General features: G+C 38.1%; 4 protein-coding genes and 1 non-coding gene across 10 annotated transcripts; 4 read left to right on the top strand and 1 right to left on the bottom strand.

Annotated features, from left to right (window-relative positions):
* Window positions 1–5,356: 5,356 nt before the first annotated feature.
* Window positions 5,357–6,706, top strand: mRpS22 (mitochondrial ribosomal protein S22). Its single transcript, XM_067761293.1, has one exon. It carries the CDS (start codon window positions 5,479–5,481, stop codon window positions 6,649–6,651), a length of 1,173 nt encoding a protein of 390 aa, XP_067617394.1. The 5' UTR covers window positions 5,357–5,478; the 3' UTR covers window positions 6,652–6,706.
* Window positions 6,707–7,043: 337 nt separating this feature from the next.
* On the bottom strand, window positions 7,044–11,839 carry Boh1 (Buddy of Hmr 1). 3 transcript variants are annotated; one of them, XM_067761295.1, is made up of 4 exons: window positions 11,767–11,839; window positions 8,276–8,362; window positions 8,118–8,203; window positions 7,044–8,052 (listed from the first exon to the last, which is right to left on the bottom strand). In XM_067761295.1, exons 2-4 carry the CDS (start codon window positions 8,298–8,300, stop codon window positions 7,063–7,065), a joined length of 1,101 nt encoding a protein of 366 aa, XP_067617396.1. In that variant the 5' UTR covers window positions 8,301–8,362; window positions 11,767–11,839; the 3' UTR covers window positions 7,044–7,062. The 3 variants fall into 3 exon arrangements, with proteins under 3 accessions (XP_067617396.1, XP_067617397.1, XP_067617395.1); XM_067761296.1 differs by lacking the exon at window positions 11,767–11,839 and adding an exon at window positions 8,464–8,482; XM_067761294.1 differs by lacking the exon at window positions 11,767–11,839 and having other exon boundaries at window positions 8,276–8,520.
* Window positions 11,302–19,336, top strand: abs (ATP-dependent RNA helicase abstrakt). 2 transcript variants are annotated; one of them, XM_067761292.1, is made up of 4 exons: window positions 11,302–11,837; window positions 12,096–12,977; window positions 17,107–17,638; window positions 18,039–19,336. In XM_067761292.1, exons 2-4 carry the CDS (start codon window positions 12,144–12,146, stop codon window positions 18,539–18,541), a joined length of 1,869 nt encoding a protein of 622 aa, XP_067617393.1. In that variant the 5' UTR covers window positions 11,302–11,837; window positions 12,096–12,143; the 3' UTR covers window positions 18,542–19,336. The 2 variants fall into 2 exon arrangements, with proteins under 2 accessions (XP_067617393.1, XP_067617392.1); XM_067761291.1 differs by lacking the exon at window positions 11,302–11,837 and having other exon boundaries at window positions 12,084–12,977.
* Window positions 19,337–30,159: 10,823 nt separating this feature from the next.
* On the top strand, window positions 30,160–63,285 carry Gel (Gelsolin). 3 transcript variants are annotated; one of them, XM_067761287.1, is made up of 11 exons: window positions 30,161–30,329; window positions 51,245–51,450; window positions 53,525–53,699; window positions 54,871–54,945; window positions 56,153–56,345; window positions 57,898–58,191; window positions 58,258–59,315; window positions 60,945–61,190; window positions 61,253–61,363; window positions 62,225–62,350; window positions 63,137–63,285. In XM_067761287.1, the coding sequence occupies exons 2-11, from the start codon at window positions 51,422–51,424 to the stop codon at window positions 63,212–63,214; spliced, it is 2,385 nt and encodes a 794-aa protein (XP_067617388.1). In that variant the 5' UTR covers window positions 30,161–30,329; window positions 51,245–51,421; the 3' UTR covers window positions 63,215–63,285. The 3 variants fall into 3 exon arrangements, with proteins under 3 accessions (XP_067617390.1, XP_067617388.1, XP_067617389.1); XM_067761288.1 differs by lacking the exon at window positions 30,161–30,329 and adding an exon at window positions 33,594–33,616; XM_067761289.1 differs by lacking the exons at window positions 62,225–62,350; window positions 63,137–63,285 and adding an exon at window positions 61,466–61,503 and having other exon boundaries at window positions 30,160–30,329; window positions 61,253–61,388.
* LOC137238944 (small nucleolar RNA snR44) lies at window positions 55,508–55,660 on the top strand. The gene has a single exon (XR_010949252.1). It is a non-coding gene; the product is annotated as a small nucleolar RNA snR44 (small nucleolar RNA).
* Window positions 63,286–72,089: the final 8,804 nt, after the last annotated feature.

Below are 72,089 nucleotides of genomic sequence, written 5' to 3'. Positions count from 1 at the left end.
GACTGATCCCAAAATCCATCCAGAAATGATCTTGGGAAGGTCCCAAAATTATCCCGAAATAGTCTCGGAAAAGTTCAGAAAATACCCTGACGGGTTCCCGGACGAATCCTGAAAGCCATCTCTAAATGATCCCGAAAAAGTCCCGAAATGACCCTGACTGGACCCCGAAAGGATCCCGAAAACTATCCAGAAATGATGCCGGAAATGTCCTCAAATGATCACCTAATAGTTCCGAAAAGACCCTGACGGGATCCCGAACGGATCCCAACAACTATCTAGAAATGATGCCGAAAGGGCCGCAAATGATCCCGTATTAGTCGAGAAAAAGTCCCGAAATGAACCCGACGGGATGCCGGACGAATCCCAAAAACCAGCCAGAAATGATGCCGGAAGGGACACCAAATGATCCCGAAAAAGTCCCGCAATAATTCCGACGGGATCCTGAGCGGATACCGAAAACCATCCAGAAGTGGTGCCGAAAATGTCCTCAAATGATCACCTAATAGTCCCAAAATGACCCTGACGGCATCCCGGACAGATCCCGAAATCCATCCAGAAATGATCTTGGGAGGGTCCCAAAATTATCCCGAAATAGTCTGGGAAAAGTCCAGAAATTACCCTGACGGATACCGGACGAATCCTGAAAACCAATCTTAAATGATGCCGAAAAAGTCCCGAAATGACCCTGATGGGACCCGGAAAGGATCCCGAAAACTAACCAGAAATGATGCCGGAAAGGTCCTCAAATGATCTCCCAATAGTTCCGAAAAGACCCTGACGGGATCCCGAACGGATCCCGACAACTATCCAGAAATGATACCGAAAGGGTCCGCAAATGATCCCGTATTAGTCGAGAAAAAGTCCCGAAATGACCCCGACGGGATGCCGGACGAATCCCAAAAACCATCCAGAAATGATTTTGGAAGGGACCCTAATGATCCCGAAAAAGTCCAGCAATTATTCCGACGGGAATCTGAACGGATACCGAAAACCATCCAGAAGTGATGCCGGAACGGTCCTCAAATGCTCACCTAATAGTCCCAAAATGACCCTGAGGGCATCCCGGACAAATCCCGAAATCCATCCATAAATGATCTTGAGAAGGTCCCAAAATGATCCCGAAATAGTCTCGGAAAAGTTCAGAAATTACCCTGACGGGTTCCCGGACGAATCCTGAAAGCCATCCTTAAATGATCCCGAAAAAGCCCCGAAATGACCCTGACGGGATCCCGAAAGGATTCCAAAAACTATCCAGAAATGATGCCGGAAAGGTCCTCAAATGATCCCCTAATAGTTCCGAAATGACCGTGACGGGATCCCGAACGGATCCCGACAACTATCCAGAAATTATGCCGAAAGGGTCCGCAAATGATCCCGTATTAGTCGAGAAAAAGTCCCGAAATGACCCCGACGGGATCCCGGACGAACCCCAAAAACCATCCAGAAATGATGCCGGTAGGTATCCCAAATGATCCCGAAATAATCCCGAAATGACCTCGTCGGCATCCCGGACGGATACCGAAACTTATCCAGAAATGATGCCGGAAAGGTCCACAAATGATCCCCTAATAGTCCCGAAATTACCCTGATGGGATCCCGGACGGATCCCGATAACCATCCAGAAATAATGCCGGAAGAGCCCCCAAATGATCCCGAAAAAGTCCCTAAATGACCCCGACGATATCCCGGACGGATCCCGAAAACCATCCAGAAATGATGCCGGAAGAGCCCCCAAATGATCCCAAAAAAGTCCCCAAATGACCCCGACGAGATCCCGCACGGATCCCGAAAACCATCCAGAAATGATGCCGGAAGAGCCCCAAATGATCCCGAAAAAGTCCCCAAATGACCCCGACATACTCCAGAAAAGGTTCCGAAATGGCTCCGAGGGAATCAACGACGGATCGCGAAAACCATACAGAAATGATTCCGGAAGGATCCCAAAATGATCCCGAAATAGTCCGGAAATGACCCAGATGGGATCCCGCACAGATCCAGAAATGATCCCGGAAGGGTCCGAAAACTATCCCGGAAAAGTAACAAAAAATCCCGAAATGGCTCCTACGGCATCCCGGACGGATCCAGAAATGATCTCGGAAGGGTCCCCAAATGATCCCAAAATGGTCCCGAAATGACCCTGATGGACCCGGCAAACCATCAAGAAATTATGCCGGAAGGGTCCCCAAATGATCCCGAAATAAAACAGAAAAAGTCACGAAACGACCCCTAGAGGATCCCCAAATGATCCCGTATTAGCCCCAAAAAAGTTCCAAAATGGCCCTGACTGGATCCCGAAAGGATTCCGAAAACAATACAGAAATGATGCCGGAAAGGTCCTCAAATGATCCCCTAATAGTCCCGAAATGACCGTGACGGGATCCCGACAACTATCCAGAAATGATGCCGAAAGGGTCCGCAAATGATCCCGTATTAGTCGAAAAAAAGTCCCGAAAGGACCACGACGGGATCCCGGACGAATCCCAAAAACCATCCAGAAATGATGCCGGTAGGTATCCCAAATGATCCCGAAATAGTCCCGAAATGACCTCGTCGGCATCCCGGACGGATCCCGAAAATTATCCAGAAATGATGCCGGAAAGGTTCCCAAATGATCCCCTAATAGTCCCGAAATTACCCTAATGGGATCCCGGACGGATCCCGAAAACCATCCAGAAATGATGCCGAAAGGGTTCCCAAATGATCCCGTATTAGTCGCGAAAAAGTCCCGAAATGACCCCGACGGGATCCCGGACGGATCCCGAAAACCATCCAGAAATGATGCCGAAAGGGTTCCCAAATGATCCCGTATTAGTCGCGAAAAAGTCCCGAAATGACCCCGACGGGATCCCGGACGGATCCCGAAAACCATCCATAAATGATGCCGGATGAGCCCCAAAATGATCCCGAAAAAGTCCCCAAATGACCCCGACGAGGTCCCGGACGGATCCCGAAAACCATCCAGAAATGATGCCGGAAGAGCCCCCAAATGATCCCGAAAAAGTCCCCATATGACCCCGACGAGATCCCGCACGGATCCCGAAAACCATCCAGAAATGATGCCGGAAGGGTCCCCAAATGATCGCGAAATAGTTCCGAAATGATTCCGGAATAGTCCCGAAAATGTTCCAAAATAACCCCGACGTGATCCCGGACGGATCCCGTAAACTATACAGAAATGATCCCGGAAGGGTCCCAAAATGATCCCGAAATAGTCCCGAAAAAGTCCCGAAATTACCCCGGCGTAATCCCGGACCGATCCCGAAAACCATCCAGAAATGATCCCGGAAGGGTCTCGATATGACCCTTACGGGATTACAAATAAGGTGAAGCTAATTATAAAACCATGTTAATAAGGCAGCAGGCGCATTGGAGCGAATAAAAAGTTAGATAGAAACATACAGGTAAAGCTAATAAAAGCGTGCTAATAAAAACAATTGATGGAGGGCGGATGGCGGGAGTAGAGGAGAGGACCACTGATCGTTCCTCCAAAATTGTCTAGATCTCGTTCTGTATGTACCAGATACCAAAAACTATTGATTTAGGAGAAAATTTAGATTGAGTTATAACAATTTATGGATTTTACACCAGAGGGGGATATAAAGGGGGCGGGCGGAGGGTGTCACTGCTTACTTTGTAAGCCCTCGACTTATTTGACCCCTTGAGTCTGTGATATTGGTGAAGGCCAGTATACGTAAAGTTATAATGTGTAAAAATTATGAAAAATAATTTCTCGAAGGGTCGTGGGACCCCCACCCCTCTTTCCATGTTCGAAAAAAATTTCGCTAGTAGACTACTGTCTGTGTCCCAAATTTCATCAAAATCCGTGTAGCCATTTTGGCGTGATTCAGTCGCAAAAACGAAAAAATATAATAATTAAATTATAACTGACCCTAGGGGGCGGGGACCACGCCCCTTTTTAAAAATATATAGCTAGTAGATCCTTCTAGACTATTGGCTATATGTGTGCAAAATTTCATCCAAATCGGTCCAGCCGTTCTTGCGTTATTGAGTCACAAAGACAAACGTCTGGACAAACATCCAAACATCCAAACATCCAAACATCCAAACATCCAAACATCCAAACATCCAAACATCCAAACATCTAAACATCCAAACATCCAAACATCTTAACATCCAAACTTTCCCATTTATAATATATATTAGATATTAGATATTAGATATGAACCAAAATTGGAATAAAAAGAAAAAAGTATGTACCTTTAATTGTAAACTAATGTAATGTGAAATTCTAATCTTCTGAGATATTATGATATATATTATTAACTGGCTGACGACAATATGTTCAGACCATAGTGTACCTATACCAAGTGTGTTCACTTACCGATAAACGTCAAAACTACAAACAGCCTCGCTCACCTGATGGAAATCTCAGGTCTAGAGTCGCATTTTTGGTCTCAACGACAACATTTTTGACTACCAATCGTATCGACTTTTTCAATTTTTCAATCATTCGGCGCACTCGGTAATGGTATCCATTTTGAATTCGCTGTCATTCCGAATTCAGCGAGTGCCTGTCAGAATGCTTGACAGATAAGTCAACACACTTGTACTTGTACACTATGGTTCAGACTCGTATTACACTCAATGAGATGAAACTAGCTGAAATAAATGTATATGCATCTTTGTTTTATAAATTTTGTTAATTGAAAATGCTTTGATTTTTAAATGTAAGATGAATCAACCCGAAATAAATCTGTATATGTAACACCATAAAGACATGATTTATTTACTATATTATACTACACCGATGTGTTCAGAAATACTCCGTGTACAAGTACAAGTGTGTTGACTTATCTGTCAAGCATTCTGACAGGCACTCGCTGGATTCGGAATGACAGCGAATTCAAAATGGATACCATTACCGAATGCTCCGAATGATTGAAAAATTGAAAAAGTCCATACGATTGGTAGTCAAAAATGTTGTCGTTGAGACTAAAAATGCGACTCTAGACCTGAGATTTCCATCAGGTGAGCGAGGCTGTTTGTAGTTTTGACGTTTATCGCTTAGTGAACACACTTGGTATAGGTACACTATGGCTTTGTTCCGTTCGCTGTTTCGGAAAGTAAAGCACACAGATGAGTAATGATGAACGATATCTCACTATCGATGATTGCATCGCTGCTATTAGTATTAGAATTTCATGCTAAAGGAAAATCGCCAATCGCTATAAGCGCTATAATCGCTATTGGCGATATTCTGCCAGAGGTGATTGTATTAAAAAAAATCGAATGAAGGAAAATAGCCAATCACTGATATATTTGGATTGCAATAGCTATAGCTATTAGCGATTTGTCAATAGCGGCGATGCAATCACCAATAGCGAAATATCGATCCATCACTACTTGCCATGCACAGCTGTTTTATGCGGCGAAATTTTAAGAAAAAATTTGACATATTTTTATAGCAGATAGCTGTAACCTAGAAAATCTATTTAAAGCAAATTTTTATAAATAAAAATGCTTTTGCGGAAATTATCGAATTATGGCATACTACGTGCAAGCCTTCGCTCACAGCAATGCACAGCATCTACAAGCTCCAATGTGTTGGACACTACGTCGTCTACTTTGCTCTACGACCGCGATCCCCAACCACAATTCACAGATCCTGAAACTCAAAAGCTACTGCAGTCCATGACACAAATGGATCTAGATAAAATCTTTCAAAAACAGTCGGTTAAGGACAATTCCGTCGAATATAAGCTTATGACTGTTGAAATGTTGGAGAAAGAATATCGTAAAACGGTTGAGCGCGCTAGAAAAAGATTACAAATGCCGCCTATAGTGCAGTTAAAAAAAGATGAACCCCAAATTATTTCAAACGATAGCGCCTTAACAGGGTTTTCCGATACCAAATACATATTCACAGACATAACTTATGGATTACGCCAATCGGAACGTAAAGTAGTTGTGCGACAAACTGATGGTACACTAGAATATGCACCTATGGAGGTAACCAAACGAATGCGTCAATTATACTTTCCACTTGAAGGCAGAAAAATTCGAGTTCCGCAAATGTTTAAAGGTGAGCATTTACAACGTTGCCTGGATGAGCAAAAGTATTTATTCATTTTGGATCGTATGATTGTACAATTCGAACCCTATGAACCAGAGTTCCATCATATAAGCAGTAGGGTATATCAGCACATAAACGAAACTAAACAATTTGATGTATTGCGCTCTACGAGGCATTTTGGTCCAATGGCATTTTTCTATGCATGGCATCATTGTATTGATGATTTATTGTACGACATGGTGCGACGAGATTATCTACAAAACGCTGTCGAACTTATTGCGCTCTTTTACAAATTACACGGTATTAAGTATAATTACAAAGATATTTTGCAAAAGTTTGATGAAATAAGGCCCGCTGGTGATGTAGCTTTAAAGGAATTAAACAAAGAGTTGAAACGGTCAGCAAAAAATCTAAAGGCGGATATCGAAGACACTATTGGAAAAACTGCGGTTGACTTTGAAGTAGATAACTTATGTTTACCATTCCTTGAGAACTATATTAGTAAACATGCATTAAAGAAAGTTCAGCTGGAGTTGGCGACACAAACGATAAAAGAAATCAACGCTGAGAAGAAGCAATTGCTAGAGGGGCTAGCCAAAGCGCATGGTGTTTCATAAAAAAATGTATTCATAAAGCATTCTGTTTAATGAACAATAACAGTTTACCAAAGTATGTACTTGGCTTTATTTACTTTTAGCGATAAGGAGACTCCCCGAATGTTTTGGGTGTTTGAACGATATTTATGTAGTTCGCTCTTATACTTTTTCGCTGGTTAAAAGTTAAAGTCGGTTTGACTATAGATTCCCTCTATATACCTTTAGAGCACACATTTGCTTCTCTCACGACTTCTTCAATAAAATAGGTGGCGAAAATTTACTGCTCTATTTATTTACAGACTTTATAGTTCAGGCAATCCAGCTGTGCTTAAATTGCTAATATCATTCAATTTGAAGTTCGACCTAAACCGTGTACATCCTTAAGCAGCAAAATAGAATTGAAGACGGTACTCTTTTAAATTAGTTTTTTTTTTATTTAGTAAAATTTTCTAAAATTAAGAGTTTATCTGAATTTGCACTCATATTTTTGCGTTTTTTTACTTTAAGTCTTTCCATGAACCTTTTTATGCACTTTTGGCGGTGTCTGACAAATGCAAATGTGCTTTTGAATCTAATTAAACAAATTTGACAACGCAATGTATCTCGAGTGCATCCTCGCAATGCTGTCTTTTTAGGAGATTGTTGGCGCGCACTAATTTTTTTAGTAAAACTTAATTTTCTCTGCGCTGCTTGAATTAAACATTGACTAAAGTCCGAATTCAAATGATGGTTTAAATGGTTCAATAGCTTCTTGTTTGACTTAAGAATAATTCCACATGTATACAAAGGACATTGTTTTTGGGCGTTTTTATTTGGGGGCGCAAACTCGCATTGATGTAGATATAATAGCCTTGCATGTTCAATACTTTGGCCACATCTTTCACACAACGTCGATGGCCCCCAGTGTATTGCCATATGTGAGAGAGTTTGCTTAAAATTTTTGCATACTTCTCCACATTTCATACATTCTGTTTTACTGCCACTATAAATATTGGTATTATTTTGTACAAAAACCAAAAATTGTGCATAGCATCGCTGGCTATTTATATTCTCTCCATCTAACGGATCACCATCTCTTTGCATATCTTCAAAGAATAAATCAGTTTCGCATTCGCATTGTATACCGATATCTTTTTTACTAGAAAATTTCATAGTTTGAATTTCACGATCCCTTTGAGGATTGGGTCCGTCCGTTTGGCCGGCAAAGTCTTCAGCATCAGGTTGCACCATTGTACCAAAATCTTGCGTTTGGAGTAGGTATACGTCGGCATCATCTTCCGAATCGTCTTCGGCGTCGTCGACAATGTATGATTCTGACAGAACAAGTGCTTCGGACAACTCAATTTTTTTCTGCCTGGCTAATTGATCTGATATAAATATCGTTTCCACAGCAATCATTTCAGGAACCTCTGTTACGGCCATCTAAAATATAAATTTTGTTTTTAATTATTTTTCCATTTTTATAAGTAGAGGTTTTCATGTTTTACCTGGTGAGCTACTACTGCTTTGGGACTCGATATACAACTATCAGCGCTTACAAGAATAGTTTCCGTTTTCTGAGCTTCCAGCGGCACTGATTAAAGATAAAAGAATAAACAAATCTAAATTTACGCAGCCAGCTTTAAATTTTAATTATAATAGTTACCATTTGAGATTATTGTCGAATCCATTTCTATTTGTACCACAAATAATGAAAAACAGTGTAGAACAGGAAGGGGTGGGTGGGCGTTTCCTGCAAAGGTGCTATTTTTTAAAAGCTATTGCACTGTGGCTTAAACAACATAGTCAATGATATATAGACGGAAATCAGCAGTCTTGTTAAAAAAAAAATACCAGCTTTATAAACAGCTTGTGAAAGCGTTATGGTGTTATGGCAGTTTTCCAATGATAAAGTAGAGAGCCACAACAGCTACAGAGATATCGATAGTGAAGGTTGAAAGGAAATGCCGATAGCTTGTTTAACCCTCATGTGTAATTAACTTATTGATCTTATCTTAAGGCCAAAAAACTTCCTACCCATATCCATATCCACCTCCAATGTGATCGATTAATGGTGCCTTAACCTAAAAATCGTGAAAATTTCATAAAAATGAAGAAAACGCAAAAAATTACAAACATTTTCCACAAAAAAAAAGTCTCTTAGTCAAAACGTATTCTAAACCATAAACAAAAAATATACAAAAAGTTAATTAATTCACCAAATCCAATATTTTTAGGTTATGGATATGGCGTAAAACCAAAAACCAGTTGGTTGGCTATGATATGGTTATGGCGTTAGCTTTATGGTATGGCACCATTAACCGATTACATTGATTTCCATAAGGTAGGTTCGATCAGCTGTTTTATCTGGTTATGGTTTTATGGTAATAAGTCACATTTTTTCATTTTTTTGGATATGTTATGACTAAGAGGCTTATTTTTTTGTGGATTGTGTGTGTAATTTTTTGCGTTTTCTGCATTTATTATAAAATTTCTACGACTTTTAGCTTAAGACACCATTAATCGATCACATTGGAGACGGTTATGGTTACGACTATGGCGCTAGGGTTAAGGAAGTTTAATTGGCCTTTTACAACCTCATTCAACCAGCAATTAGACCTAATTTACATATAACGAGATTAAGTTGATACAGCATCGTGCGCTAATAGCTGAGTAGAAAGCGTTTATTTCTATGGAGAACGGCAAATCGTCACAGCACCATCTACAAATATACTCCACTTGGCGCATAAAATCTGGCATCATAATCAGCGTTGAAATTTATTTTTAAATAAATGTCAATTTGTATGACAAAATGTCAAAATCAAATGGAAACAAACAAATGGCATCTCAAAATGTAAACGTCACTTAGAACTTACATAGAAAATCAAAATTCAACAGACTTCTAAGTCAAGTTAAGTTTTGAGTAACCAGTAACATGCAATGTTAATTTAACAGTACTGTAAGTGACAGTTCGCAAGCCAAGTCAAGTATATGCTAAGTATCAGTAATGGAGCCTTTATCCTCACTTAGATAATGTTTAGGAGACCCATTTAGCGGCAGTGGTTAATAACTAGCTACATAACGGGTTGTACCGAAAAGCGGAGACACACGCCTCTATTGGCCATAGTGTACACCCTATAGCTGAATCAGTTTCGGTGAATAGTGGACACACACCTATTGTAGAGGTAATAGATAGAGGTAGTGTAGAGGTAAAATATGGGGTTGGATTTTATATAAGGTGCCACGACTTTCAAACTTTTGTTGATTTGCAGGGGTAGAGGGGGTCTTAAAAATCACAAAATTATCATCCGCAGCTCTAGGAAACTCTTACTTTATGAAATATAAGCTTTTTAATTTCCAAATTTAGTAAAATTTCAACTTAAGTCCTGCACTTAAAATTCGGGTCGCACATGTCGATAGCTGTATCAAAAGACGCGTATTTGCGTCAAGATTCAAAATTCGAAAGCAGAAACTATATTTTTTATCTCGTTTAAAAGTTATTCGCGGAAAACACGTCGGTACTATTGTCGCTTTTTTCGTTGTTGCAATTAAACAAACGAGAACAAACGAAGGTGGTGAATAGTGTTGCCAGCTCCGCAACAATTTCTTTTTATCTTGGTAGAACATTATAAGGTGGTAGCACGTCGACATAAATGCAAACAAACATACTCTATAAATGTATCTTGTTTTTGTAAAACACTTTTAATAATTTGTAGTCTAATATTATTTGGGGTGCTGCGCAGAAGGGTGTACTACGCAGAAGGACATCACCGTGGCGGTAGCCACGGTTATACCACACATCCGGACTTTGCATGGCGTAGCCCAGAGTTATTTTTTATAAGCGTGGCCGAAGGCCGCCTATGCAGAAAGGTGTTCTACGCAGAATTACTGCTGGAATCAGCATAAAACTCTCTATAAAGTCCGAGTTTTTGTTTTTTTTTGGGTAATAGTCTAGTTGAGGTGTCGACTGCTAATACGCTACCAAAAATATCTAGAGAGGTGTCAAAAGACGCGTATTAATTTCAATGGCGGAAAAGAAAAATTTTATCTATGTCCAGAGATATTTGCAGTTTAAGTTGGCGATTTTCATGTGGTTGTTGTTGTGTTTTTACCCACAAAAAAATTGTGCATCACCGTGGCGGTAGTCACGGTTATACCACACACCCGGACTTGGCATGGCGTAGCCCAGGGTTATTTTTTATAAGCGCGGCCGAAGGCCGCCAACTCAGAAAGGTGTTCTGCACAAAAATACTATGGATCCCTCCCCCGGTTTCGGAGGTACCCGCAGGTCTTTTTTCGGTTTTTCGTTAATATCTTTTGAACGAGTTAATATTTTTATTTTCCGCCTTCGGATCATTAATACTGATGTCAAGACGCGTCGTTTGATACCTCTCTCGATATTTTTTGGTAGCGTATTAGCAGTCGACCCCTCAGCTAGACTATTACCTTTTTTTGTTTTGACAAATGTATGTATTCTGCACTTGGTCCAATTAAATACATTAATTTCAAATTATTCAGAGAATTACAAAACAAAATACATTGATAGTGTATGTTTGTTTGCATTTATGTCGACGTGCCACCACCTTATAATGTTCTACCAAGATAAAAAGATATTGTTGCGGAGCTGGCAACACTATTCACCACCTTCATTTGTTTTCGTTTGTTTAATTGCAAAAACGAAAAAAGCGACAAGAGTACCGACGTGTTTTCCGCGAATAACTTTTAAACGAGATAAAAAATATAGTTTCTGCTTTCGGATTCTGAACCTTGACGCAAATACGCGTCTTTTGATACCGCTATCGACATGTGCGACCCGAATTTTAAGTGCAGGACTTAAGTTAAAATTTTACTAAATTTGGAAATTAGAAAGCTTATATTTCATAAACTGAGAGTTTCCTAGAGTTGCGGAGGATAATTTTGTGATTTTATGGACCCCCGCCACCCCTCGAAAAAAAAGTTGGAAAATCGTGGCACCTTATTCAAAATATTCTCCAAAATATGGACACAAGTACTAATTTTCTACGCAGCAATTTTAGAAGTGTAGATAAAGTCGAGGTTGTCAATTATTTACTGCCGTGGTGGCAAATTAAAAAAAAGAGATAGTTCACATCACTTTAAGTTATTTTTTTAGTAAATGCATTCAATTTAGTGCATTACTTTTCCACAACACACAAGACTTGTAAAATTTTTTGTGTTCCCTCCATTCCCTTCGCCAAACACCAAAAAAAGTAGGTTTATTAAAGGCAGCGTTGCTAAACTAAAAACAAGTGATTAACAAATTATCTGACTCACAAATGGAACCAGACTTCTATCTGGCTCAAATCGTTGTTGTTGCATTTATATGCAATATTATTTATCTGGCTCAGGCTCTTTGCCACCGGATGATGGCTTTTGCCAATCTGAGAAAATTCGATTGCGTTTAAAAAACGATTGATTTCTTACAAAAATCGAAACAAAAATTTACTATCTCTAAGTATTATTGGCAGAGCGCATAAATAATTAAAAGGAATAATTATAAATAAATTTTTACTGAAATGTCGGAATCAACGCAAGTTAAACGTTATCGCCGTGAGGATAATAAAAGAAAATCTTCGGATGAAGAAGATGATAACTATGTGCCTTACGTTCCAGTCAAGGAACGCAAAAAGCAGAAGCTAATGAAACTTGGCCGAATTGTACAGCTCAGCAGCGAAGGAACGGCACAACCAAAGTCTTCAAGTGAGAATGAAGGTGACGAGGAATCACAAGGTGCCAATGAATCAGAACTTTGGGGACGAAAATACAACATCAGTTTGCTAGACCAACATACCGAATTGAAGAAGATTGCTGAAGCGAAAAAAATCAGCGCTGTAGAGAAACAGTTAAAGGAAGAAGAGAAGATACTTGAAAGTGTGACAACACAAAAAGCTTTGATGGGTGTTGCTGAATTGGCCAAAGGTATACAATATGAGGATCCAATTAAAACAAGCTGGCGTCCACCGCGTTACCTAATCACTATGCCCGAAGAGAAACGCAATGCAATACGCAAACGCTTAAGAATATTGGTAGAGGGTGACGATGTTGCACCACCAATCCGAAGTTTTCGTGAAATGAAATTTCCAAAAGGTATATTAAATGGTCTCGCTGCAAAGGGTATTAAGAAACCTACGCCCATACAAATACAAGGCATTCCGGCAGTGCTCTCTGGGCGTGATTTAATTGGTATTGCATTCACGGGTTCAGGAAAGACATTGGTGTTCGTACTGCCGCTTATAATGTTTGCGCTAGAACAAGAATTTCGTTTACCTTTTGAACGCAACGAAGGTCCATACGGTCTTATCATTTGCCCGTCACGTGAATTGGCGAAACAAACTTTTGATATTATTACGGTTAGTAAACATGTACATATACACGCTTCCCAAGGCAGTCGGTTCTATGTACCGGAGCGACTCGGGATTTTTCCCGACCAAGGACTGTCATTTCAGTGTGACCCCATTTAATTTGTTTCGTCCCTCCCACAAATTGTCATCGTCCCAGCAGCTCCTTGCAGCAGGACTGCTACATATTCTCTTACTCCGGGAAGGTATCGAACCCAATCCGGGTCCGTCTCCTGACCCCGGTCCTGAGAAATGGTTTTGCTGCATTTGCCAGAAAAGAATCTTTTTAGGACGGTCATACTCTGTTCAGTGTGTCTCGTGCAAGGGATGGTTGCATCGGACAGGTTGTTCTGGGCTTGATCCCAAAACCCGACGTCCACGTAACTTTTATAAATCTTTTGTGGCTCCTTGCTGCTCACGCCCAAGGGCGTCCCGTAGTCTACGCCTAAGCGTATCCCCACTACCTTCCAGCAGCTTCGCTGCTCAGCAAGCCACAACAAGTACCCTCTGCTGCTCGCGCCCCACGGCGCCAACAACTCAAACAGCTGATACCACTCATAACTACTACCTTAGTAGTAGAGCTGGTAGCAATGCTGAGCATCAGCCCCTGCCCCCGTCTTCTTCTCCCCCACTCTTTTCTGGCAGCAATCGTGCAGGTCAGGGAAACAGACTCTTAGTCCCTGCCTCCGTTTGCACCTGCCAGCACAGAATATATATGTTTGCGACATCCGCTCAATGCAGCTCCTGCCTTGGGTGGTGCCACTTTCCTAGATGTTCTGGTCTCCGCGACGGCAACCCTCGACGGGTTTCGTCGCGCCATGTTGCCAGGTCGCAAACCCAAATCATCCGGGTACCCCAATGCTTGCCCAAGGGCGCCCAGTCCCAAGGCCACAACAGCAATTGCGTCCTGGCCTTCCACAACCTAGGCGTAGTCACCCCTCACTTACCCCTAGAGTGGCGGCGTCACCCCTCATGCACTTCAGAATTCTGCAGTTCAACTGTAATGGACTAACTGGGATGATTACGGAGATAGTCGATTTCATGAAGCGGCACAACATCCGCATTGCTGCGATTCAAGAGACTAAACTCACAGCAAGATCTGCATTGCAGACCTGCTCTGGTTATAATGTCCACAGGAAAGACCGCGAGAGCGGAAATGGAGGCGGCCTCGCGTTTATTATACACCACTCTGTGCAATATCATATATTTGATCCTGGCATCGACCGCAGTGACAATGTCTTAGAACGTCAAGGCCTATCTGTCCGGTCAGGCGATGCAAATCTAGAAATCATCAACATCTACATCCCTCCTGTCACCTGTTGCCCCAGTGGATACCGCCCTAATATCGAGGCCTTACTCACTGGCAACAATCGCATTATCTTAGCCGATTTCAATGCCCATCACGACCTATGGCATTCAAACTTGCGGGCGGACAGTAGGGGTGAGATGTTGGCGGATCAAATAGACGAAACGACGTTCTGCACAATAAACGGAGACGCCCCCACACGTATGGTAGGAAGCTGTCATAGCTCGCCAGATATCTCAATCGTGAGCGCAGAACTCGTAAACTGCGTCAACTGGCAGCCGATGGTAACATTGGCATCCGACCACCTGCCCATACTTATTTCGTTCGAGCGTACCGCCGACTTCATCGTCACCGAAAAACGCACTTTCATAAACTTCAAAAAAGGAAAGTGGGAAGAATATAAATCTGCAACAGACAGCAGCTTTGCTGCCCTCCCTATCCCGACTGATGCCCGCCAAGGGGAGCGTGCCTTCCGTAAGGTCATTAAATCCGCCTCGGCACATTTCATTCCCGCCGGGAGAATTCCCGAAATCCGGCCCACTTCCCGGCGGAGGCCGCGAGCTTAGCGAGGGAACGCGACCTTATAAGACAGCTTGATCCAGGCGACCCCCAAATAAGGGATATAAACCAACGCATCAGATTGCTTGTGGACGAACACAAGCGGGCGAAATGGGAAGAGCACCTAAGAGGTTGTAACATCTCTACCGGTGTAGGTAAACTTTGGTCCACCGTAAAGTCCCTATCGAATCCGACTAAGCACAAAGACAAAGTTTCCATCGCCTTTGGCGATAAGGTGCTGTCGGATGCGAAAAAATGCGCGAGCGCTTTCTGCCGACAATATATAATGCATCCTACGGTCGACAAAGATAGATGGAGAGCCAATAGACACGCACATAAACACAAACTCAGCGCGTCACCAATTACCATCACCGCTAGAGAGGTTGAGGACGCCATTGGTCGCGCTAAACCATCCAAAGCAGTGGGCCCAGACGGCATAGCCATGCCGATGCTTAAAAACCTAGGGAAAGAGGGTTTCAAATATTTAGCGCATGTCTTCAACCTGTCTCTTTCCACCTTTGTCATACCCGAGAAATGGAAAATGGCCAAGGTGGTCCCGCTACTAAAGCCTGGGAAACCAGCTAACGTAGGTGAGTCATATCGTCCGATATCTCTCCTATCGCCAGTGGCAAAGACGCTTGAAGCCATTTTCCTCCCTTATTTCCAAGCACATTTGCAGCTAGCCCCTCATCAGCATGGCTTCAGAAAACTTCATAGCACTACCTCCGCGCCAAATGTCATTAGCACCCAGATAAATTGCGGTTTGAATCAATATCCCCACCATAGAACAGTACTCGTAGCGTTAGACCTATCAAAAGCTTTTGATACGGTCAACCATGGCTCGTTACTGCAAGACCTGGAAGGGTCTACCCTTCCCCCATGTCTTAAAAGGTGGACCGCAAATTATCTGGGTGGTCGGCAGGCATCGGTGCAATTCAGAAACGAAACATCAAAACAAAGGAGAATTAAACAAGGGGTGCCACAGGGTGGTGTCCTATCCCCGCTTTTGTTTAATTTCTACATATCTAAGCTACCTTCACCACCGGAAGGAGTCACAATCGTTTCCTACGCCGATGACTGCACAATAATGGCCACAGGCCCAGGCCCAAAGATCGATGATCTATGCAATAAAATAAACGGCTATCTCCCTGATCTCTCCAGTTTTTTCGCCTCGCGAGACCTGGCATTGTCACCGACTAAATCTTCCGCGACTTTATTTACAACATGGACGCCCCAAATGTCGACCATATTGAACATCCACGTCGATGGCACTACGCTACCGACTCTCCTACACCCCAAAATCTTGGGTGTGACGTTTGATCAGGATCTACATTTTGGTGCGCACGCAACCGCAATTGTTCCAAGAATTCAGAGCCGTAATAAAATCCTCAAATCCCTTGCTGGCAGTACCTGGGGAAAAGATAAAGAAACGCTCTTGACCACATACAAAGCAATTAGCCAGCCGATTACGTGCTACGCGTCACCCATATGGTCGCCAAGCCTAAAAACCACCCACTGGAAGAAACTACAGGCCTGCCAAAATACTGCTCTCAGAATCGCCACGGGCTGTCTTCTTATGTCCCCGGAACACCATCTGCATAATGAGGCGAGAATACTCCCCATCAGGGAGCGAAATGAGATGCTGACCAAACAGTTTCTGTTGAATACCCAGAAACCTGGGCATCCCAACAGACATCTGATTGACGAACCAGCACCGCCTAGGGGCCTAAGGAGTCATCTCCGTAAGCATTTTGAGGAAATACGGCACCTGAGAACCCAGCCGTATGAAGCGGAAAAACACAAGCAGGTCCTTGGTGAACTCCATAGACAGGCGTCGGACCTTTATGTTGGGAATTGCCCGGTGAATCCAGTACTTGAAGAAAAATATCCAGAACTCGCAGAAGAGGAACGCATCTCCCCAGGGAAACGCGTGTCACCCTTGCTCAACTTCGTTCTGGATACTGTAACAGGTTAAACTCTTACCTATCCAGTATCAACCCCGACATACAAAATGTATGCCCTGCTTGCAATGTGTCCCCACATGACACCAACCATCTCTTTAATTGTAATGTGGAACCAACGCCTCTAACACCCCTTTCCTTATGGTCCACCCCTGTTGAAACGGCAAGTTTCCTTGGACTCCCGTTAGAGGATATTGATGACAATTTGTGATCGGTCGCGGCTATTAGGTGGGGCGAGCATTGCTACAACAACAACAACAACATGTACATATACACCTTGGGTACTTTTTTCAACTGATCCAATATTATCTTTCAGCATTATAGCCGCCATTTAAAAGAATGCGGCATGCCTGAAATACGCGCTTGTTTAGCCATTGGTGGACTACCCGTTTCTAGCGCTATGGAGGTCATACAACAAGGTGTTCATATAATGGTTGCCACACCTGGACGTCTAATGGATATGTTGGAAAAGAAGATGACAACATTAGATATATGTCGCTACCTATGTATGGATGAAGCAGATCGTATGATAGATATGGGTTTCGAAGAGGACGTTCGAACAATATTTTCATTCTTCCGTGCCCAGCGACAAACACTGCTCTTCTCAGCTACTATGCCTAAGAAAATACAAAACTTTGCACGTTCTGCTCTGGTGAAGCCGGTAACAATTAATGTTGGCCGCGCGGGTGCGGCTTCAATGAACGTCACACAAGAGGTGGAGTATGTGAAACAGGAAGCGAAAGTTGTTCATCTTTTGGATTGTTTGCAAAAAACTGCACCTCCCGTACTAATATTTGCAGAAAAGAAACAAGATGTGGATTGTATTCATGAATATTTGCTTTTAAAAGGTAAATTATGACCAAAGTTTTTGACTTCTCGAGAGAACTTTCCTGCTTTGCGTACTTGAGAGTCTGAGCGTTATTCAGTGTGTACGTGATTTAGATATCCTAAAATACCATATTTCCGGACGAGCAGTAATAAACCTCCGATACAAAAATAGAGTTATTTCCTTTTGGTAATATAGTTCAAGTTTGTAGTAGATATACGAATTCTAGAGTAATAAACATTTTCTTCTCCTACCACCAGTACTATTTCCACTTTATAATGAGTCTCCTTTAATTAGTAGAAACGCCGTTTATAAGAAGTTGTATCACTATGATCCTATTGCGAAGCTATCTCACCCATCCTAATTCATACCATATGATCGTTAAAAAATATAAATTATTATTATTTTTTTTTTTGTTACAGGAGTTGAAGCTGTAGCTATACACGGCGGTAAAGATCAGGAAGAGCGTTCACGTGCCGTTGAAGCATATCGTGAGGGCAAAAAAGATGTGTTGGTCGCCACTGATGTCGCGTCGAAAGGTTTGGATTTTTCAAATGTGCAACATGTCATAAATTATGATATGCCCGACGATGTTGAAAATTATGTACATCGTATTGGACGTACGGGTCGTTCAAATACTAAAGGCCTGGCAACAACATTTATCAATAAGACAGCAGAACAGTCTGTATTGCTCGATCTTAAGCATTTGCTAATCGAAGCTAAACAAAAAGTACCCGAATTTCTCAACGAACTATGTCCGGAACCAGATAACTACTTGGATCTTGGTGATTCGCACGGTTGCGCATATTGTGGTGGTTTAGGTCATCGTATCACTGAATGTCCCAAGTTGGAAGCCGTACAAAGCAAACAAGCTTCGAATATTGGCAGACGAGATTATTTATCGAATACAGCAGCAGATTATTAAATTATACATTTTAGTAATTGATATTAGAGAAAAATTGTAAGTTTACAAACGGCGATGGTTACTAGGACATGTTTCTGAATTTCACTTCTTCATCAGCTAGCTTTTCGGGAGCTGAGCGTTGAACTCGAGTCTCCAACATTCATATCAGTGCAAGCCTTTTTTAGCTGCTACGCCATATGAATGTTCCGTTGTTCGCTGTACAATTGGTCTCTAAGAGTTGCCTTTTTTGTTTATATTCCTTTTGATCATATGTATGATTATACATTTTAGTTTAAATATAATGTATGTTTATTTGACTAGATTAGCTTAGGATGATTGGATGTGCGTATGTAAATGAGGCGAGAATATAAAAATAGGTTTTAGTTTAAAAAACTTTTAATCTTATCTGAGGTATAGTAAGTGAACTTGATTAGCTATTGTATTGTATGTAGACTAGAGAATAAAAGCTCAAGGGCTTTGCTGGATAGGTCATTTTGAGGGAATGACGAAAGACGCTACGGCTCAGTTCTTACAGCACCTCGATATGGAAGCAGAAGAGAGAGCGTGACCTCCATTGAGAGTTGGGAGATACAGGTTTAGAAAGGCTTTAACTCCCTTGATGCTCCCAAGCAGTGGCGGAGCAAGGGGGACATCTTGCCCAGTGCGCTACTCACAGGGGGCGCGAAATGGTCTTTCCGCAGAATGTGAAATTTCTCGCGTCTGGAAAAGTGAAATGCCAAACCAAAGGATACAAACAAAAATTTTAGTATATTTGACTATACAAATGCCCGATAAAAAACAAAAATAAAATAGATCCAAAATTTGGTATGCATTTTTTTAGTTCGGTTTTATAGTTTTTTTTTTTTAATGTGTACGATTTGGGGCCGTGTGTAGATGTCCACGAAAGTGGGGAAAGCTTCTGACCGCCATTCACCTGGGAATGGCCAGAGCGATTCTTGCGGCCAAGTATCCTCTGGGTAGCTAATGTGAGAAGGCGACAACCTGGCTAGGCCACTCTGACATAATCGGTTTAAAGGCTAGCCGGGGGAGATCTGATCGGCAGCGTCTGTACACCTCTAGGTGCGGCTGCAAGCGGGCGTCTGTCTTGGAGCAAGCGGCTCGCTATATAAACGTGCCAAGTAATATTTTCACCCCCGCTGAGCGGGTTGTGCGCTGGGCTTGGGACCCGCCACGTAAAACCATACTCCAATGAAATATAACAACCAGCCTCGGATAAATACACTCTATTGATGACAACCATGGCAAACGTTTGAAGGACAATGAATTGAGAGCATGCACCTGGAACGTCCGCTCCCTGAGTGGGATTGGTGCAGATGCCCGACTGGTTGATGTCCTCGTCAAAGCAAAATCTGACATCACCTCCATCCAAGAAATGCGTTGGATGAAGCCAGGAAGAAAGAAGATCAAAAATTGTGACATATATTGGAGTGGCCATTCGAATAAGCGCAGTTTCGGCGTCGGATTCGTGGTGGGAGAGAGACTTTGTCGCCAAGTTCTGGCGTTCACACCTGTGGACGAACGTCTCGCCGCTATCCGAATAAAAGCAAAATTTTTTAATATATCATTCATCTGCGCCCATGCGCCGACAGAGGAGAAAGACGATGAGGTGAAAGACACTTTTTATGAACAATTAGAACGCACATACGAGCGCTGCCCCAATCACGATATAAAAGTCGTGCTTGGTGACTTTAACGCCAGGGTGGGCAAAGAAGGTGTTTTTGGCCCTACAGTCGGAAAGTTCAGCCTACACAATGAAACTTCTCCTAATGGACTGAGGCTGATTGACTTTGCCGGTGCTCGAAACATGGTCATATCCAGCACGAGGTTCATGCATAAAAAGATACATCAAGCTACATGGCTGTCTCCTGATCGAAATACTCGCAATCAGATCGATCACGTTGTGATAGACGGCCGGCATGCCTCCAGTGTTTTAGATGTGCGCACGATCCGAGGACCTAACATCGACTCGGACCATTATCTCGTTGCAGCCAAAATACGCACCCGCCACAACGCGGCTAAAACCAAGGAACAAAAAACACAAGGGAAGCTAGACGTCGAAAAGCTTCAATCACAACAGACTGCCAATGATTTCGCAACTCGACTCTCACACCTGCTCTCTGAGAGCACAACTCATCCTGAAGGAATACAGGAGCAGTGGGAGCATATTTCCAAAGCACTTCGTACTGCCGCCGAGGAAAAAATTGGTTACCGGCGACCACGAAAAAACAACTGGTACGATGAATGTTTATTTCAATTTTAAAGTTTTTAATATATTTTTCAATAACTCTATAAGGACCTTCATACGGATGTTGCAAGGAATGTTTGTTTATTACACGTACAAAAACAAAATGACAATCTTTTAAATCTTTTGGAACAAAAATACCACTAGAATTTTGATGATGTTCCAAATTTGATTTAAAATTTTTAAAATGTTCACGCAAACTACTTAAAACATCCGTTGAAGTTATATTCTCTGTAGTTGAAACAAATAATTCACCAGGTAATCTTAAATTTTGTCCATAAACCATTTCAGCCGGTGTTGCTGAAATATCTTCTTTAAAAATCGATCGCAAATCCATAAGTACTATTGGTAACTCTTCATACCAATCTCTGGATCCATTCCTAGCCATTATTGAAGATTTAAGCTGTCTATGAAAACGTTCTATCATTCCATTAGCTTGGGGATGATAAGGAGAAGTTGTTATTTGATGACTTCCAAGAAGTTTCGTTAATTCTGAAAACAAGTTTGAAGTAAATTGAGATCCCTGATCTGTTGTTATTTCTAATGGAACTCCAAAACGTGAAATATATTCTTTAGAAAATTTATTTACAACCGTAACTGCAGAAATATCTCTTAGTGCGAATGCCTCTGGCCAACGTGTAAATCTATCAATTATAGTTAATATGTAACGATATCATTTTGAAACAGGTAAGGGTCCAACAATATCTAAGTGAATGTGTTCAAATCTAGATTTTGGAATTGGAATTTTCATAACTGGAGATTTTTTATGACGATGTACTTTCGGTTTTTGACAACTTATACATTCTTTAGACCAAGTATTAATATCTTTATTCATTTTAGGCCAAAAATATTTCTTAACTATCAAACGACGTGTAGCTCTACTACCAGGATGTGAAATCCCATGTAACATATCAAATATTATTTTTCTTAAATTGTTTGGAATGAAAGGCCTAGGATTTTCTCCTGACACTTCGCACCATATATTAAAGTTAAGAACAGGAATTTTTATTAGTTTCAAATTTAAAAATGTTTGCTCTGAGGTAAGTTTGCTTAATTCACTGTCTTGTTGTTGTTCACTTTGTAAAATTTTTAAATTAATGTCCGAATTATTAATCGCTTCTACTTCAAACGCACGAGATAATGTATCAGCTACAACATTTTCTTGTCCTTTAATATACCTAATGACATTCGTAAACTGAGCAATGAATTCCATATGTCTAGTCTGTCTTGGACTGCGTTCTGTTTTTGAATTTAAAGCAAATACAAGAGGCTTGTGATCTGTGAAAACTGTAAATTCACGTCCTTCTAGAAGGTAACGAAAATGTTTAATGTTCAAATAAATAGCTAATAGTTCCCTATCAAATGCACTATATTTAATTTCGGATGGAGAAAATTTCTTTGAAAAGAATGCAAGTGGTTCTGACTTATTATTAAACGTTTTATGTATGACACCACCTATTGCCGTATTGGATGCATCTACATTTAAAGAAAGTTTTGCATCTTTGTTAAAATGATTTAACAATATCGCAGATGCAAACTTTTCTTTAATACATTCGAAAGCTTTATTAGATGTATCGTCCCAAATTAAAATCTTGTCTCGCTTCTTATTTGTTCTATTAATTAAATCATAGATAACTGTCGTAAACTCTGCTAATTTTGGTATATATCGATGGTAATAATTAACCATACCAATAAATTTTTGTGCCTGCTTAATAAATTTTGGACGATCAAAATTTCGAATGGCTAAAACTTTTTCTTCTGAGGGTCTAATTCCCGTTTCAGAAATATTATGTCCTAAAAAGTCAACTTTTGTTACGCCAAAAGTACATTTACTTGGTTTTATATTTAAACCGTACTCCATTAGGCGCTGAAATAGTACGCGAAGATCTTTGAAATGTTGTTCCTCATTTTCGCTTGCCACTAAGAGATCATCAATATATGTAAAAACAAAGTCTAAATCATTAACTACTTCATTAATAAATCGTTGAAAAGTTTGCGCGGAGTTCCTAAGTCCGAAAGGCATTCGTACAAATTCAAACATGCCAAAAGGCGTAGTGATTGCAGTTTTATAGATATCCTCTTTTGCCATTGGAATTTGGCGATAAGCTCTTACCAAATCTAATTTTGAAAATATTTTCTTATTTCTTAGATTCATGTTGAAGTCATGAACATGGGGCAAAGGATAACGATCAGGAACTGTTACGACATCTAATCTTCTAAAATCTCCACAAGGACGCCAGTCATTTAACTCCTTCTTGGGTACAAGATGTAAAGGAGATGCTACTGCTGAATTAGAAGGTCTACATATCCCTGTCTTTACTAAAAAATTGAATTCACTTTTAGCTACTTTGAATTTAATGGGATGTAAACGTCTTGGTTTAGAAAATGGCAAATTTCCTTCAGTGACTAATCTGTGAACTGTTGTATGTCTAACTGGTTGTGAATAATCTGGTTCAGAAAATAAGAAGGAAATTCTTTTAGTAACTTTGTAAATTTGTTATCAACATCGAAAACTTTTGGTAGCGAAACATTACAAACACTTGAAATTGTGTTAACTGAAAGACTTGTTATCGGATCTACTAAGCATTTGCGTTTAACATCAACTAAGAGACCATATTTACACAAAAAATCAGCACCGATAATTGGTTTAGCTATATCCGCTATTAAAAACGTGAACGGAAATTCGCGACGCAGTCCTAAATTAATATTTAAAAGTTTTTTACCGTATGTCGAAATCGTTGAACCGTTAGCTGCAGTTAAAATAATATCTGATGACTTTTTCGAACTTGAAGATTTTGAAACCGGAAGCACTGAAATTTCTGCTCCACTATCTATTAAAAAATTAAGTTTGTTTGTTTTATCAAAAATGTCTAAATGTCCGTTGTTTGTCGCCGTAACAACGGATAACTTTAGTTTGACGAACTATTATTTTTAAAAGCGCATGGTTGTTCGCACTTCAAAGCCTGATTACCAAACTTATAATGATACCTACAGAGCCAATTTGGGTTGTCACGAGACTTTGATCGATATCTAGAAGGACTTCTAAAACGATTCCTACTAAAAGATCGGGACCTTGAATAATTTTGACTCATCTGATTTTTAATTTCACTGATCTCTAATGACAATTTTTCAAAATTTTTGCACATCATGTTAGTTGTTTGAACCAAATTTGAAATAATTGCATTTTCGCTTTTAGAATTTAGAAAATTACTAACTGAGGCTATTTCATTTTTATTATAAACTTCCCAAATATTATCGGCTAATTTAACTAATTCACTTATTTCATTCAAATTCGAACTAGTAAGAATAATACTTAAATTTTTGGGCAACTTCCTTATCCAAAGCTTTTTAAGAATTTCTTTGCTAAAATTGTTTCCAGAGAGTAGCACTAGAGACCGATAAAACTCAGAAGGTTTACGATCTCCCATTTCTGAATCGGATAACACTCGATCTAATTTGGCATTCTCACTTAATGAGTGCCGTTCAATTAAAATTTTCTTTAATGCAGAAAATTTGTCATTTTTCAGGAGGATTTTGAATAAAATCAAGAATTGTCATAATTACATCCTGTGGAAGTGCAGTTATGACATATTCATATTTTGTCCCTTCCTGAGTAATGTTCTTTCGACTAAATTGCATTTCAGCATGAATGAACCATGCTTCAGGGCAATTAGTCCAAAATTGGGGAAGTTTTACCGATGTAGCAAAAATTTCATTATTTTGATTCACATATGGATTTGGTAAATCATTTTGATAATTTTCATTATCCAAATCAATAAGTGAATCGTTTACTTGATTTCGTGGTGTAGATGTACGTATATTATTTGATGGTGAATGAAACATTGTTAATAGAAATAACTACAAAAATTATATTATAGGAAGAAATAAAAAAAAAAAATGTCCGGAAAGGAGCGTTTACAAAACCCAAATTATTAATCTATTTTGATACATATACAGATACATATAAATAATATTAATACTAGATACAGCTCACCAAATATTTGTCGCAATGGTTTTTAAAATTGATTGATGAATTTAGACAATGTATTGTGCAATGGCTTTAAAATTGATTGATGAAATTGGATAATGTACTGTGCAATGGCTTTAAAATTGATTGATGAAATTAGACAATGTATTGTGCAATGGCTTTAATTGTTTTGTATTTGTAGCTTTTGTTGTTGTTGCTCTTGCAATGTTTGATTGAAAGGTTGATGTTAATGATGCAGCGGTAACGTCTGAAATAATGACAATCCAAAAATACGACGAAGACGACGTCGTGCAGTTGAAAATAAACTAATTTTATAGAAGTGAATCTAGTTTTTGAACCACCACGTCTACGTCAAATACGCGTTAGAGAGGGCTCTTGTGATGTTCACGATATATTTGGTATATATTTTCAACTTGTTTTTCAGATAATTCTTCGAGTACTGAGGACACTTCACACTAGTTTAAAGGTACGAATTACAAAACTTTTAGCGAGTTAGAGCTGGACGTTGCAAGATTTTACGCACTTTATTTGAATCAATTAAAATTTGTAAATTTGTAAATCAATTAAAGTTTGTTCAAGTGCACCACCTTTAACAATTTGTTTACGAATTTGCTGATAAAAACGTAATAAGTTGGATATAGTAAACAGAATTATGGTATCGTTTTCGAAGTCAATATGGTTTCCACTCGCATAATATATAACTAGGAAGAGAATAAATCGATTTTTGCTGAACATCAACTGGTGGCGTTATTATTTCATACAGCATACAAGAATTAAAATTTGATTCGTTGTTTTTGAAGGACGGTTTTTATGTTTGGCTGGCTAGATCGCCAATGTGGTATTTAATATATAAATCACTATTCAATAATAAGCACTATTTATTTTTATAAAATATTTTTATTTATCCGCTCCTGAAAGTATGTTACAAAACGTTTTTAAATATTTCAACCGAATGAAAATTTTTGAAAGACAATATTTTACAATTGAAAAATAAAAATTAACAAGAACAAAAAAAATTCAATTTATTTAAAGTAGGTACATTTAAAGATGAATATAAATATAACCCTACAGTCATAATTTGCTCATACCAGCATTCAGCTTACTTCCATCATTAGAGATGTTGCAGATCTTCGCAGCTGAACGATTCACTAGTCCAACTGGTGAATATTAATTTGTGGAAGTTGAATTTTTTCGAAACCTTTTTCCCCCAATTTGGCGTTAAGTGGGACATCCCGATTTTGTTTTGATGACATGCAGAGAACAGCACACATATACATTTTCTTGTTTATCAGCTACAGAACTAGGCGGCGTAGTCTTTTTCCCGTCCGTCCATGTGTGGTTCTTATTTTTGTTGTACAAATCCCTCGCCTGGGTTAATAGGCTAGAACACCCAAGAAACTTTAAATAAATTCCTCTAACGGAGGTCCAAGGAATCGAGCAGTTTCAATATGGTTTTAGCAAAAAAAAAAGTTGCTGTTACAGATGTTTGTTCCACATTACAGACAAATGCATGATTTGTGCTATACACCAGGCTGGGGCCATACATAGAGATCGAAGTTGGGACAGAGTAACGCGCATCTCCTTCGGAAGTGTGCATTATTCTTCGGCGATGTCTCTCTGCGTTCGTGTTGCTCTGGATCATATTACACCAGATCTCGTCATAGGGTTTATGCAGATGTCTTCTTATCTACCTTGGAGGCGCAACTGCATCAATTAGTTGTCTTTTGGGATGCCTCGGTGCTCAGACGTCTTAAGAACTTATTTTGTTTTGTTGATTTTCCGACAGGGTGGATAAATGATGTATATTGGAACGAATTTCCGTCATCCGTTGTCAAATTTGGTTTCGAGACAAACCGGTTTCGACGTTTGTGCAAGGTCCACGTCGTGAACAATATGCCCGTATGTACATTAAATCAGTGTCAAGTCCTGTGATGTGAAAAATTTGAAGAGACAAGTGATATAAATGTTTATTGTGCAGCATAGTTTTCTTTTGTTGATTCCAATCTGCATTCGCAGAGCCATGAAGCTTCCGGACAAAACTAAGTTCCACCTCTATGCCTTTCAACCCGCCGCAGAACGAAGCTCCCTTCGTTGTTGTCCTTCAGCAACGAGGGCAATGTTACCTATATTTCAGGACGAGGGTGGCAGAGGTATGATGACTTTCCCACCGTTATGATGGCTTTCACACCAAAATGATTACACTCCGACGATTTCTAGATGGTTCTCATAAAAAAGTTTGAGCTTAACGTAAAAATATTTAAAAAATATTTTACGACTTCATCGGTTTATTAATTTTTGAATATATCATGAAAAAAAAATGGAGGTAGTTCCATTTAGTGTGACGTTAGCCACTTGACTTTTGCGGGGACAATGACAATTTCACCAAAAACAAGCTACCAGATTGAAAAATGTTACGTATTTTTCTAATTTTGATGGATTTCATATTAACGGATACGACTAAATTACTATCATAGTTATTTTAAATAAAAAAGAAAAAGAAATGAGCCACATGCGTTGAAATATTTTAATACGAAATATCAGCCTAGAAAAGAAGGTTTTTAATAAGCTTTTCGAGCTCCCAAAAATTGTTTTGGTGGAAGAAACATGGATCACAGTATGCAAAGTAAGGGAAGTGTCCGTACGTTTGCTCAGAACATACACGTTTGTCAATTGCTTGCTCAAAGGAGGTGCTTATAAACCGACACCGCAATTTCTTGATAAATTGGCTACAAGGCCACATTTTTTTTTTATTTATTGTATAATTCTAGCGTTGCTCTTTAGGAGGGAATTGTTACAACTATTTTTTTGGAGACCATTACCCTGTAGCTCTGCAGGTTAGCCACTAGTTATGAGAGTATTTCTGCCCGTTTTACCAGGGATCACCTTTGGAGGCAGATTTTTTCTCAACATGCCTTGAGAAATATCCACTGTAGGGGCATGATAATAGCGCCATGTTAGAACAACACGATTTTTCGTGTATTTTTTTTTCTGTCTAGGGGTCAAGCTACCATAAAGATATGAGTCATTGTCCACTATTTTTCAATAAAATTGCATGTTTTACTGTATTCTCAATCAATACATATGCACATAAATCGTGCTAAAGCATATTATTATTGTCTCAGATGACCATTGCGTTTTCATCCTAAAGGAAATTTCCATCTCGAAAAACCAAAATTTCGCCTTAAACAGTAACGGTATGGCAACGCTTCTGGAAAAACAACAAACATTATGAAACTTCAAAAATCCCCAAATACGTCAAAAAATTTTAGTGGAACTACCTTCTTTTTTGTGTCATGGAATATATAAAATTATATTGTTTCGGTAATATAGAGGGGGAGGGGAGAGGAGGGGCGGCGCCAAAAAATAATTTTGCCCGGGCGCAAGAAAACCTCACTACGCCACTGCTCCCAAGTTATAGCGAAACACGGGTAGCAGATTTGTGTGAATGATGAAATTGTGATGATGCTTAGCTGTTCTCTATAATATGTTTAGAACCAGCACTCCAACCTATAGCAAAACAAAGCAAGGTATTGTTAATGGGGGGTTGAGAGGTGTTAAATCAGTAATTTAAACATAGAACTATAACGTCACATCACTGCTAGGAATCTAGAAATTGTGTAATTTGTAGCATCAGTCGACATGTTTAATGATTGTATAATGTAAAGAGTTCCGGTTTTGTTTTTTTTTTTTTTAGGTTGTGGATACTCGGGATATTCCAATTTTTATTGATAAGAGTATTGTGAGGATGAAAAATGTGGTAATAGTTCAGTTTACGGTACCCACCGAAATTTGGGCCAAAATCGTCGAGTGAGATATCAAAAGACGCGAATTCACGTCTAGATCAAGAATCCGAAAGCGGAAGTTCACTTTTTTTACCCGTTCAAAAGATATTAACGAAAAACCGAAAAAATACCCGCGGGTCCCTCCGAAAGGGGGGCGGGGGGTGGGATCCATAGTATTTTTGTGCAGAACACCTTTCTGCGTTGGCGGCCTTTGGCCGAGCTTATAAAAAATAACCCTGGGCTACGCCATGCCAAGTCCGGGTGTGTGGTATAACCGTGGCTACCGCGGTGATGAACAATTTTTTTTATGGGTACAAACACAACAACAACCACATTAAAATCGCCAACTTCAACTGCAAATATCTCCGGACAGAGATAAAATTTTCGGATTATTGTTCTTGAGGTTAATACGCGTCTTTTGATATCTCACTCGAAAATCTTGGCCCAACTTTAGGGTGGGTACCGTAAACTGCACTACTACCAAAAATATTTCTTGGAAATATAATTTTGATTGTAAACAAATTATGCGGATAATGATGTACATATCGTGAGTATAATACGGTAAGTTCAGATGTTTAAATACTTAACATGATAACGAATAGATTTTATTAACTGTACAAAGGAGCGTGCGCAGGAATTGTCTATGGGCGGGGGGGTAGAGGGTTGAACACATGGAAGGTCATAGTAAGCATCCGTTATTGTCAAGACTAGTTTTTCGATAAAAATTAATAGAAACATTTACCATATTTATTGGCTATCAGTCAACAAATTTACTCTTCCATCTACCACTTTTTATGAAAAAAATTCAGTCGTTGTAAGCCCATGGGGGTTTGAACCCCTAAAACCCCTCTTGCGCACGACCCTGACTGTACATCCCTATGCAACAAATTCGGAAATTCGAGAAAATTTTACGAAAATCTCGATTTTTGTTTTGGATTTTATTTTGTTTTTTTTTTAGCTTACAGTTTTGTAGCGTAATAAATCTAGTCTACCAAAGTGCAAGTTATAGATCTCAAAATTTTAGTTGAATTAGAAAACAAAATATTAAACTTATTTTTTGAGACCCTCCTTAGAGACATCCTAATATTGACCCCTGTGCGACCCCCTTAACCTTCTGCAATCAGGATAAGAATGTATATGTGACATATTTGACCTTGGTTTTACCGTTTGAAGGTGTGAGAATCACCCTAATGTACGTATACGTACGTATTAATTCTTAAAAATAATAAATTGATAAGCGAGCCACTGAAATTAAAAACAAAATTAAACATGTAGCTCTTATCAGCTTAAATTGGGTTTAAATCTACAAACAGCTTTTATTATCAAATAAATTGCTTATGTTGTTGTTGTTGTTGCAGTTGCTTATGCTGCGCTTCTTCTCTATTTACTCTCTGTATACAGTAAGAGGTCCGATATAGAATGCGTCATCAAGCCATGAACATCTCATAGAGCCGTTGAATCACAGCTCGAGCAAATACACAATGAATGAGTTTAATGAATGGATTGTATTGAAAGTTTAAGCAAGAGAGAGTAGTTTTTTTTAAACAAATAGACATACATACATGAAAAAATTAAATAAATACAGCTAAAAGGTTCATAAAAATTTCAGTAGCTTGAAAACGGTCTGAGGTAAAAACAAGATTTGCCAAATAAACAGTTACTTGTCAATAGAAAATCGCCGCTACAGAAAAACACTGCTACAACAACAACAACAACAACAGATAATCGCGAGTGTTTTCTAGGAAACATAAACTACCTGGTTGTTTGTGGGAAAAGGTATTTTTCGCAAATTGAGAATTAAACAAGTTTTTGCATACATTAATAAAGTTTATTTAATTTGCGCTTATAAGTAATGCCCGAAGAAATTTATTTGCTCATTTGTGACTACTTCAACTCATTCATATGTACATATATACATTGCATGTTTGGGCATAAATAAATATTAACTAAGGTGCCGAGCCGGTCTGCATTTGTAAAAAATTAAACAAATAGATAAGTGCTAATAAGTAAATATTATTTACATACGAATACAATAATTCAATTACATTTGGGTAGTGCTAGTTTTGGTGTACTTTAATTGTCTAAGAAAAAAAAAAAAATATTTTTGTAATTAAGCAAATGATATTCGGTTTGACTTCTTGGCCCACCATTTGTTCGCTAAATAAAATACAATAACAAACGGATATTTACGTAAATTTGTACTTTTACAGTACTGCTTAACCCTAGAAAGATAACGTTATTTTTTTACCCTAGAAAGAAAACGTACGTCTGAGAGACGTGTTCATGTTTAAGGGGCTTAAGTGCAATATATGGACAATTCCAAAATCAAACAAGTAAGGAAGGTTAAGTTCGGGTGTAACCGAACATTACATACTCAGTTGAGAGCTATGGTGACAACATAAGGGAAAATAACCATGTAGGAAAATGAACCGAGGGAAACCCTGGAATGTGTTTGTATGACATGTGTATCAAATGAAAGGCATTAAAGAGTATTTTATGAGGGAGTGGGCCATAGTTCTATAGGTGGACGCCATTTAGGGATATAGCCATAAAGGTGGATCAGGGTTGACTCTAGAATGCGTTTGTACGATATGGGTATCAAAGTGGGTATGGGTATTAATGAGTATTTTAAAAGGGCGTGGACCTAAGTACTATAGATGGACGCCTTTTCGAGATATCGCCGTAAAGATGGACCAGGGGTGACTCTAGAATGCGTTTGTACGATATGGGTATCAAATGAAAGGTGTTAATGAGCATTTTAAAAGGGAGTAATCCTTAGTTCCATAGGTGGACGCCGTTTCGAGATATCGCCATAAAGGTGGACCAGGGGTGACCCTAGAATTTGTTTGCACAATATGGGCATCAAACGAAAGGTGTTAATGAGTATTTTAAAAGGGAGTGGGCCTTAGTTCTATAGGTGGACGCCGTTTCGAGATATCGCCATAAAGGTGGGCCAGGGGTGAATCTAGAATTCGTTTGTGCAATATGGGTATCAAACGAAAGGAGTTAATGAGTATTTTAAGAGGGAGTGGGCCTTAGTTCTATAGGTGGACGCATTTTCGAGGTATCGCAATAAAGGTGGACCAGGGGTGACTCTAGACTTTGTTTGTACGATATGGGTATCAAATGAAAGGTGTTAATGAGTATTTTTAAAAGGGAGTGGGCCTTCGTTTTATAGGTGTTCGCCTTTTCGAGATATCGCCATAAAGGTGGACCAGGGGTGACTTTAGAATTTGTTTGTATGATATGGGTATCAAATGAAAGGTGTTAATGATTATTTTAAAAGGGCGTGGGGCTTAGTTCTATAGGTGGACCCCTTTTCGAGATATCGCCATAAAGGTGGACCAGGGGTGACTCTAGAATTCGTTTGTGCAATATGGGTATCAAACGAAAGGAATTAATGAGTATTTTAACAGGGAGTGGGCCTTTCTGGACCAGGGGTGACTCTAGACTTTGTTTGTACGATATGGGTATCAAATGAAAGGTGTTAATGAGTATTTTTAAAAGGGAGTGGGCCTTCGTTCTATAGGTGTTCGCCTTTTCGAAATATCGCCATAAAGGTGGACCAGGGGTGACTCTAGAATGAGTTTGTACGATATGGGTATCAAATTAAAGGTATTAATGAGAGTTTTAAAGGGAGTGGTGGTAATTGTATATGTGAAGGCGTTTTCCAGATATCGACCAAAATGTGGACCAGGGTGACCCAGAACATCATCTGTTGGATACCGCTAATTTATTTATATATGTAATACTTGCCAAGATTTTAAGGGTTTTTTATTTCGCCCTGCAGAACTTTTTCATTTTCTTCTACTTAATATGGTAGGTGTCACAATCATTTTATAAAGTTTTTTCTAAAGTTATATTTCGCGTCAATAAAACAATCCAATTACCTTACCATATTTCATCCCTTTTTTCGTATTTGGTATAGAATTATGGCATTTTTTTCATTTTTCGTAATTTTCGATATGGAAAAAGTGGGCGTGGTCATAGTCGGATTTCATTCATTTTTCATAACAAGATAAAGTGAGTTCAGATAAGTACGTGAACTGAGTTTAGTAAAGATATATCGATTTTTGCTCAAGTTATCGTGTTAACGGCCATGCGGAAGGACAGACGGACGACTGTGTATAAAAACTGGGCGTGGCATCAACCGATTTCGCCCATTTTCACAGAAAACAGTTAACGCCATAAAATCTATGCCCCTACCAAATTTCAAAAGGATTGGTTAATTTTTGTTCGACTTATGGCGTTAAAAGTATCCTAGACAAATTAAATGAAAAAGGGCGGAGCCACGCCCATTTTTAAATTTTCTTTTATTTTAGTATTTTGTTGCACCATATCATTACTGGAGTTGAATCTTGATATAATTTACTTATATACTGTAAAGATATTAAATTTTTTGTTAAAATTTTACTTTTAAAAAAAAATTTTTTTAAAAGTGGGCGTGGTCCTTCTCCGATTTTGCTAATTTTTATTAAGCGTACATATAATAATAAGAGTAACGTTCCTGCCAAATTTCATCATGATATCTTCAACGACTGCCAAATTACAGCTTGCAAAAGTTTTAAATTACCTTCTTTTAAAAGTGGGCGGTGCCACGCCCATTGTCCAAAATTTTACTAATTTTCTATTTTGCGTCATAAGTTCAACTCATCTACCAAGTTTCGTCGCTTTATCTGCCTTTTGTAATGAATTATCGCACTTTTTCGGTTTTTCGAAATTTTCGATATCGAAAAAGTGGGCGTGGTTATAGTCCGATATCGTTCATTTTAAATAGCGATCTGAGATGAGTGCTCAGGAACCTACATACAAAATTTCATCAAGATACCTCAAAATTTACTCAAGTTATCGTGTTAACGGACGGACGGACGGACGGACGGACGGACATGGCTCAATCAAATTTTTTTTCGATCCTGATTATTTTGATATATGGAAGTCTATATCTATCTCGATTCCTTTATATATGTACAACCAACCGTTATCCAATCAAACTTAATATACTCTGTGAGCTCTGCTCAACTGAGTATAAAAAAGAAGTATGAGGGTTTATAGACATGGTCAAGGTGAGTATAACTACACAATTTTTTTTGTGGGCAAATGACAATAACAGGAGTTATTAAGGGTCAAAGTTCATATGAAGCATTTTTTTAAATCTAAATTTCTCTTTAAGTATCGAACCGATTTTCAAAATTTTGTTTCATTGTATAGGTTGTAAAATTACCTTTCATTTGATATGCTGTTTGTATAGCGCTATATTTACTAAGTAAATTACGCATAAAAAATTTATTTTTTTGCGGCATTGCAAGGCTACTAATATTGACCCTTTAACAACATTTTTTAAAATGGCTGGGAACCTTTACAACCCATGCAACCCACGACTTGTAGAGGAGGAAGATGAAGACGATTATGAGGTCGATATGTCGGCGTGAGTTAAACGTAAGTTACAAAATAAATACTTATTTTTCAAGGGGCTATGTATGTATGAAAGTATTCTGCGCAGAAATACTGTGGATGACGGTGGGGTGCAATAAAGCCATACGCAATAACGCCATACGGCTTTATTTCCAATCAGTTTGAGAAATAAAGCCATATGGACTTATTTCCAATTGCTAATGAAAATAAAGCCAGTATGGCCTTATTGCCATTTTTAAAACATGGTTGTGGTAATTTTATTAGACTGTACCTAAAAACGCGCAAAAGAGTGCGTACCATGGCATGTTGCCACGGTTCAGGCAACCACCCGGACTTTGCATGGCGTAGCCCAGGGTTATTTAAATAAGGGCGGCCAAAGGCCGCCAACTCGGAAAGCTGTTCTGCACATAAAGGAAACAAATACCAGGTGTTCTGCGCAGAATTACTGTTAATTTGCCCAAAATTAAGTTTTGGTATACCAGGAACAGGACAGTTGGTATTGCATTGATGGGACTAAGGATATTATATATAATTTTAAAAATTATTTCCCATCTACCAAACTATATTTTCATATATTTAATACAGCAATTAAATTAAAAAAAAATTAAGTTTTTAAAAATTTTGATATGTTTTTTAAAAAATTATATTATTTCAGGAAATTCTTTGCAGTTATATACTTAAGATATACATCAAATGAAAGGTATTGGAAATACCTATCCAACGACGTTGATAATCGGTTCAATACTTTAGAAGTAATTAAGATTTAAAAATAAGCTTATTATGAACTTTGACCTTTAATAACTTTTGTTGTTGTTGTTTGCCCAACAAAAAAAATATATCGTTATGTTTCTTTTATTAATACCTATCGATCTCAATTTTTCGTTTTTTTATATCAGCATTGTCCGTATACTGAACTTGTTCCCTTGTTTTAAATGTTTTTTAAGGAAAAATATTGTTTTTTTTAATATATTAGAAATTAAGTTTGACTTGTCTTGGACTTGTCCTTACAAAAATCAGTCTGTTTCGAAGGACCTCAGTTTATATATAAAGATAACGATACGTCTCTTAGACGTATTTTTAAAAACAATCGTATATACACCCCCCACTGAAAAGCTGGTAATGGTAGCTCAGAAAACTGAGAATGAGAATGTTCTCTCTTTACGATTGTAGGAGACTGAGAGCAAAATTAAAACGACGTAGATCTCACAGACGTACGTTATCTCACTAGGGTTAAAAATAATCTCGGTCGGTAAATATTGGTGATGCATATAAACATAGAACCGGGTACATTGAAGAACCGCCACTTCCGTGTTATACAACGACCTAACACTATGGACCCATTCAATATATATGTGAGGTCCTGACCAGCCAGTTCAACTAACCTAACCTACAAGAGCCTGGAAACGTGTTAAAAAGAACCGAAATTTGATTCCAAAGACTGAAAACCAAGGACACTAAAAATAATATAAAAGGAAGTAAGAATTTGAAAACGTGGCCAATGAAACAGAAAATTTACTCGAGACGACTGGCAAAACGAGTTGATAGGAGGAAAATCTCTGGGTCAAAAAAATCTGAACAAAATGAAAAATATAATTATAAAATGATAATAATGCAAATTTCTGCATGCTCTCTAATTGGTATCTTTGTCGTTAAATATTTGTGATTTGCAGGCCTAAAACGCCAGGTCCTTTATATCACAAACTGTACTGGAACAAACTCCGATAGTCGGTTGCAGTGGAAACGAAAACGTATCTAAGAAACCGAAAATTGGTTCCGAAATGACCAACGAAGCCGTGGAATCGTAAACGAATCTAAAGCAACCGGAAGTGGATTCAAAAAGAATAACTTTTTGAGTTACAGAGTTGTAATTTGTTGGAAAGAACCATACTGATATAACACATGATATGTATATGTAACTACCGCTTATGATGGAAAGTTATCGCAACAGATTCCCTATTTCGCTAAATTTCAAAATATTTTGTAACCTATGCGAAAAGTTTTTATGTTGGATTTAATGGGTTTTAAGTAATTGTATGTATTGAGTTTAAGCTCAGGTTGGGCATTTTTGAAACGAATTCTGAGATTGGGAGTTCGTCAAACAAATTCTTAAATAGGGCGTTTCTCAAAAGTCTTCTGAGTATCCGAGATAGGGAAATATTTCACTCAGGACGAGATATTGGTTATAATTTGTCAAAAAGAAATCATTTAAACATTTCTTTGTAAATTCAAACAAGTTATAAACCGTTATGCGTCATCATCGCATAATGACACAAGTCTTAAAATTTGCCCCCAGCGGTGTTTCATTAACAGCCGAGGCTCTGGCGACCCCAAACTCCTCACGTATCTAGGGGGTGGGAGGGCGGTATGGCCCAGATGGTCGCATGTGGTCATAACAAATCGTTCCCGAGATGATCGGACTTGGTACCGGGCCTTCGGGGAGTGTCCTTATCGCTACAACAACAACAACAACAGTCTTAAAATTTGTGTTTTTGGGAGCAAGTATCGTGTTTAAATTATTTCCCCAAAATTTTTTTTCAAAAAGGAATAAAAATTGAAAAATAATGAGCCTGCACAGAGAATTTTCAGTAGGTCACATAAAGAAAAGTTTTTTTTTAAGAATAAGCCCAAAATTTCATATCTCCCGTTTGGTGATGCAAAATGCATTGGTATGACAAGTTGACATCAATTCAATAAACAATTTTCAAACATAACTAATTATTTTATAAAGGTTAAGTTGCTGTAATCAGTAAAAATACTCGATATGTTTGAAACATCATCTAACGTACCCGACTCTTTAAATAACCGGAACCACACATCACTACTAAATGGCTTTGCTGCCCTCCCTATCCCGACTAATGCCCGTCAAGGGGAGCGTGCTTTCCGCAAGGTCAAAATAATCCGCCTCGGCTCGTTTTCTTCCCGCGGGAAGAATTCCGGAAATCCGGCCACATTTTCGGGCGGAGACCGCAAATTTAGCGAGAGAGCGTTACCTTATAAGACAGAATGATCCCCAGCGGGTTAGGGGATCAGAATATACCAGCGGTAGGTATGCCTGTCGTAAGAGGCGACTAAAATACCAGATTCAAGGGGCTGTGTATTGCAACCTTTCAGGTTGCCAGCGCAATATATAGCTTCTCCAAACCCAATTGTCAACCTCACCTATCCGCGGCGAATCCTGTTTCACTAACAGACGAGGCTCTGGCGACCCCAAGCTCCTCATGGAACTTGGGGGTAGGGAGGGAGGGAATGTGGCCACATAAATCGTTCCCGAGATGGTCGGGCTAGCACCTTAATGGTGCTATGGTACCGGAGCGTACCGGAGTTGTATCCGGGAAAGGACCATCACATCGATATCACTCCCCAAAGCCTTCGGGGAGCAACCTTTCGCTACAACAACAACAACACCGGCGACCCCCAAATAAGGGATATAAACCAATGCATCAGATTGCTTGTGGATGAACACAAGCGGGCGAAACGGGAGGAGCACTTAAAGAATTGTAAACTCTCTGCCGGTGTGGGTAAGCTTTGGTCCACCGTAAAGTCCCAATTGAATTCGACTAAGCACAATGACAAAATCTCCATCGCCTATCATAAAGTGCTGTCGGATGCGAAAAAATGCGCGAGCGCTTTTTGCCAACAATATGTAATGCATTCTGCGGTTGACAAAGTTAGACGGCGGGCCAACAGACGCGCACATAGGCATAAATACAGCGCGTCCCAATTACCATCACCGCCAAAGAGGTTGAGGATGCCATCATTCATGCTAAACCATCTAAAGCAGTGGGACCAGACGGCATAGTCATGTCGATGCTTAAAAATCTAGGAAAAGAGATATTTAATTATCTAGCGCATGCCTTCAACTTGTCCCTATCCACCTTCGTCATCCGCGAAAAATGGAAAATGGCCAGTGTGGTTCCGCTATTAAAGCCTGGGAAACCAGCTAACATAGGAGATTCTTATCGTCCGATATCTCGCCTATCGCCAGTAGCCAAGACACCTGAAGCCATTCTGCTTCCCTATTTTAATGCAAATTTTACAACTTGCCATCATCAGCATGACTTCCGAGAATTACATAGTACTACCACCGCTCTAAATGCCATCAGCACTCAAATAAACTACGGATTAAACCAAAACCCCCACCATAGGACAGTACTCGTTGCGGTAGACCTGTCAAAAGCTTTTGATACGTTGAACCACGGCACGTTACTGCAAGACCTGGAAGGGTCTCCCCTTCCCCCAAGTCTCAAAAGGTGGACCGCAAATTATCGGCAAGCATTTGTGTAATTCAGGAACGTAACATCGAAACCAAGAAGAATTAAACAAGGGGTGCACACAGGGTGGTGTCCTACGCACCGATGACTGCACAATAATGGCCAGAGGCCCAGGCCCACAGATCGATGAGCTTTGTAATAAAATAAACAGCTATCTCCCTAATCTTGAACTTGAGATTGTCACCGACCAAATTACCGCGCCAAATGTCGACCATATTGAACATCCATGTCGACGGCATCACGCTACCGACTGTCTTACACCCTAAAATCTTGGGTGTGAGGTTCGACCAAGATCTACATTTTGGAGATCATGAAGCCGCAATTAAACCGAAAATTCAGAGCCGTAATAAAATCCTCAAATCTCTTGCCGGCAGCACTTGGGGTAAAAATAAAGAAACGCTCATCACCACATATAAAGCAATTGGCCGGCCGATTGCATGCTATGCGTCCCCAAAATGATCGCCAAGCCTACATATTACTCACTGGAAGAAAATACAGGCCTGCAAAAATAGTGCTCTCAAAACCGCTACGGGCTGTCTTCTTATGTCCTCAGAACACCATCTACACAATGAGGCGAGAGTACTTCCCATCAGGGTGAGAAATGAAATGCTAAACAAACAGTTTATGTTGAATAACTAGAAACCTTGGCATCCAAACAGACATCTGATTGATGAGGCCACACCCCCAGGTGCTTTAGAAGTCATCTCTGGAAGAATAACGAGGAAATACGGCACCCGAGAACACTCCGTATGAAGCAAAAAAGCACGAGCAAGTCCTCAGTGATATCCACAAACACAACAACAACTAAAAGGCAAACACCTAAAGCTTCTTTGCGATCCATTGACAATCAATTTGGTTTTAAACTACTACGTAATAAATAAGAGATAATTGATCCATTTATGACTAAATAAATGTGTAATTGATCTATAAAAAGATTTTAATTCAATTAACCAGCAATGACTGGCCAGTTCAACCTAATCAACCACAACAATAACAAACTTTCTATTCTTATGCTTATAAATATGTGTAAATCATATACATTTTTTACAAACTAAACTTTGAATACTTTAAGGTCAAATCACGTTCTCAGTGTTTACACTTGCCAGGCGGAAGCAAGATGATTTTATATTTACCGGGCGATAGCATCACGCTGAGGAAGGATGTACTCAGTTGTTTCATTGGCAGTGAGATAGAAGCGATAGGGGTATCCTGACAGGGTGCTTGATGCTCTTTCCTCCCAAAGTCGCCGGCTAAGTCCACTGCCATCCTTTCTTAGCATGGACGAAAGAATTTAGATAGACCAAAACATTGTTAGTCGGTAGTAAAGTTATATCATAGATATTAAATGTTATAACTTTACCACCGACTGACAATAGGGTACGACGAAGTTAAAAGGGCACAATTCTATGTTTAACATTCAGCTTTTAAAGAGATCTTAACATCGGAGGTACTCAGTTCGCGCCAGTGGGTATGCTATGCTACTATCATGTTCGCAGCAACCTTGCATCACCCAGATTTCTCAGGTCGAGCTTGATTGTAGCAACTGCTACACGAGTTTCTTCCCTAAGGAATAACCCAGAACTACAACACCAACACATACCATATTATTTGTATCGCCAATTCAAAAAAATAAAAATTAAACTAGTTTAAACTCATTAGCTACGACTTACCGTTTACCGATTGGCTACTTAGAATAAAACGGCGTTTGACTTATCAATAGAATACTACAAAAATAATCTTTGGGGTCTTGATCCGAAGACTTAATACATTCTTTTTGTTCGAAAGTTATTCCTCCTATATGCATTCATTGCAAATATTTGTCTTTAATGAAAAACAAAATAATAATTTTAATACAAATGTGTACTTTTACACACATTTCTAATAAACAATTATATATACAAATTAGGTCGGGTCGATTTATGGGGAGGCAAAAAAATCGCCCATTGCTCTGTGAAAATCATATTCTAGAGATCAAAATAAGAAACTTTGCCGAAGGAACCATACCTCTAAAACGAATTCTGATGTCCCCCCTTTGGGTCGTAGGGGCAAATTTTGAAAAATCCCACTTTGATATGCCTATGTTTTTTCTTTTTGGAGTTTATTTGAAAAAATGAATTTAACTTAGTAATGGAAAAGAAATTAAAAAAATTATTATAAATTAGCGTTTTTACAACCCTCTTTTAAAACCAAGGCATCACTTTGATGCATTTGCATGTCGTAAAAATAGTTGTGTGGGTTTTTTATTCAAGCGTTTTAAAAAATGAAGGTATCACTGTGACACAATTGCAGATCGTAAAATTGCTTGTGTTGTTTTTTTTAAGCCACCACAAGACACAGCAGGTAGAATTGAAATTGCCCCTACCCAAAAGTTCGACCCAAATGGGGGGGGGGGGGGGGGACATCAGAATTCGTTTTAGAGGTATGGTTCCTTCGGCAAAGTTTCTTACTTTGATCCCTAGAATACGATTTTCACAGAGCAATGAGCGATTTTTAAATCGACCCGCCCTAATACATATGTAGGTTTACATGTATTTAAAATCATTAGCCTATTTACTTCATAGCTTTTACATATGTAAATATAATCTTATCGTTTCTTTTGCGCACAATTAGTTTAAATAGCCTAATGAATTGAAAATGTAATAAATGTTTAAATATATTTAAATTTAGGTAGGTACCAACAGTTCCTTCAGACTACGTATACACATATGTGTATACAAATGTAGTACTGTATACGTATGTATGTATGTACATATATACAACACCGTGCTACAACCGCGCTGGAGCAAAAAAAAAAAGCTGACCTAAAAACTATTTTCCTCAAGCACAGTTTTATATTGAAAAATTAAGCCTTTTTTGATTCATGCCCAAAATTATTCAGCCCAATTCTAAATATTCTCTCCGAATTTTGTTCTCGCGAATTTTTTTATTCCCGCGGAGAAATTCTTCCAATTCTTTTCTCCTAGGGAGAACAATAATTGGGGAATAGGAATTTCGAATTTTCGAAGTCAGATGTTTTGTCAATTGAAACTTCGTTGCGCATTTCTTATTTTGTTTAAAAAATAGAAAAGTTTAATTATTGTTACGAATTTGTTTGAAATTAAGAAATAAAGAATAAACAATGCACAGTATTGCATTTCATATGGTATTCACTGAAATGAGTAATGAGTTGGTGCCACAGCAACATGAACAGAGGAGCATAAGAAGAAGAAGACGGCGGGGTAACACAAATCCGCCGGAGTTGCCGGCTTTCATTCAGCAAAGCAATTTTCTGGCAGCCAAGTCGAATTGAGTTCGGCTTTCGCATATGCCAAAATCTTTCCTTCTTAAAAAATTCTTGCGCAATTTCTGCATGACTGCATCAAATATACCAAGAGCTCTTCCGTTGCCTATGATATATTTTTTGACTTAAAATAAAGAATATTGTGGTTGTTTTTGTTGTTGTTGTATTAACAGTGAGAATATTGTGGTAGAATGTACATACATATTTTAGTACAAATTTGTACAAATAAGTGTTCTTTCTTAAAAGAACCAATTTCCTTCAACTATTTTGATGCATTCCCTTTAATTTAACAAGTAAAAAAATCATATGAAATGGCACAGAAATCTCCCTCTCCCTCACATTCATAATACCTACTTTTCTCCCATAACCGGTTTCCGCTTTTTCAAACATTGTTCAGAATAGGAGGAAAGGGAGAAGTGAAAAACTCACAAAATTTTTTATTTAGAATACGAGGAATGGGAGAAGCGAAATACTTGCACGGAGTTTTTGTTTAGAATTGGGCTGATTGAGAAATTTGTTTTCGGAAAAGTGGGCGGTACCACACCCTTTTTTAAAATATTCCCAAAATGTTAATTAAGAGTCGTTTTATGAGTCAACTCATGAAATTCTGTTATTTATTTTCGGTGCAATATTTACTGATTAATAAGGCTTTCTAAAATGTTATATATATAGTATATACATATATGGGGTATTCCATCCCATTTCGACCAATTTTGAACCCGACCCCTTTAGAATTAGCTGAAAGTTTTTCTTCTTTTTCTAGCTTACGAAAGACGCTTTTCAGAATTTTAAAAAAACACCGTTTTTGTTTTCAAAATGCTATAACTTTTTCAAAAATTGACCGTTTGGGATCTTTTTTTTTTTAAATTTATTTTTAAATGTACTTTTCGGAAAAAATACAAACAAATTTTTAAAGTTTTTTTTTAATTTTTCAGTTTTTCGAGATTTTTCGAATCACCCCATTTTTTTTCTCATAAAAAACTTCAATCAATTCTGCAATCATCTCCACTAACCCGGAGTGGGCCGATTTTTTTATATATATTTTTTTATTTAAAAACTAAAAAAAAAAAACTTTAAACATTTTTTTGTATTTTTTCCGAAAGGTACATTTAAAAAAAAATATGCCAAACGGCCAATTTTTGAAAAAGTTATAGCATTTTGAAAACAAAAAGGGTGTTTTTTTTTTAAATTTATAAATTTTTCTGAGTTGGATGAAAAAATTCTTAAAAACGTCTTTCGTAAGCTAGAAAAAGAAGAAAAACTTTCAGCCAATTCTAAAGGGGTCGGGTTCAAAATTGGTCGAAATGGGATGGAATACCCTATATATATAGTATCTCAATTTGTTTATGCCGTTAGAAGCTCCCGTTTTGCAAGTGAAATTAATATACCCTGTATGCAATGCACAGCTGACTATAAATACAATCTTCATAAAACTTCAAAATCCTTTAAAAATACAATACAGAGTTCCGTATACAAAAAAAAATTTCTAACTAAAATAATCAAATTTTGTAGCATGGTGTATTATCTACGCATTTTGAATTACTAGTATGACCTAATATGGGTACATACGTGCACATAGGTATGTAAAAATGTAAGATTGGAGTACAATGTCAGTCAGTTTCAAGTTCGTAGTTAATGTTTTTGCAATATATTATCTTTTTGGCATCAGCTTCATTATGAGCCGCTTTTAATAATTTTACAATTGAAACTCTTTGTGGTCAGTTATTTAGCTAAAACATAATAGATGAAATATTAATCTATTGATAATTAGTTAGCAACTTTACATGATTTTGTATTACATATCTTATGCGGCTTTAGGTAATGAGCGTCGCAGACTCTTTGCATATCAATCAATTTATCTTTGAAGTTTTCTTAAGAAATGCCGATGTCATTCTAATTATTACAAATTATTGCATGAGAGTCGGGTGTTGTTTCCTATAGAAATCGGATGCGCAATTAAATTTCCAACCGAAGCCAAGTAGTTTGCTCTTCCCCTGCTGCTAGCAGCGCATCTCAATATAATGTGAGCTGAAAATCGCCGCTTGTTTCTATTTCCTGTAATACGTAAAAAGCGATTTAATTTCATTATAATGACGATCCGATGTGTTTGCAGTCCACGATATCAGCATTTTAAGGATGAAACGACTTTTCATCTTCTTCCTGACGGTTTCTACAGATGGATGATATTGGCCTACGTCTGCCAGAAAATAATACGTTAAAATCTCTACATAATCTGTGTCATGTCTTGTTGTGATAGATAACTCTATTTAAGGCCCAGATAGGGCACAGTGTGCAAAACGGATGTTTGCCCAAACAGCAATTCCATCACGGGGCTTCCTAATTGCTAAAAGTACCCAGCTACCTAAATGGGCCCAGCAACCCATCACATTTTTCAGGATTCAAATTTTTGTCTGATTTGGTTGATTAACATGTCAATTCTGGCTTAGACAATTTTTAGTCTTTCGGAGAACGATTTCAAAGTCCATTGCAAGACTTTGGCTATTCTGGTACAACAGTAATGAGTTTTTCTCCAATTACTTCTAATTTATACTCAGCGTGCTTTGCACACAGAGTATATTAACTTTGATTGGATAACGGTTGGTTGTACAGGTATAAAGGAATCGAGATAGATGTAGACTTCCATATATCAAAATCATCATTATCGAAAAAAAATTTGATTGAGCCATGTCCGTCCGTCCGTCAGTCTGTCTGTCCGCTAACACGATAACTTGAGTAAATATTGAGATATCTTCACCAAATTTGGAATACGAGCTTATCTGGACCCAGAATAGATTGGTATTGAAAATGAAAGAAATCAGATGATAACGACACCCACTTTTTATATATATAAAATTTTGGAAAACACAAAAAACCTGATTATTATTAGGAAATAATACACCTAGAATGTTGAATTTCGACGTGTGGACTGATTTGAGACCCTTGATAAACATTTGGAAAAAAATTTTAAAATGGGCGTGGCACCGCCCACTTGCGATAAAATCAATTTTACAAATATTATTAATCATAAATCAAAACTCGTTCGGCAGAGAGGTTGCCTTTACTATAAGGAATGCTATGAAGAAAAATTAACGAAATCGGTTAAGGACCACGCCCACTTTTATATAAAAGCTTTTTAAAAGGGTGAATAAAATAAGCTATATCTTTGCAAAAAAGAGCTTTGTATCAATAGAATTTTACTTTCTAAATTGAATTATAACATTAAATTCGAAAACACTAAAATTTTTGAAAATGGGTGTGGCACCGCCCTTTTTATGACTAAGCAATTTTATATGTTTTGGGATCCATAACTCAAAGAAAAATTAACATATCGTAATGAAATTGTGTACACATACATATGTACAAATGGACGGGATCGGTTAAAGGCCACGGCAACTTGGATATAAAACAAATTTAAGAGGGTCGTAGACTAGAATAATAAGCTATAACTTAGCAAAAAATAGTTTTGAATCAATGATATTTCACTTATCAAGTTTTATTGTAAGAGGAAATGGGGAGAAATTTTTTTTAAACAGGCGGTGCCACGTGTTAGGTAGAAAAGTAATTTATCTCAAATGAAATTTACAATTAAAGTTTACGCTGAGTATATAATGTTAGGTTACACCCGAACTTAGACACCTTTACTTGTTATACTCAGTTGAGCAGAGCTCACAGAGTATATTAAGTTTGATTGGATAACGGTTGGTTGTACATATATAAAGGAATCGAGATAGATATAGACTTCCATATATCAAAATAATCAGGATCGAAAAAAAATTTGATTGAGCCATGTCCGTCCGTCCGTCCGTCCGTCCGTCCGTCCGTCCGTCCGTCCGTCCGTCCGTCCGTCCGTTAACACGATAACTTGAGTAAATTTTGAGGTATCTTGATGAAATTTGGTATGTAGGTTCCTGAGCACTTATCTCAGATCGCTATTTAAAATGAACGATATCGGATTATAACCACGCCCACTTTTTCGATATCGAAAATTTCGAAAAACAGAAAAAATGCGATAATTCAGTGCCAAAGGCGGTTAAAGCGATGAAACTTGGTAGATGGGTTGACGTTATGACGTAGAATAGAAAATTAGTAAGATTTTGGACAATGGGCGTGGCACCGCCCACTTTTACAAGAAGGTAATTTAAAAGTTTTCCAAGCTGTAATTTGGCAGTAGTTGAAGATATCATGATGAAATTTGGCAGGAACGTTACTACTATTACTATATATGTGCTAAATAAAAATTAGCAAAATTGGATGAAGAACACGCCCACTTTTTAAAAAAAATTTTTTTTTAATTCTAATTTTAACAAAAAATTTAATATCTTTACTGTATATAAGTAAATTAAGTCAAAATTCAACTCCAGTAATGATATGATGCAACAAAATACAAAAATAAAAGAAAATTTCAAAATGGGCGTGGCTCCGCCCATTTTCATTTAGTTTGTCTAGAATACTTTTAATGCCATAAGTCGAACAAAAATTTACCAATCCTTCTCAAATTTGGTAGGAGCATAGATTCTGTGGCGGTAACTGTTCTCTGTGAAAATGGGCGAAATCGGTTGAAGCCACGCCCAGTTTTTATACACAGTCCACCGTCTGTCCTTCCGCTCGGCCGTTAACACAATAACTTGAGCAAAAACCGATTTATCTTTACTAAACTTAGCCCACGTACTTACCTGAACTCACCTTATCTTGGTATAAAAAATGGCCGAAATCCGACCATAACCACGCCCACTTTATCGATATCGAATATTACGAAAAATGAAAAAAATGTCATAATTCTATACCAAATACGAAAAAAGGGATGAAACATGGTAACTGGATTGTTTTATTGACGCAAAATATAACTTTGGAAAAAACTTTGTAAAATGGGTGTGACACCTACCATATTAAGTAGAAGAAAATGAAAAAGTTCTACAAGGCGAAATCAACAGCCCTTGGAATCTTGGCAGGAATACTGTTAGTAGTATTGCATATATAAATAAATTAGCAGTACCCGACAGATGATTTTCTGGATCACCTGGTCCGCATTTTGGTCGATATCGCGAGAACGCCTTCACATATACATCTAAACCATCTAAAACCCTCATTAATAATTTTAATTTGATACCCATATCGTACAAACATTCTAGAGTCACCCCTGGCCCACCCTAATGGCGATATCTCGAAAAGGCGTCCACCTATAGACCTAATGCCCACTCCCTCTTAAAATGCTTAGTAACACCTTTCGTTTGATACCCATATCGTACAAACATTCTAGAGTCACCCCTGGCCCACCCTAATGCCGATATCTCGAAAAGGCGTCCACCTATAGAACTAAGGATAACTCCCTTTTAAAATACTCATTACCACCTTTCATTTGATACCCGTATCGTACAAACACATTCTAGAGCCACCCTGGCCCACTCTAATGGCGATATCTCGAAAAGGCGTCCACCTATAGACCTAATGCCCACTCCCTCTTAAAATGCTCAGTAACACCTTTCGTTTGATACCCATATCGTACAAACATTCTAGAGTCACCCTTGGTCCACCTTTATGGCGATATCGCGAAAAGGCGTCCACCTATAGAACTAAGGATAACTCCCTTTTAAAATACTCATTACCACCTTTCATTTGATACCCGTATCGTACAAACACATTCTAGAGCCACCCTGGCCCACTCTAATGGCGATATCTCGAAAAGGCGTCCACCTATAGACCTAATGCCCACTCCCTCTTAAAATGCTCAGTAACACCTTTCGTTTGATACCCATATCGTACAAACATTCTAGAGTCACCCTTGGTCCACCTTTATGGCGATATCGCGAAAAGGCGTCCACCTATAGAACTAAGGATAACTCCCTTTTAAAATACTCATTACCACCTTTCATTTGATACCCGTATCGTACAAACACATTCTAGAGCCACCCTGGCCCACTCTAATGGCGATATCTCGAAAAGGCGTCCACCTATAGACCTAATGCCCACTCCCTCTTAAAATGCTCAGTAACACCTTTCGTTTGATACCCATATCGTACAAACATTCTAGAGTCACCCCTGGCCCACCCTAATGGCGATATCTCGAAAAGGCGTAGACCTATAGACCTAATGCCCACTCCCTCTTAAAATGCTCAGTAACACCTTTCGTTTGATACCCATATCGTACAAACACATTCTAGAGTCATCCCTGGCCCACCCTAATGACGATATCTCGAAAAGGCGTCCACCTATAGACCTCATGCCCACTCCCTCTTAAAATGCTCAGTAACACCTTTCGTTTGATACCCATATCGTACAAACATTCTAGAGTCACCCTTGGTCCACCTTTATGGCGATATCTCGAAAAGGCGTAGACCTATAGACCTAATGCCCACTCCCTCTTAAAATGCTCAGTAACACCTTTCGTTTGATACCCATATCGTACAAACACATTCTAGAGTCATCCCTGGCCCACCCTAATGACGATATCTCGAAAAGGCGTCCACCTATAGACCTCATGCCCACTCCCTCTTAAAATGCTCAGTAACACCTTTCGTTTGATACCCATATCGTACAAACATTCTAGAGTCACCCCTGGCCCACCCTAATGGCGATATCTCGAAAAGGCGTAGACCTATAGACCTAATGCCCACTCCCTCTTAAAATGCTCAGTAACACCTTTCGTTTGATACCCATATCGTACAAACACATTCTAGAGTCATCCCTGGCCCACCCTAATGACGATATCTCGAAAAGGCGTCCACCTATAGACCTCATGCCCACTCCCTCTTAAAATGCTCAGTAACACCTTTCGTTTGATACCCATATCGTACAAACATTCTAGAGTCACCCCTGGCCCACCCTAATGGCGATATCTCGAAAAGGCGTAGACCTATAGACCTAATGCCCACTCCCTCTTAAAATGCTCAGTAACACCTTTCGTTTGATACCCATATCGTACAAACACATTCTAGAGTCATCCCTGGCCCACCCTAATGACGATATCTCGAAAAGGCGTCCACCTATAGACCTCATGCCCACTCCCTCTTAAAATGCTCAGTAACACCTTTCGTTTGATACCCATATCGTACAAACATTCTAGAGTCACCCTTGGTCCACCTTTATGGCGATATCTCGAAAAGGCGTCCACCTATAGACCTAATGCCCACTTCCTCTTAAAATGCTCAGTAGCACCTTTCGTTTGATACCCATATCGTACAAACACATTCTAGAGTCATCCCTGGCCCACCCTAATGACGATATCTCGAAAAGGCGTCCACCTATAGACCTCATGCCCACTCCCTCTTAAAATGCTCAGTAACACCTTTCGTTTGATACCCATATCGTACAAACATTCTAGTCCACCTTTCTGGTCCACCTTTATGGCGATATCCCTAAATGGCGTCCATCCATAGAACTATGGCCTACTCTCTCTTAAAATACTCTTTAATACCTTCCATTTGATACACATGTCATACAACCACATTCCAGGGTTACCCTAGATTCATTTTCCTACATGGTGATTTTCCTTATTTTGTCTCCATAGCTCTCAACTGAGTATGTAATGTTCGGTTACACCCGAACTTAGCCTTCCTTACTTGTTTTAATTAAGTTATTCAGTTTATATCTAAAACATTTTTAAATATTTTTTATTTACTTTATATACTTTACAATAAAAGACCCTAATTTTGGTCTAGATGCATAACTTTTAAGAAGTTTTTACCTCTTACTCTAACTTCTCTCTCTGCATCCCTTTCTCCCTCTCTGTCTTTCGTAACACTTCTTTTCTCTCTAGTTCCCTCTTCCCACTCCCTCGCTCCATCTATCTATACCTGTCTCTCTATCTGCTCTAACAACTGCTAAGGGCCTAACTAAACTTTCTATATCGAGGGCGAACTATGAAAAATTAGACAGTATCTAAATAAAATAACACTAGCTGTGTTCTATTAAGCCAATTACCAACTTTTTTCGGTTGAGGCTACCAATTATTCCGATAAAATGAAATCGGTCGATGTGGCCGAAAACACCGGTATATGAAACCAATTTATTCCTGTGTAGTTACAAATATTTTTTATTTTTTCAAAAGGTGAAGCCAATACATTCCTCACACTCAGCTCTTATTTAATTCATGTAAAGTTAATTAAGATATGCACTTCAACCAAATTATGAACACAAATATGTATATTAGGGTGCCCCTTAATTTCCAAAGTGCTGCAATTCTCGATCTCGCCCCTCAGAAATATTGAAAAATACTTAAAATTTGTATGTGCAAAATTTTAGGCCAATCAAAAAAAAATTGGGGGGTTTCGCAAGAAGCTTGAAATCGTAAAAGGGCGAATTTTTGCATTTCTTTGGTCTACCCTTATTCATTTAATCTTGGCGGGATTGTCTTGCATTTTTTATCAGCAACGTGCACAGATTTTGCCTTTAAACGCATTTAAAATTACAAAAATTGGCAAAATAACAAAAAAATTATAGAACAGCAGAATTTGCGCAAAATTTTCAACTTTTTATTATAATTTTTTAGAATTTTTTCGAGTACTCAGGTTTGTAGCTGATTAAATTTGATTTTAGCGACGTGCAGGTTTCAAAACGATATCGACTTCTATTTTATTTTGAGAATTTCTTTAGTGACGGATGTTGGTAATTTTCTTCTATACAATTATTGAAGAAAACCACTTTTCATTTTTTTTAGTTTATTTTTAGCCTGTAGCTCTGTTACTAAGACACCGATTATTAAGATAAAACTCATTTTACAAAAGCAAGGAACTAAAAATATAAAAATTGCTTGAAAAGTAGTAAACGTTGGGATAAAGGAATATGAACACTCGAAATGTTGAAAACTCGTCCTTTTTCAGGACTTCAAGTTCCTTGTGCAACCTCTAAATCTCTGTAGATTTTCATGAGACTTTGCATATATTCGTTTTTGCGTTAATGGGCTAGACACAATGAAATTTTTAATATAGATGCGTTCAACGCAATCGTATGCATTCCAGTAACATCGCTACAATCAACCATGATGTTGCGTTTGTAAATATAAAGGAGCTACAGACTAGGCAGTTGAAGTTTATTTCGCCTTACCCATTCACAGACAAAATTTTATGAAGCACTGCTATAAACATTCTCACTATACAAGAAAAATACTTGCTAAAATAATTTGCGTTTTATTTATTTATTAAATTGCAGTTTTTAACTGAGAAAAAATTTAGAAAAGTACCACCATGTAAGAAAAATAATTTCAAAGTGTGAAAGCACCTTACCCAAATCAAATTTCAGATTATTCTTCTTATGCTTTGCTTGCAACAAAAGTTGGAAGATGGCGACTTTTTCATGTCAGATGGCGGTAGTGTCGCTCAATCTGTCGTTCTCCATAAAAATACGCGCAATCTACTCATAATGCATAAGATTGTGTTCAACGCATCTATAAAGATGCTTTTGTGACGGGGATTTAACTATTCCCATTTTTAGGGATGAGATCGAAAATCCAAACACTTGTTTGTCCATGCAACGAAGGGCCACCCTAATGTACATACACTCTGCCACAGAAAAATTCATATAGTAAATACGTTAACAAAATTTTGTTCAACATTCAATTTTAATTTTTATTTAAGCAAAGTTTAATACTTCGATTGACACAAATAATGTTTTATAGAAGCTAATATTTTAATAGAAGCGTTAAACAATAATTAATTTCTGTGTTTACAGACTTTTAGAATTAAGTGTACTTCCATGTATGAAAGTGTTATGATTTACCTACATTTTTGTTGCAGCTTACAACTTCATTGATCATCGCGTGATTTGTAGATCGGAGCGTGCCAAATAAAGAGTATACATATATATATATAAATTTAACAGAAACGATCTAAATTAAGAGGAAAAATATATATACAAGTTAATTACAAGCTCAGCTTTAACAGTTTAGACTAAATTTGGCTGGAGCTGCTAAAATGACGGCGAAGATGGCAGTAATCTGCAGGTAATTCAATTGAATAGTTGTTTTCTGTTTTGGAATTATAAAATAATAACTGCGAAAGCGCGGAGAATAAAAAAGGCAAGAATGTGGCAGGTTAATCATGAGAGTGAAACAATTCTGACATGTTGGAGCATCAATCGATTCACCCCTAATAATCAAATTTTATCAATATTTTACAATGTGCTGAAGTGAAATTTAATTTGGGCTCAAGTTCACAAAATGATCAGAAAAATATCGTTAAAAAAAGTATACATTCACTTGTAAAACTCAAATTATTATCCTTTCCATTCGTGTGAGTCATTTTAGTGCTTACAGTGGAGTGGCGCTAACACTTGCTAAAACTGTGAGATTCATTTCAAACCCCTGATACATTTTTAGTCGGTCTTTTGGTTTTTGGTAGCGCATTCACGAAGGCCAAAAAGTTTGACCAGAATAAATACCAAAACATACAGAAATATTAGCATCAGTTAGTATCATTCAAGCAGAAGTACCGGGAAGAGAAAATACCTGTAGTTTTCCTGTTAGAAAGTTTTGTTAGTGATCGTGAGGTATGCATATACCTAAACAGCCAAGCAGCTTTCATGGTGCGGGATTCTCCAAATACGTCCTTTAACACCGTCGATAGCTGTAAGAAATGGGTCTACGAAGAAGCCGATTTTACGACCAAAACAATAATTTGGGTTTCTCTGTACAGAAATATTGACGGGTACGATAAATCGTGTAAACCAGCAGAGTCCATAGACGGCAGTCACTATGCATCCCCCACTTTCAAGAATAGAAAGACCCCTGCAACAGTTACAAGAAAACCATTGAAGGAACTAGGTATTTACGAGAAGTGAATGGTAATCCAATGATGGTTGTGAAGCAAATGCCGTAAAGAGAATTTGGATCGGGATTGAAATACCAGTGCTGAAACGTTCTTTAAGGGTACATAGATACGGATACTCTCTTAGCAAGACTCGACTGAAAGTGAAGCGGGCAAAACCGAAGTGGTTTTTTAAGTCAATTTTAACTTGTAAAAGAGACACATACATTAACTGCTATCCAAAATCTTATAAGTGGAAAAGAGAGCAAACATCTCAAATATTGAGAGAGCGCGCTTTCATTGTGGAAGTGATTCTATTTTGCCCGACCTTCTCGCAAAATTAACCAAGTCTGCCTTCGTCAGTTTTGAAACTAATCAATAAGCCCGTCTATTCTTACTGGACGTGTGCAGCTTTATAATTTCTTTTTGAATAGCAGTAATAATTCGTTCAATAGAGAGTGTATTTATCCGACGCTTGTTGGTATATTTCATTGGAGTATGGTTTTACGTGGCGGGTCCCAAGCCCAGCGCACAACCTGCTTAGCGGAGGTGAAAATATTACTTGCACGTTTATATAGCGAGCCGCTTGCTCCAAGACAGAAGCTCGCTTGCTGCCGCACCTATAGGTGTACAGACGCTGCCGATGATATCTCCCCGGCTAGCCCTTAAACCGATTATGTCAGAGTGGCGTAGCCAGGTTATCGCCTTCTCACATTACCGAGAGGATACTTGGCCGCAAGCGACCGGCAGTAGTAAGCTGCTTGAACCGCATGCAAAAGAATCGCTCTGGCCATTCCCAGGTGAATGGCGGTCAGAAGCTTTTCCCACTTTCGTGGACTTCTACACACGGCTCCACCCTCCCGGTTGGCGGAGCGAAGGAGGGACTGGTGCGCCTTGTTGGACGGCCATAACCGTTTAGACGATTAAGCGCCAATTAAGTAAGTAAGTAAGTAATAATTCGTTAGTTTTTTTATGAGTTTTTAAAGGAACACTTGAAAAATTTGAAGGCACTGTACTTTCAAAACTAAAAAACGGGTTAACCGTTACAGCCTTGTGAGTCATTTTGGACCTTTTTTTTTTTAAATAAAAGAATTAACATAAGCAGTTTTCGAGTCGGTGATGGCCTAAATTACCGCAAAATGCTCCACGTGTCATATTCGTGTCTTTCTCTGCTTTCGGCTAAATCAGTGTTTAGTGTAGTTAGTAATGGAAAGAATGAACATTTTCTTTATAAATATTTAAACAAAAATTTGAATTGAAATTTCGTTTTAGCTTTTTGGCTGTACTTGTGCTGCTACCCGGCGGCTTAACCTTCCGTAAACAATCGAACCTAATACAACCGCAACCCCAAATTCAAACTGGAGGCAAAGCACCACCCAACCGCGTCATGAATCCCGCATTTGCCAATGCAGGACGGACGCCTGGTTTGGAAATTTGGAGAATTGAGGTAAGCTACATACTATAAACACTTTAATAAAAGATTAAAAAATCTGTATGAGTCTACCCATCACTTCATTTTATGAGCGCATTCACTTTACCGTCGTTTCATGTTTCTGGCTGCTAAGCGCAGTGTAAAAAAATTTAAAAAGTAATTTGTTTATGCAAAGCATCAAAACACACGCAACATACTTTTGCATCATAATTTCATTGATAAGCGAATTATAACTTAGAAGAAGCACAAAATAAACAAAAAACATTGCAGCAACATTTATTTAAAGAAAGTACTGACCAAATAAGTTCATGGCCGGAAAGCGACTCGTAAATTTATCTTATTTTTTAATCAAAAACTGTTACGCTTGAATAATTAAAAAAGTTATGCACATGTAAGTACGAGGGACGATCGATAACCTTTTTCTTAACTGTCTTAACGTTATTGCCGACAGAATTCAACAAAAATCACGCTCTTATAACTCTCATTATATGTGACTTGATGTATGGCTCGAAATCTATGTCAACATGAAATGTGCTGACTCTTGGAGTGTTCCAAAGAAATGTTCTCCGAAGGTTTGTTGTCACTTGGATTCTGTCATTGCCATTGGTATGTTTTTTCTCCCAAATATTCAGAGGCTTGATGATCGCCTCATCGCTCTCATGCCCGAAATCATCTGTTCGCTTTCTCACAAATTTGTTTGCAATCTGCTCTATTCAAAGTGTATACCAGTTAGATCTTCTGACCTTGAAGGCATTATGACTTGCCTCCGATCGCATAAAGGCCTGTAACGGGGTGTGGGCTCTCAATTAATCCGCAACTGAGCCTGCCGAACAAGTTTTAAGTTTGAGACGCGTTAACATTGCTATATTACCCACCGATCTCGACATGAGTTGCGTTATACCGACTTTAGGATTCCCGACAAGACATAATCCAGAATGTTATGTATATGCAATGATACCAGTCTTTATGCAGGTGTTACGGTTGTAAGGAGGCGTGTTGCATATTATTGGAATTAAGTATGATCGGAATTAGGTCGACTCTGGATTATGAGTGGTAGAACTAGGGTTGTGTTTGTATTTTGATATTTTGTAGGTCGGGATTATGTTATACATCTGCATGTTGAATGTTATATTACCATTATTATATTTAATTATTTTAATACCTTTTTCTAAAACTTTATTCACAGAATTTTGAACCTGTTGCCTATCAAAAAAGCAATTACGGGAAATTCTATACCGGGGATTCGTTTATTGTTTTAAATGTAAGTTGGTTTCATTATTTTCAATGTAATTTACAGATAATGCATATTAGGAAGACAGAATATTTCTTGGAAAAATACTTTCGTATTTATAAAGGAAAAGAAGTATTTACATTTGGGTCCGTCCTTTCCTCCAGGCTTTTGAAGATTACTTGTTTCGCAGAGATGTGTAAATATATTAAAAGTTGTTAACCGATAGTAATTTTGCGTGTTAAAATCTTAATTGAGAAGTTAACCACAGAGGGAAAGCAAATTTTCTCACTCAGACTTATGCCTGGTTTTTCAGTGCCAGTTTAAACTCCAGTTAAAGTTAACTAGAGTTTAACACTTTGTTCGACAACATAAAATTTTGCTGCTCATCTCAGCTTAAGCGGCCGAAGTGGCAGGATTAAACTCTAGTCAACTTTAACTGGAGTTTAAACTCTAACTGAAAAACCCGGCCTTAGTATGCGGCTGAAAAAGTACCAAATTAAATTTAGTAAGCTTTTGTGTGCCGTATGTAGCTTTTTATTGAAAACAATCAAATCGATGTTAGAAAGCACAAATTGTGCTTAAGACATATGTGACCCGGTCTATAAAAAGGTGGCTTATGACTCAAAAAAGAAATTGCGAGACACAGCTGTTAACAGCTGTTTTTTTTTTAGTCATAAGCCACCTTTTCATAGACCGGGTCACATATACATATGTAATACTCCTATATTGCTTATATAAAAAAGTTTGCAATGTGTTTTGAATTCGAAATCAAAACAAGACAGCCTATAAAATTTTTGTGATTGTAGCAGCATAAGTGTAACAAGAAAAATTTTAAGTTTAGGTACAGTCGATTATTGAATACAAAAACAAAAACGTTTAAACAGCAATATATCGGCACACTGATGTTTGGGAATGTACCTAGCTTTTTGTAGCAATATAGGAGGCACCTATGGCTTAAGGCAACTCAAATATATTTTAGAAAGATCAAATGCACTTAAGAATGTGTTTTAGAAAGTGTCAAACGTACTTTTTGTATTCATATAGCTACAGATCTAAACATGCCGAAGACTTTTCTTTAGCCATTTTATTTACGCCGGAATACTAAGTATTCGCAAAAAACGATATGCTTTATTTGTATGCACATGTATGTATACCCTCATGACTTACCGTTACTTTAACTCTACACTTTATTCCTTTGTACTCTACAACACCTTGTACATAATTCTTAATTTGTCAGACAATCGAACGCAAAGATAAACAACTCGCTTGGGATATTCACTTTTGGCTTGGCTCGGATACATCGACAGACGAAGCTGGCGCTGCTGCCATTTACACAGTGCAACTGGATGACCTCCTTAATGGTGCACCAGTGCAACATCGTGAAGTTCAGGACCATGAATCGCAACTATTTCTCAGTTACTTTAAAAATGGTGAGTAAAACGTTATGCAAGAGTTTGTGTATATATGTATGTATAATAAATACGTATGTAGGTGGAGAAAATATTGCTTGTATGCTGTAGGTAATATTTTAAAAAGCTCGAACAACACAATCCCCAATCCCCGATGGCAAGAACTTGATTTACTACACGTTTTACAGCAAATAAAATTATGTAGAGTTTCTTTGTTAGACTCTTAAAAAAAAACATTAAACCGATTACGAGCAGAACTGAATGCCAGAATTCCCGTTAAAATACCTCGGCTTCTGATGACAACTGAACGCGAAAGGGTATGATATGACAGTACAGTAATAAAGAAGGCTAGGACTGTGCGATACCAATATACTTGTTGTTGTTGTTATAGCGATAAGGACACTTCCCGAAGGCCTTGCCGGGTGCAGATCCGGCACGTTCCGGTAACAAGTATCATTAAGGTAGCCTGACCATCTCGGGAACGATTTCGTATGACAACATAAAATCTGCTATGCCACCCCCTAGATCCATGAGGAACTTGAGCTCGCCAGAACCTCGGCTGTTAAAGAAACAGGATTCGCCATGGGTAGGTGAGGCTGACAATTGGGTTGAAAAAGCTATATATTGCGCTGGCAACCCCTTGAAAGGCTTTCCATATGCGTGAAATTGCATTGGAAAAATTTAACGGAAGTTTGACTATATTCGATGTTTGAATTGTGTCGGTGTGACACAAATTTCTGGAGGCACCTAGCGCTGGACGTTAGCTAGCCCACTCGCTTAAGGAATGATGTTGAGGAGGCATTAAATGGGAAGATCGAAAACCGTCCAATATGATGTATATTGGAACGATTTTCCGTCATCCCTTGTCAAATTTGGTTTTGAGACACGAACGAAAATCGACACTGATGATGGCAGAACGCCGAAACCGGCTTGTCTCAAAACGAAATTTGACAATGGATGACGGAAAATCGTTCCAATATACATCATTTATCCACCCTGTCGGAAAATCAACAAAACAAAATAAGACCGTCCAATATGTTAGCAGCAATGTCTTCTTGTAGAAAGTTTTGTACGGTAATGGTGATCACAGTTAATAAGTCAGGAATAAGTGAGTAAGCCCTTACATGCAAAATTGTGTAGTTTCTAATAGTATCACCGAGAGTGCACGACCCTTATATTGGAGTAATTTCCCCTCATGATTGCGGATGATATTGGTGAAAGAAAAATTGAGAAGCAGGAAGGAAACGACATGAACCTCTGGCCCAGAAGGTGCTTTTAACGGCACTTGCTTTTGGAAGAAGAGGAAGAAGCTACAGATTGGGAGGAGAAGCTACGGAGCACCGGAAGTGAGTAGACTCCCACTTTGCAGATTGGCATTTCCTCAGTCTTTCAGTGGGTTTCTGTAGCTGTTGATATAAGAACTTAGTCCAACTGTATATGAGAAAATTGAAAATGAATTTTAGGAAGAGCTGCAATTTTTGTTATACTGTCTTAACGGTTATTCACTAGTTGATAATTTGTTGTTTTTTTTTGTTTTTTTTTGTTTGTTTTTTTTTGTTTTTAATTTGTTCAGGTGTACGTTACGAGCAAGGCGGTGTTGGCACTGGCTTCAAGCACGTACAAACGAATGCAGCCGGTGAGAAACGATTATTCCAGGTGAAGGGCAAGCGTAATGTGCGTGTACGTCAAGTGAATCTGTCGGTATCATCGATGAACAAAGGCGATTGCTTCATTTTAGATGCCGGCAATCAGATACTCGTTTATGTTGGACCACAAGCAAAACGCGTAGAGAAGTTAAAAGCGATCAGTGCTGCTAATCAAATTCGTGATCAAGATCACAATGGGCGTGCCAGAGTCGATATTGTTGGTGAGTTTGAATCATAATTATAGCATGTAAAATTTTGTTTAAAGAAATCTTTAATTTCATTTTCAGATGAATTCAGTACGGATGTGGATAAACATCACTTTTTTACAACGTTAGGATCTGGTTCACCTGGTCAAGTACCTGAAGAGTCTAGCGAACAGGAAGATGGTGCATTTGAAACGGCTGATGCTAATTCCGTTACGCTCTACAAAGTATCCGACGCCAAAGGTGGTTTAAAAATTGATTCTATCTCTACTAAACCATTACGCCAAGAAATGCTTGATACCAATGATTGTTTCATTTTGGACACGGGGTCTGGCATATACGTTTGGGTTGGCCGACGCGCAACACAAGCCGAAAAAACAGATGCCATGAATAAAGCACAAGAATTTTTACGTACCAAAAAATACCCCGCCTGGACGCAGGTACATCGTGTTATCGAGGGTTCTGAACCGGCGCCGTTCAAACAATATTTTGCTACATGGCGTGATGCTGGTATGGCACACACACGTTTGGTACGCTCTGCAATGGGTTATGATTCTGATGATTCATCGGATTCTACCGAACTACCAGATGTGGAAAATTTAAAGAAGAGTGGTGGCAGTGCTATTGGTTTTATGCCAGATAATGGAGAAAATGAGATGATCGAAGTGGTGCAATATGTTAGTCGACAAGGACGTGAAGAGACAATACGTAATCTAATTAAATTAGAGTCCAACATGCCGCTACTGGGATTCGCTTCATATGTCATTACCTACAAGTATAATAACAATAAGAATGGTGAATCTGGTATTATTATTTATGTGTGGGAAGGCGCCAAGGCCACGAATGCAGCTAAAGAACGTGCATTTGAAGATGCGATGTCATTGGCTATGGAACGTGATGCTATTTTAGTGCGTACAACACAAAATCATGAACCACGCCATTTCCTAAAAATGTTCAAAGGTAAACTTGTTACTATGTACACCGCCGTGCCCATGAAACCACAATTATATCGCATACGTGGTACAGATGTCAGTGATGTGCATGCTAGCGAAGTTGTGACCGATTCATCTTCGTTGGCTTCAAAAGACGTCTTCGCTTTGGTAACGATGCCGGAACATCGTGTCTACATATGGATTGGCTTGGTAAGTTACAATAAGTAGTGCCAGTTCAGACCCGATCTCTTGCCCATCTATAAACAGCGGAATCAGTGAGAAAACCCTTAGATACCTTACCGTTTAGCCTTCTTAACGTTATATTGATATGCGCACCTTGTTTTAATCGTACGTCTCATGTTGTTGTTGTAGGTACGGGTGTGAGCAGTCCTCTGCATGACATGAATCCGGTACGCTCCAGTACTAGCCCGATTGCTTTGGCAATGATTTTTTTGCCTTGAGGGGTTTTGGACTGTCCCCAGTAGTATGAGCACGGCCGTTCTCGTTGTTGTTATTGCAGTAGCATAAAATGCACCCTTATATTCCTGGCCGGATACAAGTCCGGGTAGCTGCGGTGGTTAGACACTATTATCGAGGACACGTCAACAGTGTGGTTTTTGCGCTCACGACGTAGAAATTAGGCATACCTCGCAGTACCAGCTTATTTTTCGAAATTTTTGGAATCCAACTTCTATATCAATAGCTGTATGGAGTGGCTCAGAAATATACATGGTACAATTCCTAGCATATGCCATTGGGTTCATTAATTCCCCGTAAAGCTATAGTAAAAGGCGAGTAGCGACATACATAGTTGTTGTTCTATTGGAAGTTTATCTTGTTAAGCTCCACGATTCTTTGTGGTGTCAGATACCCAAATCGATTATCGATTCCTGGATCTTAGAACCATCTAAAACACTAAAAGCATAGTGTTTCTCCTTCGCAGCATCGCTAATCGACTGCGTGTATGGCCTCGATGTCGAGCAGCCTCAATCTCATTAAAAAGTTGTCATTGGTATTATATAATAGTAGTGATAGGACACAAATGGTTTCAACAGGAAACACACAGACAGCGTCAGTAGTTAGTCTCGATAGGAGAGAGTTTAACTTTTTACATGTCTGAAGGTTCGCCTTATCGAAAAGGATCGAAGTAGCGCGTTTGAGTCCCAACGTACCCTAATTGACTATGGCATTACGGGGTGTAGGGCCCTAGCAAAGAATTTTAGCGCAGAAGGCACGCTAAGATTTGCTCAACCATCCTTATAGTTTTTTAGATTAAAGAAAAGAATTAGAGGTTTTTCGGACCAAAATCCATAATCAGAAGTCGCCACTAAAATTCAAGAAGATCTCGTCAATTAATTTTGTCCCTCAAGTCGGTGTGATACAGCTAGCGAAATTATCTTAATAAAAGCGTCAGGTAAAACTATCGGTATCGGCTAGAAAGGTTGTCGATATGGTATCACTTTGTAAATTGAGATTCGGGTTCCTAGGTGGCGGTGATGTCAGACAATATCATCAAATGCGGCACACACAGCCGATTTATCCTTCTCCGCTTAACGCTAACTGGCAGTTTATTTGACGGACCTGCTAATGATGTGTGACGAACGAACGAACGAACTCGAATTTCGTTACAAAGCGACATGGAAAAAGCGGTCTTTAAATGTTTGGTATGGTTCAATTTGCAAATATTTTTTTGATCATGGGCGTTTTGCCTTTTTTGCAATTTCTTGAATTGAATATGTCGAAGTGGTTTTCTCAGCTAGTACTTCTCTCACTTTAACTCACTACTGTTGCTTAGAACTACGGCTTATTTCCAACTGACTTTAAATCTTTTACACATAGGGTGCCAGTGATTTCGAGAAGAACATGGCAAAAGAGCGATTCGCGCATTATTGGTCGGATGGCGTTGTCGAAGTGATAGAGGAAGGTGCTGAACCCGACGCATTTTGGGATGCTTTACATGGTGAAGGTATATATGATCGCAGCATGAGTGATGTGACGAAACCTTTGTTGGAACCAAGATTATTCCACTGCCGTTTGCATGGTAAACGCTTTCAAGTTGAGGAAATTACACATTTCGAACAAGCGGTGAGTTTTTGTGATGTCATAATCATTTGCTCAGAACGAAAATTTTTTGTACACTTTTACAGGATCTTGATACGAATGATATTATGCTGATAGATGCAGGTGATGAAATTTATATGTGGGTAGGCTCTAGCGCTACTGCAGAAGAAAATGGAAGACTACTTGAGATGGCGGAGGTATGTTTTAACACATACTACGAGGGTCAGTTGATAAGTTTGTGACAATTTAAGAACACAGTCCGGACTAATAGAGTTTAATTATTATACTACTTTTATTAGGGCGAAATGGCAGGCTTTCATAGCAGTTGCATATCTTGGGAGAACATTAATCAATTTCTAAAAAAAGAGCGCAGGAAAACTTTACTACCGTGGACTGTGTCGAAAAAACGTTGCGATTGACGCCCTCAGATTTGAACAGGGCTAATAGTATTGATCCTTCTAAATGTAAATTGTTTTGTTTTATCATAACTTCATTGTTCGATAGTCGATTTTCAAACTAAATAATAATAATAGTAATAACTCAGCGATTAAGGCAGAGCCCCATGCCGACACCAATCGGCAGATGAATTTTATTAGAGAATCTTTTTTATACATTCCTAGTGTTTGCCAAACCACTATCAACCGTTTTTGAGTGTTACTTTTCTCCTGACCCGTGTCAATAATTTTGTCTTGAGAAGCCTTAGTCAGAGTTTTAGTAGCATTTTCTGCTCTGAAGTCGTTTTCACATAGTTTTGTCGACTAAACGAGGTTAATCCCTTTGCATGTTTAATAGTACCCGTAGTTGAGTTCAGACGCTTTATCGAACCTTAAAAAACCATTTGGCATAACCTATTATTTTTTCACGGGATGCCGTAACAATTGCTAAGTGATGGCATGGTGGATAACCGGGAGGAAAAACAAAATTATTCCACATTGGTTCCAATTTGTGAAAAAGGAGTTCGAAAATAGTAATCAATTTGATTCAAAAAGTCACACACTTATCGACCATCTCTCGTACAACTCAAACAACAAAGTTTTAACTATCGATTTATTTTATAGAAATACATCAGAGATGAGCCCACTGAACGTACAATGGATACGGTCACTGTAATACGTATTGTGCAAGGCAATGAACCGCGCGTGTTCACACGTATGTTCCCATCATGGGACTCGGATTATTGGCAGGTTGGTGGAAAGTGAATAAAATTCTAACTCAACTTATAATTCGTCTTCTAAGTTGTATTTATTTTATTATTAATTTACTCATACTGTTGTTCTTGGATATAATTCTGTGGCAATTCGAAAAAACAACCTATTTCGAGTTAGGATAAAAGTGATATTCTGGCTTAATAACAGAAATCCGTTACAGATCTCCCTGTGTTACTCACTCACAGCTCTAGCGCCAAATGGCTGCTACAAAATATAGGAAGTTACAATGGTGAATTGCGCCTAGATTTTCAGATATAGGTCTATGTATCGCCATTATCCTAACTCGAAATAGGTTGTTTTTTTTTTCAAATTGCCACAGAATTAGCTAGGCAGCAAGCTGCCAGTTTTGATTTGCAGGAGACAGTTATCGTATTGGACTCTTTATACTGGCAAATTAAAACTTTGTTTAGTGGTTTACTTAACCCATTTACGATTCACTTAAGAGGCTGTCAACCAACATAGCCTACTATACAAGGTCCCAAATTTAATGGTATGACGATCTCAAAATGATAACTGAATCCCGAACTTTGTTACCTGAACTTGATCACCTTTTTAATTGTTAAAGCACAATTTTCTAAATTTACCATAAAATTTGAAGACGTGCATGGATTCAGGATGGAAACAAAACTTTCAACGTTGCAATTATGGTTATTGAAGCGAAAATCATATAACACTGTTATTCATGCTCGTCTTCATTGGAGAAAAAGAACTAATTCTTATATTATGCTAATGAAGACTTTTATTTTTTCCTATATAAAACAGGTAACACCTTCCTACGAAGAGATCGCAAAACAAGCTCTAGAAGGCAGCAATGACATCGATGTTTTAAATGAAGTTTGAATGAGCTACATCAAAAATAATCACTACTTTTAAATAAAAAAACCACAATTTATGTTGTAGAAAAATTGAAACGAATTTGTTATTATTTGGAAATAGTAAGGCACCATTTTTAACTTCGATGGCTGCATCTAAACTGTATATTCTGTTTATAATATAGTTTTTCAGTTTAGCAATGAACAGTGTGTGTAGAAGCCAACCAAGCTCAACTCAATGTTTCGCTAATTAAATACAAAAAAAAAATATCGATATAATAGTAAAACAGCGGAAGCACTACTTATAAAAGCACTGCTAAAAGTCCAATGTTACTAAGCTCTTGAGAGCGCGCCTATAAGTACTCCCCACAACTTGGATAAAAACGTAGAGAATTAGTATGTACCTAAGCGTGTATAAAGGAATAGCGACAAAAAAGGCAATTGCAAAACGGAAGTGCCTGAATTTCATATGAAAGTGCAAGGAAAAGGCACTTCCATATGAAGCCAAGGCACTTCGGTATGATATTCAAATTTACGCTAACAAATTGACAACAAACAATTTTTCAAAAATATTATAGCACTTACACTGAAAGAAAAGGACTGTTAAAACCAACCGAAATACGGATCAATTCAACCGAAATTTCTGTTAATTTTTACCCATCGCAACAAGATGTTGAATCAACTGCGCACAAATCGTTGATTCGTAATTGACGTCAAATGAACAAAAAAAGTTGTTGCGACAGCTTTGTACGAAAGTGGTGGACGGTTGGCGCAAGGGTGCGCAAATGGCGGACGAGGCGGTACACCGATGGTTCCAAAGTAGTGGAAGGAGTAGGGTCTGCGGTATACTGCGCTGATCCGGAAATAAGCAGATCCTACAGGCTGCGGGATTACTGTAGCGAACGTCAATTGGGCTTACATCAAATATGCTGGCACACATTAAACATTATATACTTTATTATTTTGTTTTATTAAACGCACTTTCACCTAATTTTATATTTTATAATTTATTTAATTTATAGGTTCGAACTTCGCTTTATAAATAGAAATGAAAATAGTAGTCACAAAACTGACTCTCAATTCTTTCAGTTGCAGCTCAGCTCATTCTCAATTTCTTCTCTCGCATGCAGTTGCCACACTTGATTGTTTCGAACAAAACTTGTATAAATGTTTGACATAACATTTTAAATAGAGTTATAGAAATGTAAATAATCAATTCGCAGGAAGGTAATTCACCACTGGAGTAACTTTACATGTAATTCGGCAAGTTTAATTTTCGTAACACTTTATGTTGAAACGATTCCAAAACAACTCAAACTTTTATTTTGTCGGAAACATCAACATTAAAAAAGGATGTGTTTTTGTTATCTTATTAAATTCGTTCGCGTGAGTGAAAATTCGTAAAAACTTGAACAAAATGTTACTAACTTTGGAAAAATTCTGTTCGTTCAAACAAAACTTTTGCAACAAGAGGGCTCAATTTTGCATTTCGCTTGGAGGAGAAGTTGCAAAATTGTACCCGATAAATAAGTGTCCCGGTATCTCATAATTTTTTGCACAGTAAATTGAAAAAAAGGGTTTTTCTTTTTGTATTGATAACTGAAAAACTAGTTTTTTGTTGTTTTCCCAATTTGTGTATTTTTTTTAATTGGTGGTTTTCTTATTTTTGTATTTTTTTTTAACAAGTGGCACCATCGTCATAAGTAAAAAGTAGAGAGCGCAGTGAGCATAAAATTCTCTTTCAAATTTTCTCATGTATTGACTGTTGATCGCTGTTGAAATGACCAGTGAGATCAGTTGTGTTAACAGAAAAATCAGTTAGATTGACCAGGAATCTGTCAATTTTACAGAATTTTGTTAACTTAAGAGCGACAATTTCTCTTCTGTTGAAATGACTAAACTAATTTGTTCGTTTGACAAAGAACTCGGTCAAATTAACCGTATTTCGATCATTTTCACCGAATCTCCGTTAAGTCAAGAACAACAGAACTGATTTGTTGATGTTACTAGCACCATTTCTTTCAGTGTAGAAAAATTTTAATTCGAAAATTTGTCATTAAGGGGATCATCGAAATTCTTTAAACATTTAAAATATATTTTTAAATATTTTTTCAGTGGACATATAATTTTGTATATGTATTGTGATATGCACTACAATATAAAATTTTTGAACAGCCCTGGTCATATCAGTGTAACCAACAAAAAAAATTGACAGGAGAAGGTGTTCAAGTGCCACGATATAGTTCCAAGTTGCATAATTCCAAGCAAAAGAGTTGACATTCTGTAACTATACAAGAGGTAAGATAAACCCAACCTTTTCTTCGAATTTAGCCCCTTGGAAACATCGTGGCACCTGAAAACATTCCCTTAAACAATTTAATTTTGTGGTTAAACTAAAGTTGCTGTTTTAATATCTGATATTGCATCTGATCTAGTTAGGGGCTGCACCTTATTAGATAATAATGTGGTTTAATCAAGCCCTTGAATTTTATATTGAAGAATTTATTTATAACTCTCGGAGATCTCTGGTTTATACTGTCAAAGTCATTGACTTGCATTTGTGAACGCATTGCTGCTGTAGAGAGATATTCGTTCAAATCACTCCATATCAAAAGGAGGACACTCGTACGGTTTCTTAAAATATTTTCTAATTTATGTTATGGGAGGACGAATGCCCATATTAAGATCCATTTTTTCAACCACTGGGCGCGAACTTAATTCCGGTGAAATGAATTGAAGTATATGAATCTTCGCTTTATACTTGCTCTTGTTATCCAGGTATAGTATTAAACTTTCCGGATATTTTTAAAATTATACAAATGAAGGACGTTAATTTTGCTTTAGATAAAAGTGTTGCGCCTTAATTCATCGCACTTTATTAAATCTGCGTAAAACTCTCATCTCACCGTTTGATCTTCTTCTATAGTTGAATTATTTCTCGCGCCAAATGACTTTTACGCAACATCAGCATTGGAAAGAAGCTCCCCAAGTCATTCGAAACCAAACTAGTCTTCAGAAAACGCGGCCCTTTGTCGTATGATTTCTTTAACATGATGCTGGAAAGATAATTCTTGCAGCATATCTTAACCGCCCTAATATGTATGATGTATATCAAGACCTTAAAAACGAATCGCAAGTTTTGCCTTTGAGAAAAAGTTTTCCGGAAAAATTATGTCCTCCATGCAATGTCAACGACATTAGTCGATGGACATTAAATGTTGGTTTCCTTATTTAAACCCGATTCGGGAAAACATGTAATTCGCCGGCCATGATTCTGACATTATTGGTAGCAGCCCACTATCGCAGAAACTATTTGTTTGCCATCTGTCTCCTACAAGATGTTTCAAGTTGGCAGTGCCACCAAACGAAAAGGAAAGAAGGACGTCAAGGGAGAATATGGAAGATGAAAACCATATACCATTAGAGCAGCCGTCTCGTTGCATGGCACTACACTTTGAGGCAAAAGCTGCGTAATATTGGGGCAGGGGCTCACATGTTTCAAAGATAGGGATTGTGGTATCATATTCAACGTATACTTCGTTATTTTACTTCGGCTAATTCAATCGCCATTATTCTTCCTGCAGGTATTTGACCCTTGAAACCTTATGTAGTGTTTGTAGAAATTTAGGACAGTACTCCTCTCAGCCAGTATGTGAAGCACATCGCACTTACGGGTTCCCTATTGTGTCGTCATTGGCATGTGCAAAATATTGTTGATGGAAAACTTTCCTCGTCTTAGGTAATGGTATTTTGTCTGGCGAGTATAAGGCCCAGCACACAGCACAGGAGTGGGATCGGGTTCGATTTTATTATTTATGGTTAAAAAACTATGAACAGCAGCAACAGAATGAAGGTAGGTAAGGAGTACATCACATCAGAGTGTTCACTCCCTTTTGATTCGAGTTATTGTAATAAATGAAAAATTCAGAATTTTTACTACTTCGAACAGCATGTCCAGTTTAATATGACGATTGCAGTACAATATTGTATTTGGGTATTTTTAAACTTTTCAAGCTTAAAAGCTACAAATCTATATGTTTGTGTGTCAAACTCTATATAGCTTTTCGATTTCTCCTTAAAGCATATGTAATACCCACATACCCATACATATTACCTCCTTTTTAACATTTCGACCATTTTGCATTTGGCATAGCATAAACCGTAATCAAAGGATATCGTTGATTACGCTGACTCATTATAGTAAGGTAAGTACTATTAAAATACGTTCCGTTTATTATTACGATATATGTACGTACATACGTTCTAGAAAAGCTTTGTTTTAATTTCTAACATTCTTATTTTTGTACATATGTACATGCAATTCTATATTAATGTAAGCCAAAAGGCTAGTCAAAGCTGTATCCAATACATATCTTGGGGCTCATATTCAGCGCGTTGCTTTGTAAAGCTTTCACAATTTTGTTCTTAAATAGCTTTTGCATGTTGAAAAGCCAGTTATTGTATTCAACTTTAGTTTATTGCCATATCATATTGTAACGAATTTAGAGAAATTCCGCTTATTTGCAACCTTCTGCTAATGTTCGTATCGGTGAACTGTCGAATAAATAACTGCAATATTCTGTATTGCAAAGTGGTCATTATGGGACTACTTTGTGAGTAGTACAATTATACTTCGCAACTGATAGCATGTTTAAATCAAACTGATTACTGATTCCTCAGATTGCGCTGCTTTTATACTCTCAGTTTTCTCGGTCATCCATTTCTCCTAAGGTATAGTCATTTCGCGAAACTGTATTCCAGAACAATTGTATCCCTTGCTTGGTTATTAGCTATATACATTAGACTGGGTCGAAAAAAAAAGTTGCTAATGTCCGCCCCTAAATTTGAAGATTATGTTGAGAGGGTTTCGGAAAATTTTTTTTAATTTTTTTTGATCCCTCGAAATACAGGTGAAAGTCAGAAGTCAGAGTCTGACTGTATTCAGAAGTCAGAGTATGACTTTTCACCTAGTATAACAGCTGTTATACTAAATTTCTCAAAAAAAGAATCCAGCCCTTCTAATAAGGGAAACGAGCGTACCACGCCCACATTTTTACTTTTTCAATTTGCTGAACGCGTTAACAAAAAAATAAAATAAAATCGAAATGTAGAATTTCGAACTTCAAACTTCGTAAGTCGATATCTATTTTTTGGAGGCTAAGTTCGAAAAACAGAGATAGTACTTTGTTTACTTAAGCCTCAGTCTCTACGAAAAAGTGGGTTTTGTCCAATACCCAGAAAAAAAGTTGATTTTGTCGCATAGTGTTATTATCATAAATACGAAACAACAGGTTTGACTCACTTATTTACTTTGACTTCCCCTATTCATAATATTTGGCATATCTTTATTAACTTATCAATGCAAACCCTGCAATCTTTCCTCCAAAAATATCATGAGTTTCAGGTCTAAGTATAATAAGAATCAGGTAAAATAACAGTTACAATAAATATTAAAAGTGCTATAACTTCTTTGTTTATTATTTTAGTAATATGGTTTCAAAGCAACATTTTCTTGAATTTTTAAGTAATTTCGTTTGGTAAGGAAAAAAACATACATCAGGGGAGAGGGGGGGGGGGTAAAATTTTGTTAGCTGACCTAATCATGTTAAAACGACTTCATAGCTTAAAAGGACATTAAAGGGAAATGTGAAGCTTATCAAGGCCAAAATAATGACATATCAATTTTAAAAATCGGACGTCAAATAACCAAGTTACAACGAAAAAATCGTTTCGGCTGTATTTCGAAGGATCAAAAAAAATTTAAAAAATTTTTCCGAAACCCTCTCAACATAATCTTCAAATTTAGGGGCGGACATTAGCAACTTTTTTTTTTGTATGGGTCTAATATACATGTATACCTGTTTGTAGTTTATGTTTCTCTTATAGCCATATGCGTGTGTATGGGTGAGTAACAACTTCTGCTGATGACTACATGTGTGTGCGTGAGTAAACTCTTCGTCGTCTTCTATATATGTGTGTAAATGATGATTAATGTGTTTATGTAGCTTGCTTTAATGTTTTTGTTGTTGTGCATTTATTTAATAACAGCTTAGTGATGTTAAAATTGGCCACAATATTGTTTCTACTCTCTTTGTTCCGCTTTTTAAGTGCGAGTAAACTCCGGTTAAAGTTGACTAGAGTTTAACCTTGCCACTATGTTCGGTAGCATACAATTTTGTTGCTCATCACAGCTTAAGCTGCCGAAGTGGCCCTTGCTACTAGTCAACTTTGACTGGCGTTTAAAATTGCACCGAAAACCCGGGCTTGGTGAGGAGGCTGTATATACAGATTCTTCTTTGACTTCGGCACCATAATATCTTCGAGGCAGGAGGTGACAAAGCGGTTACTTTAAGACTCTGTACACAATGTTTTCTTCAGGTACCTTAATCCCTAAAATCCCTCCCATTTCAAACGGACACGTTTTTCGACGTACTGAATCCAAATGTGAAGTTGCACACAACCACAATTAAGAATAACAACAGCAAGGGTGGAGGTAATGGCAAAAAACCAGAACTCATTCCAAGTTACAGATTCTGAACTCAGACTTTCTGTTATTTTACCAGTTCAAAAGTTATGTGTAAAAAACCTATGCTTTTGTAAAGTAAATTTTGTAAAGTATCCGGAAGAAACTGTTTATTTTATATAAGATTTGACATAGAATATATAATTAAATAAAAATATCTTAGAGGTATGTATATTAGACTGGGTCGATTTGTATGGACGAAAGTTAATCGATATCGCGCCATCGATTTTTCTATAGGATTTGGGCTTAGGAAAAAAGTTACACTACGCATATCAAAAAAAATAATTTTCGAGCCTGCGAAAAAAAATGGCGAAAGGGTCAATCCTTCGACCAAAACACTCCCCAATACCCAAAAAATATATATATTTTTTTTTTTCAAAAAACGGTTATCGTCAACGTTTCTACAACAGTTTTTGAAAAAAAAAAATATTTTTTGGTTTTTGGGGAGTGTTTTGGTCGAAAAATTTACCCCTTCGCCATTTTTTTTTTCGCAGGCTCGAAAATAATTTTTTTGGGTATGCGTAGTGGAACTTTTTTTCCTGAGCCCAAATCCTATCGAAAAATCGATGGCGCGATATCGGTTAATAAATCGACCCAGTCTAATGTATATACCTCCGAGGAGACTTAGGCTGAAGTTCTCTTGTAATTTGCCGCTTGCTACTTTTAAAATTTTCTACAAACTGACGGATTTGGATCTTCGTGTTTTATGCAGACTCATAACGGCGGCTGCAAGGTGAATGAAAGGTCTTTCATGGCAAAAATACACTGAAGTGTTTGCCAAACCATTGACGAGGGGTGACCCCGCTTAGAAAAAATTTGTTTAAGGTATTTTGATGTAGCTTTTCCAGGAACGCTAGCCCACACAACAGTGGTCGGCCAAATAAATAAATGCGTTAATCTTACTTCGATGTTTTTTCTAGTATGTAAGTAAACAATTAATTTTTGTAAGATTTTCTAATTTTTTAACGATACGGTCTCATGTATGTCGAGTAATCTCCCTTGATGTATTTTGCAATCGATTCTATTCCTCCATCCCTTTTAATGAGTGCGAGTATCGCGTGCAAAACGATGTGGAAACAACAGTAATTCTGAGGTAGCGATATGCAAAATCTAAAAATCATTATGTACTCATAGTTTGGTGCCGATTTGAGACTGTTAGATCTGTCGTAAGTCTAATTTCAGATTTCGCATGAGCATTCAACACCTCACCCTTACTTACTTAATTGACGTTTACCCGTTTACACGGGCTTGGGCCCTGAACAAGCCCTGCCAGTTGCTTCATCGCTATGCTAACTGGCGCGTGTTGGTAACACCAAGTGACATTAAATCGTTTTCCACCTGTTTCTTCCAGCGGATTGGGTCCGCCATCTTCCCCTGCTTTCGTAGGCGGGTTTACATAAGAATACGTGTTTGGCATCAAAATTCATGGGCATAACATGGCCTAACCTGCCTAGCCGCTGTGTTTGAATACGCTGGACTATGTTGATATCTGCTCAGACCTCCTACAGCCATCGTTAAATCTTCTGCAGTACTCGCTGTCGCCAATGCGTAGGGATCCGTAAATATTTTTCGAGGAAATTTTCTCTCGAACTGTTCCAGAGCTGACTCATCAGATGTTGTGATCGTCCATGCTTATGCACCATATAGCAGAATGGGTACGAAAAGTAACTTGTAGAGAGAGTGAGGACTTTGCTTTTCAATTGCTTATTAAGTTCAAAGTAGCATTTATTTGTAAAGAGTGAGTCTTCGCCGGACTTTTTCGCGTGACGCGGTTATTTTATAAAATTTGAATGATAAATGTTAAACCGTCTATCACAATCAGTAAATAAAACAGGACAAGGCAATAAAGGGGTTCCTGTTAGTTATGATATCGGAATGAAGCCAAAGAGAATGAAAAAGTATAACTACTTAAATTGAGACTTCGTACTGCAACTAAAGATAATGAACGTAATATTACCAGCGATAGCATTTTGATAAGAAGTTATATATGTACATATGTATGAAGGCGTGTACTGAAAGCTTTTTTAGGAGTCTTTTTTAGAAATTCGAAATAAAAAATAGTAGAAGACGGAAGGTGAGATGTTTTTTGGCATAACAAAGTTGTATTTGTTGGCCACTTTTTTCGCTAAAATTTGCGGAGTTATGCACAAAGAGGGTGCAGTTTGAAGCATGTACATTAAATATACCACCTTATTGTTGTTTACAAAAATTGTGTATTCTTAGGAACTTTATATCTTATCACCGTCTTCAGTTCCACTTCTATCTAAATAACCTTCAATTGCACTATCGATCATAATAAAATCCATATTGGTTTAAAAGTAATTTCATTTCTGAAAGTAGTCAAAACAAGTAAGGAAGGCTGAGTTCGGGTGTAACCGAA

Source organism: Eurosta solidaginis, chromosome 1 (assembly GCF_040869045.1).
Source record: "Eurosta solidaginis isolate ZX-2024a chromosome 1, ASM4086904v1, whole genome shotgun sequence".
Classification (NCBI taxonomy): Eukaryota; Metazoa; Arthropoda; class Insecta; order Diptera; family Tephritidae; genus Eurosta; species Eurosta solidaginis.
Note: the sequence above shows the minus strand (reverse complement) of the source record. Positions and strands in the feature narration are given on the sequence as shown.

Excerpts from the sequence above, each read along its gene's own strand:
- mRpS22 (XM_067761293.1), top strand. The coding sequence starts at position 5,479 with ATGCTTTTGCGGAAATTATCGAATTATGGCATACTACGTGCAAGCCTT.
- Boh1 (XM_067761295.1), bottom strand. The coding sequence starts at position 8,300 with ATGGATTCGACAATAATCTCAAATG. Across the intron at positions 8,204-8,275 it reads TTCGACAATAATCTCAAATG|TGCCGCTGGAAGCTCAGAAA; the intron begins GTAACTATTATA and ends ATCTTTAATCAG. Across the intron at positions 8,053-8,117 it reads AAGCAGTAGTAGCTCACCAG|ATGGCCGTAACAGAGGTTCC; the intron begins GTAAAACATGAA and ends TTTATATTTTAG.
- abs (XM_067761292.1), top strand. The coding sequence starts at position 12,144 with ATGTCGGAATCAACGCAAGTTAAACGTTATCGCCGTGAGGATAATAAA. Across the intron at positions 12,978-17,106 it reads AAACTTTTGATATTATTACG|CATTATAGCCGCCATTTAAA; the intron begins GTTAGTAAACAT and ends ATTATCTTTCAG. Across the intron at positions 17,639-18,038 it reads TGAATATTTGCTTTTAAAAG|GAGTTGAAGCTGTAGCTATA; the intron begins GTAAATTATGAC and ends TTTTTGTTACAG.
- Gel (XM_067761287.1), top strand. The coding sequence starts at position 51,422 with ATGACGGCGAAGATGGCAGTAATCTGCAG. Across the intron at positions 58,192-58,257 it reads TGCCAGAGTCGATATTGTTG|ATGAATTCAGTACGGATGTG; the intron begins GTGAGTTTGAAT and ends TTTCATTTTCAG. Across the intron at positions 59,316-60,944 it reads TCTACATATGGATTGGCTTG|GGTGCCAGTGATTTCGAGAA; the intron begins GTAAGTTACAAT and ends TTTTACACATAG.